This window comes from Arachis hypogaea, chromosome 16, assembly GCF_003086295.3.
Source record: "Arachis hypogaea cultivar Tifrunner chromosome 16, arahy.Tifrunner.gnm2.J5K5, whole genome shotgun sequence".
In the NCBI taxonomy this organism is placed as follows: domain Eukaryota; kingdom Viridiplantae; phylum Streptophyta; class Magnoliopsida; order Fabales; family Fabaceae; genus Arachis; species Arachis hypogaea.
Genome location: NC_092051.1, coordinates 18,185,234 through 18,249,552, shown reverse-complemented (window position 1 = coordinate 18,249,552; position 64,319 = coordinate 18,185,234). Strand labels below are relative to the sequence as shown.

Genomic DNA, 64,319 nt, shown 5'->3' with positions numbered 1-64,319 from the left:
CTCTGCACTCTTCCTCCTTCTTCAAATCGCATAATATGTATAGATCGAATAATCCAAAATTTTATAAACACGTGAATGATAATCGAAGCATGTTAGATAGCTATCTTCAAGAATCAAGAGAAAATAATCATAAGGTGAACATGAAGGACATTAACTAATAAAAGAGAGTAGTAAAATAGAAATCATACGTTATTTGCCAAAAAAAAAAAAAAAACTAATAAAAGAAGAAGAAGAAGAAAAGAAACCTGGATGTTATTAACTCAAATCTTGGATGAGAATTGAGAAGGGTTGAGTAGCGGTGTAAAACTCAAATCTTGGACTTTTACTTCAAAATAAATAAGTAAATAATGAATTCAAGAGGTGGAAAAAGTTAATAACAATAATAATAATGAATCCATATTTTTTCTTGGAAACATTAATTAGATAACAAAATTAAATAGGCTCATTCTTAATTGTTCTTTATTAATTGTTCCACATCCTTATAATTTATTAAATTTGAACCCTTCATTTATTATATTTTATTTAAATAATTTAAATTTAAAGAGGTAACCTGTTAATTAGGTTAACTATTTGTTTTATAAATTTTAAATATTTTTATAATTTTTAGATATTGGGCTGAAGCCTAAAACAAAAAAAAATAACATGTCCTTACTCTTACAAAAAAAAAGTAACTAGACTTTAAAATTAAAATAAAAATAAATAATACATAAAAAATAAATTAAAAATTCATTCACCAAACCCAAAAAATATTAGAATCCTAAAAAATAATATTAAATATATATTATGTATATATATTAAAATTTAAATAAATTTTATTTTGTGTAAAGTAAAATTATAATATTAAATATGAACACAATCATAAAAGATTTTATGTTATATAAATTTAATTAAAAAAATATATATACTCACATAAAAAGCAAACAAACACATAACAATTTTATTTTGTGTGAAATAAAATTATAATATTAAATATGAACACAATAATAAAAAAATTTGTATTATATAAATTTAATTAAGAAAAATATATATTTTTATTTAAATAATTTCACAGGATTGACCCAATCCTTTCACACTCAAGTTCTAACATAACTTGACATTGGCTATGCTAATACCTAACTATTCCTCTTAGTGCTAACCCAACTAAGAAAGGGATACCTTACAGGTACAAGATACAAGACACTTAACCAACCTAAAGAAATCAGAAAATAACTCTAGGCTTTTCTCTCAAGTGTTTCTCTCAACATTTTTCCACTCATGGCTTTTACTTGGATTTTCTCACAATGCCTTTTCTCTCAAGAAATTACAGAAAGATAAACTTAGAAAAGTACATTACAATCAGTAAAACATGAAGGAGATTGACTTCATCATCAGCCTCTTTGCTATGTGCAAAACCAGATTCGCAAACCTCAGATGCAGTTCTTCAGTATTGGCCGAATGCTTCTTTGAAAGAAAGCATTATCCAAGTAGAGGAACTTCTTAACAGAACACTGTTCTCACACTCTGGTTTTCTCTCCTTGCTTTCTGAATGAACAGCAAGCTTCATTTATCTCCTTTCATGTTGCTGGGTTCTTCTTCCAAGGTCAACACCTTGAGCCTTGAGCTTCACCAACCCACAGATTCACTTTTTCACCTTAATTCTTAGAGAAGAAACTTTTCCTCTGACTTCCTCATCTTGACCGAAAGCCATAAAACAGCAACCATAAAAATCTTCCAAGGTCAACTTGATCTGAGCCCTTGAAAACCAACTTGGTCCCCAAGTCTTGTTTAACACCGTAGATACACAGCAGGGAAGAACAGAAATCCTCTTTCCTTTGTATCCCATTTCGGATAGAGCAGAGAGTTGGGAAGAAGAGATGTAAGCGAGTTGCATGTATGAGGAAAAGATTTACCTATAACCTAAGCTTGATTTGGTTTGGATTTGTTGAGATGATTTCTGCCTTTCAAGCTTAGTTTCACTTTCTTGCTTCTTTGGTTACTAGCTTATGGAGGAAGCTTTTTCTCTCTTTCTCTTTCTTACTTTTCTGAAGTCTTGATTTGACTTGATTTGAGAGGAGAGGAACGTTGCTTTGGTTGGAACAAGATGGAGGGAATTGAAATTAAGCTGGGTTTGGTTCGGGTATTCATTTGAGCAACCCATCTGACTTCTTTCTTTTCTTTTCCTTGGGCTTCTATTTGTTTTCAGCCCACTATTCTTTTCTGTTTGTTTTTCATTCCATTTGGGTTTTGGAATTTGATTTGGCCTACAATACATAATAAATAATTAGTAATATGCAATTTGTAATTAATACATACTAATTATTTATTTACCAAAAATAATATTTGTCATCACTAATTACTTTAGTTAATTTCTTAACTCAACAGTGGCTAAGAGGAGGAGGGTTGAATCTTAAATTCTTAATCCCTTTTTTGCTTAGTAACACTTGCTCCCCTTTTAAAACACTTAAGGAGATATTTCAGCTTTTTGTCTCGTCATTAGTCAAGAGACTTTTTCTTTTTGTCTCGTAACCAATGAGGAGATATTTTTTAATTTTGTCTCATTCGAACAGAATCAGAATTTGAGTAGAATAGAGAGAGATAATCACACCCAGATGTATCCTGATTCAGCTGCTAAGTGCAGTGCAGCCTACATCCAGTCTCCATCACAATAATGACGGAATTTCACTATAATCAAATAGATTATAGACACCAATTCTCCTTAGGAACTACCCTTCCTATCCGGGACAAGTCTAGAATCGATCCCCAATCTTGAACTTGACTTAGTCACCTACCAAGCTTTCAACTGCTAAGTGCTAACCCAACTTGCAAGGGGATTCTCACAGAATCATGAAACACAACACAGATGTACAAATGACCTCTAGGACATCTATGGCTTTTTCTTTTAATTTTGTATACTCTGTCTTTTTTCGCTCTATGGCTTTTTCTTACAAACCTCACTGTTTGCCTTTTTCCATGAGACTCAAGACAGACAAAACTAAACAGAAAAATACAAAATGAAAAACATTGAAGGAGAAGAACTTCTATTAGCTTGGGTAGCTATAAGAACTCTGTGCTTTTCACTCTTTTCTCCTTGCTTCAAGCCCTGACTGTTCTCCCTTATTTATAGAAGGGGAAGCCTCCAAGGTTGAAACTGTTGAACCGAGCCAACTTCTTCTTCATGCAAAAACTGGCTCGGCCAAAGAGAGGAGAGAGGAAACCGAATGCTATAACCAACATGCAATTATCTCTGTGTCATCCCTTCTCACCAAGATCCATCAATCCGGGCCTTCCATCTTGACTTGCTCTCCAAGAAGGATTCCTAGCCCTTGATGAGTCCTTGATTGCTTGACAGCTTCCTCCTGCTCTTATCTTCTGCCTCATCCTCCACGTAGCTACAGTAGCTACCTCCTGTAGTGTTTGAGCAAAAGTAGAGACGAGTCATGCTTCCAAGGGATCTTCTTCCTCTGGCTGAAATGGATTTCTTCCATTTTTGGTTATGGAAGGCTTGAGACTTCTTCACCACACCTTACCTTTAGTGGCAAAGATCTCAACCACACCATATTGTAGATTTTCTTTTTTTATTGCCATCATCACAATGGCCTCTTTCTTGTTACTAGCTTCTCTGATAGCTTGCTTCATCCCTCCTTTCCTGCTAGACAAGACCGAAAGAGAGAGGAGAGAGAACAGAGAAAAGCTTGCAATGTAATTAAAGAAGAAAATAAAATAAAATGAGTTAAGTTTACTTACTCATGCCTAGTTTATGCTTCCTTCTTCTGATTACTTGCTTCTACCATTTTCTTCTCTGACAGTGTGGTGACCAAATGCAAAGAGAGAAAAAAGAGAGAAGAAAGAAAACTTTCAATGTAATTGAAGAATGAAATTAAAAATGAGTTAACCACTTCCCTTTCTCATGCCTTGTAACATGTAGAGCATTAAAAGCAATCAAATCAATGTATCCTTTCTCTCTCATGCTATCAAGGCACTTAATTAAATTTGAATTCCATCACCCATAGAGAATGGCATATGTGGAAGACATGCTTTCAATTAGAATTTGGATTCCACCAAGGTAAATGGATAATGAAGCATGCTTGAGATCCTTGGACTTCATTTTTTGATTTATCAACTTTAGTTTATGGACTTTTGATTTGGACTTAACTCACTCTCAAAATTCAGCCACTTATATTTGAATTAATTTTGTCTAAGGCTGATTTTTCTTTAATGATCCATTTGGGTTTGTGATTTGGGCCAATTTGGTTTTCTTTTATTTCAAAGCACACCCACTTATATTAATTTTGCACATGGCTTGATTAATAACAAGTGTGACTTATATTGCCTTTTGACCCAATATAAAATCTGCACACTAACAAACACATTAAACAACCTATTGGAAGCAAATAAGAATTTAATAATTTAATAATATTTGATCATCAAATTAGATATTAGTTTTCCAAACTCAACAATCTCCCTCTTGATGACAAACATTATTAAAGTTGAATTGAAAAAGGATTAGGATTAGAAAATTCTCTTGATGATTTGGCCGAATCCTCTCCCTTTCAATTGTTCAAAATGCTCTTCCTTAATGTGTGTCTGATTAACACAATATTCAAGAAAGCAAAGACTGTGTATAAGCTCCAAAGGATTCCCAAAAGATAAAAATTTCAAGAATTTGGATCCTTTAAGACCGAACCATATTTTCACAAGAAAATACTTTTCAAACACCTTAATAAAATTCATAGTCCAGTCAGCACACTTGCATTTGAGCAAATAAATTTATCAATGATAATCAAAACTCAAGTCGAAATTAATCCACTAACACAAAGTGCTCAAAACAAAGCCAGATCAGAGCATAAAACAGAGTAAAATAGATCAACAAATGAAACATAACAGAGGAAAACAGGACAACAAATCAATGAAACATAACAGTTTCAAATCAGCCATTTTTTCTCTTCTCTCCCTTTTGTCATCAAGGAGGGACCCTGCAAAAAATGGAGAAAAAGCAATGCAGTTCATAATGATTCAAGACAGATGAAAATAGTTTCACTGAGTCAAATATACAGGGAGCAAAATAACAGAACATTTAGCAGCAGCAGCAACAGGGAGCAAACTTAGGCATCAGAATTTTCTTCATTAGATTCCAGAACATCATCTTCTTTCTCGAAATGAGCTATGTCTTCATCAACTGAATCCAAATGCTTTAAGAGCAAGTTTACCCTTTCATGAGATTTTAGCCAAGCCTTTTTATTTTACAATGTAAGCTTTCTAGCTTCTTTGCTGGATTTTACAATTTGCTTAGTCATAGTAGCAAACTCCAAGAGAACATCTTTACCTTTATCATGTTGATACACCACCATCTTTGATTGTGGACACTTTATTCTCAATAGACTCGTTACTCAAATCAACATTAAATTGTTCAAGCAAGTCAAAAACATACCATATGGCAAGTTACTCTTTTTATCACTTTTCACACAGTTCCGTAAATGACTCATCATAAAGTAAGCTAAAGATATGGGAATTGAGTTCAAAACAGTATAAAGAAGAAGGGATGTCACAAAAGAGTGAAAAGAAAATTTTGTTTTTAGCTTGAGGATGTTATAGAAGTTATATTGTTTGATTATATGAAAAATGATAATATCACTCGACACAACTTTTTTGTATTATACATACATAAATTTGAAGAAAAAAATAGTATTATCAAACTTAGTGGCATTATCCATTTCCTGATTCTAGATATCAAAATTAATTGTCGACTCAAATAGATTCCAAGAGAAAAGACAGATTTATTACTTTTGCCATAATCGGAACTATCAAAATAAAATACTTAAAATTAAAATTAATTTTGCATAGAATTAGTTTCACAAAAACGTAACTACACAGGACACATTGGTGCTTTTTATTTTTAGCGTTTATTTTTGGTGTTGTGGTTCAAACTGTTTTTCGACAATGTAGATACTTGGTGTATTTTTTTGTGATTTTTAATTTTTTTTTTAAAAAATACAAATTTAGGAATCAGATTTGTCGTTTATATTTTTTTCACAAAACCAACCCACCAATTTGTTTATCACTTAAAAAAATTTCAATCAACCCACCGATTAATTTATCACTTAAAAAAATTTCAATTCACACAAATCCAAGGCTCAGATTTCTTCATGATCCCAAATCGGATCTTAAATTTTGTTTGCAAGACAAAACTGAGCTTCTAATTTGTGGATTCTAATTTTAAAAAAATATATCCATATCTATAAGAAATACACTACTTCTCCATAATTGAACATAACACATTCTGAGTTTCCATAATTAAAAAAATTAGCCACATTTGAGAGCATAAAAATTGCAAAATATTTTCAGCAAGACATCATTTTTATTACCAAAGCCACAAAGGGAAGAAATAGTAAATAGACACGGTAAAATCGAAGTAAAAAATAAAAGACGCCAGAAAGACGATCAATAAAGAAAATGTTTCAAACTTCAAACCCCCTTATAATTGTATGCCAACACTTGCTCATATATCTATTTCACCCCATTTCAAAAGCACTACCTACTTATACATTTTATCCTTTGTTGGATGATAAAATTAAATTAAAAAAAAAAAAAAAAAACTAATATTACAACAGAAACCTCCCAAAAGAAATGCACGCACTCACGTTACAAAGCCAACGGCTAACTAACAACTAGTCCTTCACTGACTCCTCAACAGGAATAACATAGCATTATGGTTTTCACTTTTCACGACGATTTATTAGGCTAAACAGCCGTATAAACAGGCTACCAACTCAATTTATGTGCAACCTAACTATCAAGGTCTTCAATAACTAAGAAACGACGTATGTTAAGAGTGTACTCAGCTGGACTTCAATTTGGTTTGGGTCAGTGTTCGCCTCGTTGAGAGAGGCGAAATAACCTCCCAGATATTGTTAATGAATCCTTTATCGTAAATATTATTCTTAACAACTACCACATCTTCAAGAGGTGATCTTCGGAAGAAAGATCTCCATTTGCTTACCACAGGTCGCTTTTCACTGGTCATTCCATTGATGCTTTGTTTTAGGGCTTCGGCACTAGCCTGTGCTTCTTTGAGCTTCCTTTGCCAGTCCATGTAGTCTTGCCACTTGTAGGTCTGTGACCACAAAGAAACCTTTAGTTTCACATACCAATGGTACTGGAATTGTGAATCAATGTAAATGTATCAATTACATATCATATATCACAGTTAATATACATTATCCGCATTCAGGACAACTTAATCAGATACTCATTCTAGCTTCTTTTGACATAACAATTATATGATATTTAGACATCTTTAGCTAAACTATTCAATGGAATAGCAATCAATCTCTACAATACAGCAACTTTTGTTTTCAGGTGATGAAATAAAAAGTTTCCTTGCATGTTTCCTGGCACCTTGTAATTTAGTACAAATTTACTTATAAGATTATTTCAAGGTCATATGTAGTACCTCATTAGTGGTAGTGTTGCTAAGGCAAAGCTTTGCATGGTAACCAAAGAAACCAGCCAACAGCATTGCAACAATTGCAAGGAAAACCATAAGCAGTATCTGAGTGTTGTACGATCCCAATAACCACTGTATAATAATAAACCACCATTAACTACTAAATGGAAAATAAGGAATGAAAATAGACATACATAACAATCAACAATTACACAGAAAGATAAAGTAAACCCTCACCTGTACAACATGAGGAGCTAAATCCAAAAAAGAATTTTCTACTCCATAATAAACTGGAAAGTCAAAACAAGGGCATAACCACATAAGTCTCAAATTTGGCATAAGAAACAACTCAACTTTAAAATACATAGATAGTACTAGGAAATCTATATTACCAGTTAGAATATAGACAACTTTTAATTCTTTTAGTCTTCCAGCAAGAACCAACCCAATGGCAACTGTGCCATACATGCACAAAAGGAAATGCCTACAAGACATGAAAGAATCAAGTACACGAATGGAATAAAAATTAAAGAATATCTAGAATTTAGTGCATATGTATGGTAAAGCTTATATTAGCCACTATATCTGTATTACCATTAAAGAGTGGAAATTAGCAAGTAAGAGACTTTATACCACCAAAATAGCATACTGGCAAGTGCATGTTAATATATATATTCTCATGTAAGACTACATTTCCACAACTAAAACACACTCATGCACCTCACAGAAAACTCACCATAAAAGAAAAGCCATGAAGTACCGAGTATTTTTCTCCCCTATGCAATTGTTCTGCAAGCATAATAACCTTCAGTGCAACATAGAAAAAGAAAAGAAAAGAAGAAAAGAGGAGGGGGGGGGGGGGGGGGTTATGATTTGTTACAAGGATCAACACAAACAAATATTTTTTTTAATATGCTAACCATCCATCCACAATGATGATCGAAGCGTGCAACACATCGATCACAAATGCTGCAGTGTTTTGACCTAGCAGGTCTGCAAATTACAATATTCAAAGCCATTTTACTTTGGATTTAGCCAAGACCAAAATCTCAAGAAAATTTGATAGTTTCCGGCTAACAAACTCACTTGAGAATTTTGCAAGTGGAACACTCCTTCTCTTCATAAATAATGTTATCATAAGGATAAGCAGAAAGATAGTGAGAAACATTCTGAGCCTTCACTGTCCCTGGATCAGAAAAGCTGGTCAAAAGAAAGAGCAGAATTCCAACAGCAACTGCCAAGAAGCTTGTGTACCTAAAATAAAATATGATGTCTAACAAAACTCTTCCTCTAAAAATAGTAATAAAGAGCAAAATATTTTGTGGACCTTCAGAGAATGTAACTAATACCTGTGAAAATCACCTAAGTAGTATCCAGGAATATATGCAAAACACGATTTTACAACGAAATAATATGTTGAACCGATTATGGCGAGATATATGATCTGGCATTAATCAACCGAATTAATTAGCAGATGGATCGAAATGGAATTGAGAAAACTAATCCAAATAGAAATCGGAACCTGAAGAAGAGGATTGGGGCGATCGCAGCAGAAATTTTCGACGGAGAGAACTGCATCCGCACCCTTGGCGCCGAAAACGGCACCGACGAAACGCCTGCAGAGACATCGAAATCGAAATTGAAATGAGAATGAAATGAAAGTTGAAGCGAGAGAAAGAGAGAGGTTGGGAGTACGGACAGGAAGTAATCGTAGAAGCCGAAAGTGAGGAAGTAGTGAATGCGTTGGATGAAAGTGCCTTCGAAGATTGGCCAGCGGCCGCAGAGGAAGGAGACAACAACCAGAGCAGTCACCAGGCCGTGGCACACCAAAACCCACTCAACACCCATCACTCTTCCACCACCATCACCCTCAATTCTTCTTTCTTTTTTGTTCCTAGATTTCAATTCAAGTAACTTCTACACCACTTTTTAGTTTTTACCCATTTCTACACATTTCTATTTGAATTTAACTTTGATGCTCTGAGACAATAAAGTAGTTTTACAAACATATCTAATTATACAATATCGCATTATTATTTTTTATATTAACCACGTAAATAATTATCTTAAAAAACAAGTATAATTGCACGATGTATAAAACATTTTATATACAACACAAAATAAATTTTGAAGTTATTAATTGTTTTTTTTTTAAATCAAATAAATCAATTTAATCCAAATGACTTGACTTCTTGCTTTAAACAAGATATACATATCACAATTCATTTATGGCATTTATAGTTAATTAAAGATGGAATATGTTCCGTATACACTAAAATCAACCATCAAATATAAAATACATGCTGAAATACAAATGCACATTGAAAATAAATTAAACCACACATGTATTTATACACAAATATATTGGTGACTAATTTTAGTAACTGATTTTCTTGTACAAATAACATTTCTCATTAAAGATCGAATGAATTTGTCAAATAGAATTAATCAGTTGGATATAAAATATTCATTTTTCGCATACTTTTTCACTATTTCGCCAAGAAAGTTATCGTTCATTATTTCGTCATTAAAATGTCAAGAGAAAAGGACAAATAGGTCCCTAACCTTTTGTTCCGCGGACATTTTTATCCCTGACTATTGAAAAATACTTTTAAGTCCCTGACCTTCACAAAACTTGGACGGATCAGTCCCTGACGGAGACATTTGGACGGATCAGTCCCTAATAGAGGCATTTGGACAGAGAGACTGATCCGTCCAAGTTTTGTGAAGGTCAGGGACTTAAAAGTATTTTTCAATTGTTAGGGACAAAAATGTCCACAGGACAAAAGGTCAGGGACCTATTTGTCCTTTTCTCAAATGTCAATTGTCTTTGGAGGAATTTTCAATAGAATTTTTTCCATATGCTCAGAATTTTCAATGTTTTATTCGCAAATGAATAATTACAATGAGAGCATTAACTTCTTCAAGTGCATCCAAATCAAATGCTGAATTATAAACAGTCCCATTCTCTTTAAACAATCCTTCCATTGCTGTTCCCCATTGTAACAAAACATATTCACAGGTCGCTCCTACAAGAATGGAGCAGGGAAACACCAAATGAAGTTCTTGGAAGTTCAAATAAATGTATCGTGGAGAACAGTTTCAACTAGAGGTCTGAAACATCAATAGAATTTTCTATAATGTCAATGCAGGATCCAACAGAGTATCCCTTGCTCATTGCCTCAGCAAGCCGAGCTCGAGCTGCTTCATGCCGCCGCAAGAGTAAGATTGTGTTTAGCACAGACCATCTAACTTGAGAATCTGCCTTCTTCTGTGTGAAACCCAGGCCCTTGAGCAACAAATCCAACTATTTACAGTTAAGAAAATTCAGTTAGAACTGTGTATGCCCTGTGAGCCTTCAACTTGCAATGACCAAGAAAACAAGTTAAGAAGAACTGCATAAACCTTTCTTATGTCATCAAGACCTCCTTCAGCAAATCCATATATGAGATACTCGGTCGACACACCGGCCAGGGCTATACATGAAAATCTGTTCAGTGTCTAATGGCAAATCACATAATCAGACTTTGGAGTCCATACAGCATCAACAGAAAGAAACTTAGAATACGCAAAAAAGCGAAAACTACTGTATATCACTATATCAGTATGATAACATACCCTAGCTGATAATTTCCCGGCATTAACCTGAACGACAAGGAAGATGCTAACAATCAGCAGATGTCAAATAAATGCAGCTCAGAGAACATGATTATAGGCAAAATCTTCAATGTAGAATAATGCAACTAATACATCAGTTACATAATTGATTTGGACTTGGGAGTCCAACTCAAAGTCACAAATAGGAAACCTTATGGAACTAAAAAATGTAAGGACTAAAGAAAGCAAGCAAGCTTAGCTACCTCTTCAATAAACTCAAAATCAACAAAAGCAGTGCCAGCTTGAACATTGAGGGATCCCTCCTTCTTGAAAGCATCCAAACTAGAAAGAGTATATCCTTTAGGAAGTATTCCTACTAGATAAGCAACTAGAAAATGGCCAGCTTCATGCTGCATAAATAAATGTTGCCACGGTCACTTCATCGTCATTACGATGATTTTACAGTTAAGTACTACAGTACTTGCAAAGAGAAGATGGCATCTATCTGACTTGAATAACCCTATTGTGGTATTTCGGACTGACGCCGTGACCAATTGTATCAAGAACCAAGCTACCTATGCCTCCACCAAAAGAGACCTGGAATCAATAAATCCAACAAGCACGGTTGATCAAATCATTCTGCTATAGGTGTTCATTGCAGCATCAATGAAGTTGAAGTGATGAAACAAAACATGAGAAATGTATAATAACAGATAATCCCCAAAAGTTGAATCGATCAAACCCTAAGTATGGGTGAAAAAGAGTAGATTACGGAGTCAAATGTCCAGAGAAAAAGTAAGGCCAAGGATATATAAAAAATCTGGTGAGGCGAAATCCCAAAGGCATTGTACGCAGCGAGGCCAGCAGCAATAGCAGCAATCTGCAGGTTTCTTTGTATGGAACCAAGAGTGGTATCTTCCGGAGAAAGAAGAGACAAAGTGTCGATTCCATTGAGCTTCAATTCATCCAAAGAGTAAAGCCTTTGAGGCACCTGCACTGCACATCAATGAAAAACAAGAAAAGAAAAGAAAGATGCAAGTTGTTACGAGTAAGAAACAAACCTGGGTGGCAGCGCCGAAACAGCGAAGGCCAGCGGGCTTACCCTGCAAATCCTTGATAAGAGCAAGGGCAGCTCTGTCATTACCCTTTGATAGCTCCTTATCAATCTGTTCAAGCGCTTCCAGCTTAGTGCTCACCCCAACGTTTGAACAACATCGGATTCTCAACCTAACTTTTAAACCCACACCCACACACTGCATCACAGGCAAACTACCCATTATTGTCACGGATCAAAATCAACTACAACTCTACAACCGTTTTATTGTTTTCCATGTCTCCAGTACCACCCATGCTTGCGTTTCTATTCCATGCCTTCTTCACCACATAAATGACACCACCATTTTCTAAATCAATTTTAAATTTATTTTATCTGAACCTCCAACTCCTTCGTATAGATTTCTTCTTTTCTTTTCTTTTCTTTTTTGGAAAATCTAAGTAAAAACAATTGTTGGTAGTTGCTTCAAAAAATAGGACAATCAGGTCATGAATATTACAGTTTATGTTTGTTACTATTATACATATTTGATAAATAAAATAATAAATTAACAAATATATTACACATATTATAATATTAATGTATTAATAGGTATTATCGTATTTATTAATTTATAAAATAAATATAAACAATAATAACAAATTTGATATTAGTTAAAATAGTAAATGTTACACAAATCAAAAAATTATTGAGTTTAACTCTCAAAATTAATAAAATAATTTTTTAAAAGAAAAATATATAATAAAAGATATTTTGAAATCAAAAAATACAAATTTTCCTTTATATATTATATGGATATTCCTAAACTCGAAAAGGCATTGCTTTCTTTTTCATATTTATTCTTGGTTAGTTTAAAAAAAATTAAAAAAATCTATTCTCTGAAAAAGTCAGACCAAAAGTAAAATTTAACGACGTCGTTTATAACAAGCAGGAACAGATAACCGCCCAGCGTCTACAAGCATGACGCAGTTACACTGAAATGTAGACACGTTTGCATATGTAAGTCAATGTTTGCTACCAGATGAGTCATTGGATTGAATGCTTACGCCTTACAAAACCTTTCAAACGCAGTAAGGCACGATCAAACAAAGAAGGCATGTAAACTGGGTACCAACAAAATAACCCAACATTAGTCCAAGCACTAGCATATTATTACCGGACAAGTAAATCAATATCTCAACAGTCAACATTGCATCATCGGGAACTTCATATTGGTATATCTTTGAACCCTTAACAATATTCTACCTCGCTAACAGAATTGCAGCTCAATGTATATAACTCAAACCAAATAAGATTTTTAAAACCGATATTCTATACGATATCCAACACCCTTCTACACAACATGTACAAATAGACAGAAGAAAATGGAATAACAGCTGCGCTTTTAATCAAAGGAGAACCAACAGAACAAAGTCAATTAGCCAATAATTTGGGTTTCTCGCCCCAGCCATTAAACAAAGTAACGGCGAGACATGCTTCACAGAAGCAGAGCACTAAACAGCAGAAAACAAATCCTTAAGCATCAAAAGAAATGATCACTAACACGTGCTTTATACAAAGTACATTGAACAACTAAGATCACTTCGAACTTCAAACATTTGCGCAAGATTGAGTAACAAAAAAAGGATTTTGCATTCATATCCATTCAAAGAGTAGCATAATATTCCATCAAGCTCAGTGGATTGATAAGGCATTATATCCATTGGTAGCAACCGATATAAGGAAATAAAACATGTATTTTACAACCGCAGAAAAAGTAAAAACCTATAGCCTAATTCATAGCCTACAAAAAACCCTAGAACTCCTGAGAAGCAGACCCAATCTCGTCCTTCCCTTTTCCAGCCTTCTTTGGAAGAAGAGTCTGATGGATATTTGGCAAAACACCACCATTGGCAATGGTCACAGATCCAAGAAGCTTGCTAAGCTCCTCATCGTTCCTCACTGCAAGTTGAATGTGCCTCGGAACAATACGGTTCTTCTTGTTGTCCCTTGCAGCGTTGCCAGCTAGTTCCAAAACCTAAATCACACAAAACACTCGATCATTTCCAATTTCACAAAATTAACCACCAGATACAGAAAGCAAATAAGATAAGTACAATAATATGGATTGATAATATCGATAATGGAAACAAGAACCGTTCCAAGTGATTATCGATACAGCGAATCCACTAATAAATCAAGACGGAGAAATTGAAGAAAATCGAAGAAATAAAACGAACCTCAGCGGCTAGGTACTCAAGCACCGCAGAGAGGTATACCGGAGCGCCGGCGCCGACACGCTCGGCGTACTTTCCAGCCTTAAGGAACCTGGCGATCCTTCCTACGGGGAACTGAAGACCAGCCTTTTGAGACCTTGAAACGGATTTGGAGGCCTTTGGCTTGCCCCTTCCGCCCTTGGTTGATCCAGCGGTGGAACTCATTCTGTGATCGACGGTGAAATTTGGGAACCCTAACCCTAGAATTTGTGATTCGGTGCGAAGACGATTGCAGAGTATGTTAGAGAGTGGAGAAGCACATTGAGAATCTGTAAGTGGAACAAGCTTATTATATAGGGGCGTAACCTAAGCGCTGATTAGTCGGGATGGTGAGGCACGGATCGCCAGCGTGGCATCAACACTCAGATTCGCGGGAAACTGCTTTTTCGTTTTTCGGCACTTTCGAATAACCCGCGCCCTAATATTCATATAAAAATATGATTATTACTATTAATTAACTATACATTTAAATTATTTTTTAATTAATAAAATTAAAAAATGCAAATTTATGGTTAAAAAATATTAAGTATCAAAATAGTATTTACTAAAAGTATAGATATAGGCATATAGCAACATTAATCTGTAATTTTGTTCAAAAGTCATGTGTCATGACTCATGACCAAAAAAAAGTTGTATTGCCTTGTTTCATGTACCAAAAACCTACGATTCTACATGTATGTAATCAACTAGGAATGGTAATTTTTTTCCGGCGGAAAATGTATCGGCAAAAATTTATCTATTGAAAACATAGGTATGGGATCTTTTTTTTGGCTCATTTTTTTTGTTATGGAAATTTTCTTTGTGTTGTGCATGATTATGGGTTCTTGGGGTACTACACTAATGTGTGGGACAGTTTTTGCTCAGTTTCAGTGTGAAGAATTCGGACCATGCGAGTTCTTTGTATGGAAAAGATAATGATCAAATCGGATGGTCCAATTTGTATTTTTAATTTTTTTTTAATTTTTGAAAATAAAAATCGGAGGGTCCGATTTCAAGATTAAATTTTTTTTATTTTCTAAACCACAAATTGGACCGTCCGATTTGTGATTATTTGTTTAGAAAAAAAAAAACAATACAAAAAAATTGGAGGCACCAATTTGTATAACCCATAACAACGTCAAAAACTTCTCTTCTCACACCATTCTATGATACACGTCTCTCTCTCACACGAAAAAGAATTTGCGTCTTTTTTTACACCGAGATGAAAAACGAGTACTAGTTAAAAAATGGGACGAGAATGAGAATAAGAGAAACAATCTTTGTCCATAAGTACCCCTATAATATGTAAAATAACTAAATTATCTCTCATATATATTGATCCGGCCGTTACAAACCTAACATCATAACTCGGCATTACCAATCATAACTCGACAAGTTACATTATAGCTCGGTATCTTACGTTGCACCCAAGCTCAACAGATTGTATCCTGAAATCAAAACGTCCGACCATGCATCATTACCCATTAAATTCCAATAACCGCTCTTCAATACAGATGACCAAAAACAGTGTAACCGGCCTATTACATTCCACCTATAAAGGTATGATATTTTATAGAAGCCGAGCTCTCCTCAAGGTATCCATACAAGAACATATATATAACCATCATCTTCTGCGCACTGCATCCCTCTCTTCCCTCACATTCTTTTAACGTTCTTTCACTCTCACACATATGCAAAACACTCTTAACTCAACCTCGTCGTCGGTCACCGCTCCCTCACTCACTGTTGCTCAAGGTTATGAAAAAACGAACTAATTATCGAACCGTTTTAGTTATTGGCATACTGATTTATTAGTTCAACTAGTTTAACCGTGGTTCAATCAAAATAATTATTTTATAATTAAATAATAAATAAATATATTAAAATATAGTTATAATCTAATACAAACTTTAAAATATTATCCAAATTGAAAGTATTACATCAACCACAATGTTATAATTTCATTCAAATACAAACTCAAAAATTAAATAATAAAAGAAACAATCAAACATAAAATGTCAACATCAAAGTTTGTCATCAATTATCAAAATTCGTAAAGTTTGTCATTGTTCTAAGGATTACCTGAAACAGATGGTTTTGGGCCTGAACGTGAAGTCAAGACTCCTTTTGGGATAGTTCTAGTGATGAGATGCCGTCGTCCGAGGAAACTCCTTGCAAGGTCGTCGAAATAAGTTATAGACCTGGGTGGTAGGCTATCAAACCACTTTATTGCCGCCTTGGTTAACGTCATCGGAAAACCTTTACAACGAGTTGCGTCCAATGCGTCAGCCAAGTACATTAAAGTTACTTAGATGGTGTATCGGGTCAGTTGTTCCATTATAGAGGTCTATGTCTAGACTTTTGAAGTTTTGGGAGCCTTAGCCCGTATGATCTCTTATGTGAATGGATCTTCACATCAAAGGGGGATTTTTTCCCAATCAGCATGGGTTCTCCGACTTGAAGATCAGTCTCTAGCTTCTCGAATTTTTCTTCCAAATCCCTTCGTCGTCAGTTTTAGGCAGGTTTTTAGTAGATTGGGTTTGAAGTATACTTGAGAGTGTCAGGATATTTTATAGGCGTAAATGTAGAGTCAATAACCACCTTTTAGAGTAGCTCCACTTTTGATGGTGGATAATCGTTCCCTTTGTTAGGAAGGTTATTAAGATCTCCCTTCTAGATGAATGGAAGAAATTGTAAGAGTTAATTACTGATTCGAGTAGGTAGGGGTGGTAATGCCGTCGTCGAGCCCGACTTTCATAAAGTTGGATAAGTGTTGGTGAAACCCTTATATGTTGATTGGGCTTTACTTATTTTTTGGCTTAACTATACACTGGGTCAGGATATAAACAATAACAATTACCACTTTGATGAAAATCAATATCAATATCATTTAACGAAATATACAACACGATATGAATAAGTTAAAAATTAAAATAATTGTAATAAATGATCAAAAAAGAAACTATAATACTTACGCAATAAAATATAAGGATTAAATATAAAAAAAGACCAAATATCAAAAAATATATATATATATATATATATATAATTTATGATATTATATATTATAGATTAATAAAAAGCAACCATAAAAATATTTATTAGTTTAATTATATCTTAATTTTTAATTTAAAAATAAGTGTATTTTATGTAATTTAATTATTAATATATATAATTTAGATTTAATGTATTATATTAGTATAATAAGAAATATATAATTTTTTTATATAATTTATCATATAACAAAATGTTTTAAAAAAATCATATAAATAAGACAAAAAAATAAAGCTGGGCATATCAACGTATGGGCCTCTAATAGCCCAAATCATGTTAGCCAGTTACCTTAATATAACTTATTGTAAATCCTAAAAAAATTAAGCTAGTATTTGGTTAGAGAGACATATATATTGAGATATAGATGAGATATAGATATCGTAGTACATATTTATTGTTTGTTTGTTGAGACACAAATTTTCTATAGACATAAAAATACACAAATATATAATATTTGTGTACTGCAGTAAAAAGTGGAACACAAATTTTTAGACATAGACAATCTTTTTTATATTTATTTTTCAATTCTACCCTTTTAGATCTTCTTTTTCTTTCTTTCATCAAAAATATCTTCTTCCTCCTTCTTCCATTTCTCACCTCTCTCCTTGAGTACAACGGATATTTCTTGTTCTTCTTAGTGGAATGTTTCTTACTTCGTTAGCTTCTTGGATTAGACTTTTCTAGTACAGGTGATAAAAAAAAGAGTAGAGAGGTATGATGACGGCAGTACAAGCTAGCGAAAGAGTGGCGATGATGACGATGGAATGATCTACGTTGGTAATGATATCGGCGGTTGGGTGCGACTGCGCAAGGAAGAACTGAAGAAGATGGAAATAGAATCATTTATAGACTCTAGAGTTTGCACTTTAATTCTGATGTGAAGATATTGATGAAAATTTGTAGCACATAATGAAGATTGTGAATTTTGATTTGGTTTTCCCCTTTCACGAACCCAAAACGAAGCAATTTAGGCAATATTTTAAAAATCAATCGGTTTCTGGTTCGATCCAACCAACTAATTTTCGGCTGATTTTTCAGTTTTTTTGGTGTCCAATTTTTGCATTAGGCTAAGTCGTTCTTTGTACTGGTTTCCAGTTCGACCGATTCACCCGACTAGTTCGAATCGATTTTCAAAACATTGTTGTAGCTGCCTCATCGTCGCCCTACTAGCTCAACAACGTCGCTGTCTTCTGCTTCACGCTCGTTAATCATCCTCGCTGCCTCCTAATCGAACTTCCTCGTCGTCACCGCCTCCAGAAGAATAGTCATCACCCCTAGCAGCGTCATCGCTGTCTCCAGCAACCTTTTTGCCGCTCATCATTGCTGCTTCCTACACCCTCGTTGTCGTCACCACATCATTCTTTTCTTTTGTCGTCATCACCTCTCGTTTGTCGTCATCTTCTATACTAAGTCTCTTTCTCTTATTAGTTTCGTAAGTTTCTTTTCAATATTTGAGGACTTAGGGTTTGTTCAATTGTTTGACATGGTTAACTTTCTGAGCTTCTATTTCTGTTTGTTCAATTGTTTGTACAATTGTTGCTAAATTTTTATTTGGAAGTTTAAAATTTATTCCATTGTTAATTTTGTATTTGAAATTGATTGATATTAAGTGTAGCAATTAATCTAGTATTAAAAGTTTTTGCTAGATTAGCCTCGGAAGACAAGAGGATATTATGGATTGTATTTGTATTATGATGGGAATTATGTTTTTTTTTTTTTTTTTTTTTAAAAAAATCCATGGAGATCAGATATCCAACGGATATTGGGTACTCGTTATCAGTCGCAGATACGAGGCGGCGACAAGGGAACTTTTTGAACGCAAGGCCGGGGGCATATTCCCGTCCCATGGGACCCGTTCCCATTCTTAGTATTAGCCTTTTATATTTGACATGAATAGCAAATTAAACTTATAAATCGAACTGGTAGTTTATCTAAAAAATTGTATGTATTTTTTAATTATAAGATAAATTATATTTTTTGTCTTTAAAATTTTTAAAAAAATTTAAACATTCATTTAATGTTTAATTTGTTTCAATTTTGCCTTTACCATTTAAAGTAAAATTGAGTCTAATATTTTTATCAATTTTTTTTAAAATCATTTTTTTTCTCATCGTATTATCCTATTATCATCATCATCACATTTTTGTTCATCATCGTCTTTATCGATACATCATTCTCTCTCAATTTCTCTCATCATCGTCGTGATTCTCCTCCTTAATGTTTGCTTTACTTTTATTGCCACCAAAAATCAATGTTCACCCCTTGACAATGTCCTTACTTTTATACTCACCTTCTTTTGCCAAAGAAATCAGTTCTCTTCTCCAACTCTATTGTAAATCTTCACCCTAGTATGAAGTTTTTAGTAAATCGATTTTACATATCTCAATTTATCATATTTTTCAAATTTTCTAATAAATTGGTTTAAGAAAAACTGATTTATTGTACAAAGTTATTTTTCTACTTAATCAATTAAACTTAAACCAATTTACTAGGTTTTCTTGATAAATCATTTTAAGTTAAATCAATTTATATAAGGATAATTTTGAAACGAAAATTAAAACAAGACAATCTCGTAATATTAAACTCCAACCATTTTAAAAGAGTGTTTATCCTAAACATTAGGAATATTTTTAAAATTTTTTAAAAATTTAAAAGATCAAAAATACATTTTACCTTATATTATATTATCAGGTATATTATTTATACACCATATTCATAAAATAATATAATTCTCGTTAATTAATTATATATTTAATTTTTTAAATTAACAAAATAAGAAAATTATGCAGCGATTATTAAGAAAATATTAATTTAAAAATAATATCTATTATAAAGAGTATAGCAAAATCATTTTATATATATAATCTCTGAGGTGGAAGAATTTTTTCTTAAAACAAAGAAGAATTAATTGATAGATTATAAATAAAGAAGAATTTATTGAATAAATCTCTATAGTAGTCTTTGATATTTACTTAATTATTCAATTTGATTTTCGATGTTTTAATTTTTTTTTATAGTGATCTTTCACATTCAACTTCATACACTATAATAGTCTCTAGAATTATTTTCGGTGCTAACTCTACTGACGGAATGCTGATGTAACTACTCTCTACTACACTTTATAAACGAGACTCACTGCCACCACCCCAATGGTGATGCCACCACCCCCAACCACCATAACAACCACCCTGTTGTGACCCTTCACTTTAAAGACCCCATTTTATTCAGACACCCTTTTCCTACCAACACCAACAATGGCTTCTACAAACTCCACCAACCCCACAAACATCGCCATTAAAGCTTTAATAAAACGCTTCATCACGGTTCGAACCAAAGCCAGAAAGGGGAAGGGTGCCTAGTATTGGACCCATCTCGAATCCATTCTTGTTCGAAACCCCGATTTTGGCACTCCTAAGTCAGTGAAACTATCTGTGTGACTCTGTCTTCTCTACTTCCAACCCTTCAAGAACAATTGTTGAGCATCTCAAGAGGGGCATGCTTCTCAACTTTCTTCTCTGCTTCCAATTTCTGTCGGCAAATGCTTGCTTCCAGATGAGGAAAAGATAATCTAACCCACAAGTTTAGCGCCATTAGTGTCGTCGCAACACAAACAATTGCAAAAAACTGAACCCTAGCCTTTTGCTATTGAAGAAGAAGAGAAGAAGAAGAAGAAAAAGAACGATAATGAAAGTGCAGAAGGTGAATGAGTTTCTGTGTTTGATCAAAAACTATTTTTTGACACACATTTGCACTCAAACGACATCGTTTTGCCCAACAATGGATGCCAAACCAAAATGACGTCATTTTAGTTAGCGTGGTAAAGAATAGCCACTAAGCACTCCGTTAGCTAAGTCAGCACCGGAAATAAACCCAAGGATCACTATAAAAAAAAAATTAGAACCTCAAAAACTAAATTGGATAATTGCGTGAATATCAGGAACCACCATGGGAATACTTCGGGAATTTACTCCAAGTTGACCACAATCCATATCGTAGGTCCGTCCATTAGTGATATGCCACCGAAAGCCCAAGGTAAATGGATTAAAAAAATATGAATGTTGCTTCCCCTTTCAATGTATTTACTTGATAGCAATCTCACTTGGGAACGATAACAAAGTCATTACGAGAATACTTTAAATCTATGTCGTTTTCACTCGGATCATTGCCCTCTCTTAGTTCGGTGCCTCGGAGCCCCGGTGAAGAGGGGTTCCAGCCCTTTCAGATTTTAGGTGGCCTGGCATTTCATCCGGAATATAAACCATTCATCAAAAAAATATGGGACAGAATTTTTACTGCAGGGTGTATTCAAAGGAGTATATACTCGATTCAGAGTGCTTCGTTAGAGTTCAATTTTAAAGTCTTTGGAAACATTTTTGTCAACAAAAGAAATCTTGAATTTCAATTAGAGGCTGTTCAAAAATGGCTGGAATTTAGTGATGATGCTGAACTGAGGGAAAAGGAGGAGGATTTAAGGGTAGTGCTGAATACTATTTTGGCTCTGGAAGAATTATTTTGGTTCCAAAAGTCTAGGGAGCAGTGAGAGTGAGTGTGATATGGGGATCATAACACTAAATTCTTTCACTTACAGACTATCATTCGAAGGAAATCCAACAAAGTCCATGGAATTCTTATTAGTGATGGTTCTTAGACTACGGATCAGGATGCTCTGAAATCTGAGGCTCTGAAATTCTACAAAAAGCTTTTTTGTTCTACTGAGTAAGTTGATCTTTCATGTTTGGGAGTGGTTCCGTCTCCTAAGCTTAGCCCAGATGCTTGTGTTTCTCTTACTCAGTCGATTCCTTCTTGGAAGTTAACCAAGCAGTTGATAGCATGAGTCCCTTGAAAGCTCCTGGTCCTGATAGTTTTCAAACGTTTTTCTTCAAAGAGTATTGGGAGGTCGTTGGTCGAGATGTTTGGCAAGACGTGCAACGAGCCTTTCTTGGTGGCCCCTTGAGTTCGTCCTTGGTTGAAAATCTTATAGTTTTTATTCCCAAGTGCAAAACCCTTGGTGTTTTCAAGAATTTTTGGCCTATTAGACTCTACAATGTCATCTATAAGATCATCACAAAGGTCTTGGTTAACAGGTTGCAACCCTTTCTTGATGAGATAGTAAGCCCTACTCAAGGGGGCTTTATTCATGATAGGGATGCTCCAGATAACATTATTGTTGCTCAGGAAACGCTACATTTTTTTAAGAAGACCAAGTAAAAAAAAAAGAGCCAGTACTTTCAAAATTGATTTGGAAAAGGCATATGATAGAGTGGATTGGACTTTTCTTGCAGAGTCTTTGGGTATTTTTGGTTTCTCCTAGTGCACTATTAATCTGATTATGAATTGCGTTCAAGCATCCAACTTTTCCATCTTGTGGAATGGTGCAAAATTGGAGGTTTTCCAGCCTAGGAGGGGGCTTAGACAAGGGGACCCTAATTATAGTAAGATTATTTAAAAATAACGTAAAGATGACACATTTTTTTGGTTAATCAGAAGCTAAAAAGAAAAAAAGTATGCGTCTAATAATAAATAATTAAAATAAACAAAAATTTTAAAAAAATATAAAAAAATAAAATGTATAAATAAAGATAAAAAAATAAAAAATAAATAAATTATAAAAATTGTATCCTAAACATGAGAGGAGGAGGGAGGGAGGGAGGAAGAAAGAGAGAGAAAAGAGAGCAAATGAGTAAAAAATATTTAATCTTGTATAAATAGATGGTATTGAGAAAAATAAACTAATTAAATTAATTCATATATTTCGATATTATATTTATTATTTATTAAATAATTAAATAATTTGATATTTACTCCAATCAAATCAAATAAATAATATAATTAACCAAATTAATTAATTGACATAATTAATTATAATTAATTAATTCATATAAATTATAATAAATATTGAGATTTGAATGTCTAATCAAATTAATTAATTGATATAATTAATTAATTATAATTGATTTACTTTAACGAATTAAATGAAATAAATCAAAAAACACCTCAAGAGCATGCCACATCAATTTCATCATTAAGTACAAAAACCCAATTTTTATATAATAGAATACATAGATAGATAGATAGATAGATAGATAATAAAGATATTTTCTTAAATTAGTATAATTATGTATTATTCATTAAATATTAATTATAATATTGTAATATAATTATAATAAAAATATTTTTCTAAAATAAATTTATTTAAAGAAATATAAATTATATTAATAATCGGTGTCATTATCATATAATTATCATATTATATTATTAATATTATTAATATTAGGATAAAGTATATTTTTTATCCTTGAAATTTGACAAAAGTTTTAAAAATACACCTAAGTTTTATTTTGTTTCAATTTTATCCCAGAAATTTTCGATTTGCATCAAATACACCCCTGACGGCTAATTTTTCAAAAAAATTTAAGACCAATTCAACAACAATTTCACAAGAACAACCCTCAACACAAGCAAATCAAGCATAATTTTCATGCATTATTGTTAGATTGATCTTAATTTTTTTGAAAATTTAGCCGTCGAGGGTATATTTGATGCAAATCGAAAACTTCTGGGACAAATTGAAACAAAATAAAACTTAAGGATATTTTTAAAACTTTTGCCAAATTTCAAGGACAAAAAAGATATTTTATCCTTAATATTATTATTATTATTATTATTATTATTATCAATATAATTAAAATAATTAAAAATATTTTTGATTGATAATTGATAAGTAGTTTAATAATGTATTAAATATTGATTTTATATATATATAATAAAGATATTTTTTAAATTAGTATAAATATGCATTATTACTTAAATACTAATTATAGTATTTTGGTGACTTTCAAATTTTTTTGGTGACTATACTAATTATAGTATGATTATAATAAAGATATTTTTATAAAATAAACTTAGAAGAAAAAATAGTACATTCATTTTGGCAGGAAAATGAATTCATGAAAAATCGACATCTCACTTCCATTAATTGGGAGAAAACACAATTTTAATATATTAAGTAGATTTTAAATTTTTTATTTCATCAATTAATTTGATAACCGATTCAATTTTTATAACTTTGTTATTTTTCTTAAAAACTTATTCGATCCCTAATGCTTCTAGTTTGGTCTTTCTCTTGATGATTATATGTACTCAAATTCTCAAATATATTATAGTTAAATAACACTTCCTGATTCCAAAAACATGTACAATATTAGTAAAGATAATTTTATATTTAACTTCCATGATCCCATCCTGCACTTGCCCTCTCCTAAAAAATATAGCTCCCATTTTGCAGTTAATTATTAGAATAATAATGTACGAACTCATTTTTATACTTTCGTAAATTCTATAGTATCTAATTTTTACTTAATTTTTTTAAAATATTAAATTTTTAAAATTTATTTATTTATATACTTTTAAATTAAATATTACCTTTTTAACCATTTTTAATAATTTAAACACTATTTTTTTAATACCGTAACAATTAACTTATATTTTGACACTATATTTTTAATGTACTAATGTAGTACAAGAAAAGAAGAAAGAAAACAAATTGAGTATCAAATTCATAAATATAGGCTCTTCAGTAGTGTTTGTGAGTTTGGTAAATTTACAAGATTAAAAATTTAGGATTTTGGGTTCTTTTTGACAACAGATTGGGATTAATATTTGTAAACTTTAAAAAAAAATGCCATTCTCTTTATTATACTGTGAGTTATTTACTCCTGCTTGGTTCTCTTTTAACTGTATTTAGGCTTTTATTTATCTTTATTTCTATTTATTGCATACTGATGAGTTGTTTTGGCGTTATAAGTTTTAACGTTATTTTTGATCTTATCAATTTGAATTGAAATTTATATTCTTTAGGTTAAATTAGTATTCCAATTTTATGGACTTAGGCTTATTTAATGTTCAATCAGTCTCAATCACTCGCGAAATTGCAACAACGACAATATCATCATCTTCCTAGCTAAAACTCCTACAACAACATCTTTATCACTATTTGTCTATTTCTCTCCTCAAATACGACGTCGCCTCTTCTTCCACATTTTCTCTTCCTCAAGTACGACAGTGGTCTTGCTCTTTCTCAGTGTCATCTTCCTCATTTACTTTTCCTTCTTCGATTCTTCTCTCTTGCTGTCTCTCTCTTTCTCTCTCCTTGTTGTTCTGCTTTTCTTAGTGATGCTGCCCTCTCTTGCGGTGATGCTGCCCTCTCTTCCCGTCCTCTCTCACTCTCCAAAGTAATTACAACAACAATAAGCAACATCTTAGTGACTCCTTCCCTCCTCCAAACCTCCCAAAATAGACCTTACGTCTCACCCTCTTCATCTCAGCCACAACAATAATCAGTCATAATCATCCATAATAAGCAATTCCACAATTTCTCAATACGATTTTTTTAATAATCTAATAAAAATAGAATTCAAAGAGAAAGAATGACAAAGAGAGGAATTGGAGAGAGAGCTCCTCACCGAATCACTGCCCTGGAGAGAGAAAGACTGTCCATTGTTGGCTTACTGCGAGAGAGGAGAGTAAGGCGCTGCAAGACAGATTTCTGTGATGAAGGGCGGCGAGCAAGTAGTGACGGCGATGGCGAATCTGAGAGAAAAGATCGAGAGATCTGCTGTGAGAGTGAAGAGGGTAAAGAACTGCGAGATCCGCTTCTGACGACAAAAGAAGGGCGGCAAGCAAGCAGCAGTGGCAACAACGAAGTTCTGTCATCAAAGACAAAGAGAAAATGGTGTGGGTTGATGAGCAACTATTCTGTGTGTTGGAGAAGTAAAAGTGAGAAGAAGGGAGAAGAAAAAAGGAGTAGGGAGTGGGGTATGAGAGTGCAAGATAGAGAAGATCGGAAGACAGTAGTCATGGATTCAAAGTGAGAGTAAAGAGGATGAAGCTTAAGCTATTTCTAGGAGATTTGGGAGAGGGAGAAAGTGAAGGAGAATGAAGGAGAAGGAGAAAAAAGATGTAACAGAATCCTTTTAACAGTTCAATCAACTTTGTTAATAGAACAAATTTTTATTTACAGACCGATATTTTTGTAATATTTTTCAATATTTTAAATATATTTTTGTCGATCATAAAATGGAAATTATTTTTGTCAACATTTTAATAATTTGAGGATAAAATTAATAATTTATTCTTATTATGAACATCAAATTAAAGCTTACTAATAATGTTTTTTAATAGGAGCACAATAATTATGTTTTTTTCTTAATACTATTCGTGGATCAAATTAGGGGTGGCAACGGAGCGGGTAGGGGCGGATTTTTGCTATATCCGACCCGCCCCGCACTACAAAAACCTGCACCAAATCCATCCCGCCCCTACCCGCTGGTAGTAAAATGTTAAACACTAATCCTCTCCTGCGGGTATTCGCCCCGTCTCTACCCGCCCCTATAATTATTAAATCCAACAAATAAAATAAAATTTTAAAAATTATATAACTACCATCCCGTCCCGCCCCATTAAAACTCGTCCCGGTGCGAGAGTGGGTAATTACTCACCTCGAACGGATAGGGGCGGGGTGGGTTAGCCCGCTTGACTCTTTTTTTTTTTTTTGAAAACTAAAATTCATCAAAACTAACCAAAAAATAATAATTAAAAAATCAAATACAAATAAAAAATAGTCGAATTATAATATAATTTTTTAACTTTTTTTTTTAAAATTTTAACTTCAATAAAATTGTTCAAAATAATATTTGTCAATAGAATCATTTCTATTTTAAATGGTGTGGGTTGATGAGCAACTATTCTGTGTGTTGGAGAAGTAAAAGTGAGAAGAATTGAGAAGAAAAAAGGAGTAGGGAGTGGAGTATGAGAGTGCAAGATAGAGAAGATCGGAAGACAGTAGTCATGGATTCAAAGTGAGAGTAAAGAGGATGAAGCTTAAGCTATTTCTAGGAGATTTGGGAGAGGGAGAAAGTGAGGGAGAATGAAGGAGAAGCAGAAGAAAGATGTAACAGAATCCTTTTAACAGTTCAATCAACTTTGTTAATAGAACAAATTTTTATTTACGGATCGATATTTTTGTAATATTTTTCAATATTTTAAATATATTTTTGTCGATCATAAAATGGAGATTATTTTTGTCAACATTTTAATAATCTGAGGATAAAATTAATAATTTATTCTTATTATGAACATCAAATTAAAGCTTACTAATAATGTTTTTTAATAGGAGCACAATAATTATGTTTTTTTTTTAAATACTATCCGTGGACCAAATTAGGGGTGGCAACGAGGCGGGTAGGGGCGGATTTTTGCTCTATCCGACCCGCCCCGCACTACAAAAACCTGCACCAAATCCATCCCGCCCCTACCCGCTGGTAGTAAAATGTTAAACACTAATCCGCTCCTGCGGGTATTCGCCCCGCCTCTACCCGCCCCTATAATTATTAAATCCAACAAATAAAATAAAATTTTAAAAATTATATAACTACCATCCCGTCCCGCCCCATTAAAACTCGTCCCGGTGCGAGAGTGGGTAATTACTCACCTCGAACGGATAGGGGCGGGGTGGGTTAGCCCGCTTGACTTTTTTTTTTTTTTTTTTTTGAAAACTAAAATTCATCAAAATTAACCAAAAAATAATAATTAAAAAATCAAATACAAATAAAAAATAGTCGAATTATAATATAATTTTTTAACTTTTTTTTTTAAATTTTTAACTTCAATAAAATTGTTCAAAATAATATTTGTCAATAGAATCATTTCTATTTTAAAAAATAAGTCATATAATTTGAGCATATATTAATATATACGAAATTGTAAAATAAAATAAATAAAGTTAATAACTAAAAGAAGAATAAAAAAATGAAAAAAAGTGTTTAAAAATTCTATAATTATTAATTTTATAATAGTAATCACTCTTTTATTTAATAAAAAAAGAAAAATAAAAAATTTTCGGCCCGGCGGACTGGCCCGCCCCGCCAATATGGCAGTGCGGGTTTGGCAGATTTTTTTAATTTGACGGACTCCAAATCCTAACTCGGCCCGCCTTTTTAGCGGATTTAGCGGATCGGCCCGACGAGCTCGACCCGTTTTGCCACCCCTATCAAATAGTATCATTTGAATAAATATTTAAGTAATTAGTAAAATCTTCAATGGTGAGATCAGAGGTAACTAAGTAGTTATTTATAATTATATTATATACGTGTTTCTTTTTTTTTTTTTTTTTTTTATACTAAAACCATCCATCTGGGAATTTGTTATCATAGTGTATTGAGCATTATGCTTTATGAAGTGCGGCAAAACAGTGTTACGAAGAAGGTAAAGGTACAAAATTGTGGTGGTGTGCTGTGGAAGAAGATAGGAAGGGTGTCATGTCCCAATAAGAGGGAGGAAAATAAAATGGAATTTGAAGAGGGGCTCCTGTGATGACACGTGGCAATCCGTATAAACGGAAGCATATTTGTCCCCCTCCGTTTCGCCTTGGCGGAATTCCCTTATCCTGATGATGATGACGTCATAACAAAAACAATCCACTTTATTGGGTCCAAATTCATTCATGGTCCTGGGCCCCACCCCCCCTTGGCTTTGTCGCGTTCCTCTTTCTCACCTCGCACTTTAGCATTTGTCTCCTACCATTTGCTACAGTGCGCATCCTTCCACCTTCTTCTTATCCTTCACCCCTCACACTCTCTCTCCTCTGCTTCTTTTCTTCTCCCCTTTTTTTTCCTTGTGGCAGTGATTCTGAACTCTCCACATTTATCATGTGAAGTTGCGAGAGCTTGCTTCTCTTCTCAGTTTCTGACTTCTGATCCGTCTCTCTATCTTCGATCTCTCTCGTTTCCGATTCCGATGGCTGAAAGTAACCAACTTAACCTCAACGAATCCAAGGTTTCTTTGCTCCTTCTTCCCACTTTTTGTTAAGTTTTTATCTCAGATTGTTGCGTGTTTCTCATGGTTTTGAGAATCCGAGCTTGTTTTCTTGCTCTTGCTTACTACTAACCTGATCACTTTTCTAATTTTTTTAATATTAATGAATTCTGCTATGATAATACGCCTGATTTAGGTATGTACTTTCCTGGATTCTGATTAGTGTTATGATTTTTGTTAACAGCTTCAGATTGTTGTTTTGGTTCTCTTTTTTCACATCTCAGCAATAAATAAATAAAAAAGAACCCGCTTTTATTTTTGTGGCTTATGTTTCTGATTTGTGTCCAAGATGAACCCGTTTTTTAGACGCTGAGGTTTTTACCCTTGAATGTTTTTTACTTTTTGGCCCTTTTGAGGTTAGATTTTGTCACTTATGTCTGCTGATTTTGGTAGTTCCCACTTTTGTGTAGCACTTAAGATGCTCAATCTATAGTGTCTTTGGGTTCAGCTTATGCTTGCCAAAACCTTTCCTTTATTTGCATTTATAATTTGTTTGGGGTTCCTTTTATGGCTATTATCTTATAGTGCTATCTTTTTTCCTATTTGATGTAGATGGTGGTTCCGCTAAATATGTGGGTTCTTATCTCCAATTTTAAACTGGCTTACAATCTTCTTCGTCGCCCTGATGGAACTTTCAACCGGGATTTAGCTGAGTTCCTTGATCGGAAAGTACCTGCCAATGCCAGCCCTGTCGATGGTGTGTTCTCGTTTGATGTTGTTGTTGAGCGTGAAACTAGTCTTTTTAGTCGAATTTATCGGCCTGATGAGGGAGAAAACCATGCAAGGACTCTTGTGGACATTGAGAAGCCTGTAAACTCTGAGGTTATTCCTGTAATCATATTTTTTCATGGTGGAAGCTTTGCACATTCTTCGGCTGATAGCGCTATATACGATACACTTTGCCGCCGGTTGGTAGGAATTTGTAATGCTGTTGTGGTATCAGTAAATTATAGACGTGCACCCGAAAACAGGTATCCTTGTGCGTATGATGATGGTTGGACGGCTCTCCAATGGGTCAGTTCTAGATCATGGCTCCAAAGTAGGAAGGACAAGAAAGTTCATATATACTTGGCCGGTGACAGCTCTGGTGGGAACATTGTACATCATGTTGCACGGAAAGCAGTAGAATCTGGAGTTGAAGTAATGGGGAACATACTTCTCAACCCATTGTTTGGTGGGGAGGAAAGAACTGAGTCTGAAAAGCGGTTGGATGGGAAATATTTTGTTAGAATTCAAGATAGAGACTGGTATTGGAGAGCTTTTCTTCCAGAAGGGGAAAATAAAGACCATGAGGCATGTAACCCATTTGGCCCCAAAGGAAGAAGCCTCGAAGGGATTCCCTTCCCGAAGAGCCTTATAGTGGTAGCTGGTTTAGACCTTGTTCAGGATTGGCAATTGGCTTATGCAAAAGGGCTTGAGAAGGCTGGCCAAAATGTGAAATTACTATACCTAGAGCAGGCAACAATTGGCTTTTACTTGTTACCAAACAACGAGCACTTCTCTACAGTCATGGATGAGATAAAAAGTTTTGTGAGCTCTGACCGTTCATAGGCTTAACTTTCATCTGATTGCAAGGACAGGTTAGAAGATTATGTAGGCAATTGTTATGGTACTAGACTTTTTTTAACCGAGTTGTGCTTCTATTTTATACTATAGGACCCTGCTCCCTGTTATTTGGCACTTCTCTGGTTTGAGATGTGTCATGATATCGGTGTAACCTGCATATAGCTGCATGAAGTTTTCCGGTGCACATCATCATCAATACCACTGATGTGGATAGGTAAGATATTAGGACAAAGGGAGCCATGACTGTCTGTTGAACCGTTAAGTTTAAGATTACCTAGTCTTTTCAGCCAAGAAGAAGGAAGACAGCAATGTGGACGTGACCTTGTGATAGGTAATCAGTGGGGGTGCGGTTTACATAGTTTATAGTTTATTTATATAATATATATAGCTAATTTTGGAAAACTGATAGTGAAAGTGTCGAATGGCATTATGGTGGTGTATGATTATACCTGTGCTATATTCATGTAAGCTTGTCAAGACTGTTAAACTGTTAGTATATTAATTAATGGGGTTGTCTTTCTAGTTCAACGATGGACAAACTCTGCCAATGTAAATGGAATATATATATATTTTCTGTCTAATGTTGAAACTTGTATTGGTAGTATGTTGGTTTCTGTTTATACATCGTATAGTTGGTCAGTGTGTGAATCGTTGTTCATTATAAAAGAATAATAAAGGTTATGGAAGGATGAACATTTGTGTGTACTTATTGCAACTTCTTGTCTTGGCCATGATTGAATATTAGAAAGTTTGGATGGCAGAACTACAGAAGATACTGGAATTGTCTAGCTTGGAAAAGCAAAAACGCATTCATGTGTTGCTAATGCAGGGACATCCCTCTGGTCTTTCTTTTATATACAAGTGCCCCCACATCAATCACTGGGCACAGCACCCGCACCAGTGGAAACTGGAAAGCCTCCAGTGGTGGAGGACTCTTCTTGATCGATTCTTGAGTCATGCGTTATCTGGGGCCATTTATGTATAAATATAATAATAAATCCGATAAATACTTTGTGAACATCCCATATTGGACATATTGTAGTTGAAATCTTAGTTGAATTATGATAACGAACCATGTAACTGAGATTAATTAATCAGTTAGATTCATTCACCTAAATTCTAAAATATTTTCCCAAGAAATCACGATGACAGCTTTGATGGAACTGTCGGAACCATGGATATTCATTCATTATTTTCCTCATTAATCACATTTATCTGACGATGTTATGAAAGAATACGTTATACGTCGTTGGCTTAGCATTGTGTTCTGTTTTCTTGCTGCTTTTGGGACAGTTTTTTTTTATTCAAAGAAAGATTGAAAAGTGTACTTAAGGAAGGTAAGCAATTAGAAATTACAACAGCATAATGCTAATTTCATGGTACTAATTAGTTGACATACTTGCTCAGGGTTTTTACCTAATAAAAAGGCCAACGATGACTTTCTAATAATGGATTATATATGATTCAAGAGTGCCCAACTACTTGTTACTACCCTAAACCCAGTCAGTGCCCTTTGGCAACATAGGCAGCTAATGCTGCAGCCAAAATTGTAGTTGCAGAGGATACAACTGTCCACAAGCTTTTCATTTTATTTGCTGAAACCACAGAGCAATGCATCAACTCAAGTTGCTGCTTCATATCAGCCACCATCTTGTTCTTGCTCCTAAATGCCTTCTTGATTGCATTCAGTTGTTCAACATAAGGTTGCACTTCTTCTACGTCAGCCTTCTGCTCAATAGATAGCACTTCCTCTACACTCTCATTGTACTGACACACAAGTGCAGCAGTACTCTTCAACAATGCAAGTGCCTGGTTTGATTTGTTGTTGGAAAACTCAACCTTGGCTCTCAAATCTTCAGAGACTCGCCTTGCCTCGACAATGCTCTGCTGCAATGTATCCATTTCGTTAATCAATACACCCACGCGGCTTTCAATTGTCTTGTTCTTCTCAACTAGCTTCTCTTTCTCACTTATCATCTGGCTTAACTCGGTCGCCATTTCTTTGATTTTATCCTCCATTTCCTCAACTTGCAATGCCAAGCTCTTCACTTTGTTTTTCTCCTCATCATATCCCTTTTTGATGTCATCCCTCTCAAGCATTACCTCTTCAATGGAATCCTTGTAATGATTCACCTCAGATAGCAAGTGCTTGTTTCTCTCTTCAAAATCGCTGCATGATGCTTTCAACCTAAGCACAACATCTTTCAATCCATCCACTTCTCTTTGTAACTCGACAATTTCACTCTCGCGCTCAACTTTCAACATCTCAATCTCATTCTTCTCCCTAACAAGCATATCAATCTCATGCCCCCTATTCTCCAATTCTCTCTGAACCTTATCCAGAGCCTTTTGAAGGCTATCTCTTCCCTCTTTCAACATCTCAACATTCACCTCTATCTCCTCCTTCTGCTTCGCCAATGCTTCAATCTCCATTTCCATTGCCTCTTCCTTCTCCTCAGCCAATCCCAGACTCCCTTCCAATTCAAGAATCTTAGCACTCATCACTGCCTCTTCCTCGTGCAAACCGCATAATGATTCCTTGAGTTGCTTCATCTCCACTTCCATTTCACTGATTCTCGACTCCTTCGCAGTCTTCAGCTTCAAAACAGCATCCATCTCACCCCTCAACTCACCAATCACTCTCTCTGACTCAGCATTCTTCCTCAGAGCCAAGTCCCTCTCCTTCACCACCTTCCCAAACTCTCTTTCTTTCTTGTTCCCTTCAACAACCATCTTCTCCTGTTCCAGCTTCAGCTTCTTCACCTCCTCCGTAAGCTTCCTCTCATTGTTCTCGCTCTCAAAAAGCTTCTCCTTCAAAGCATTCGCATCGGCGACAACACCGTCGAAATCAGCCTTGATCTGATCCATCTCAGCCTCAAGGCAGGCATTGAGCTTGTCAATCTCGTTCCTCTCGGCGACCAACGCAGCGAAGCGGTGACCGGATTCCCGAATCTGCTGCTCCATGAGAACAAAAGCAACGAGGTTTTGGATCTCGAAAAGGACGGTGTCATCAGAGGCCATGGCGAGGTGAGAATGCAAGGCGTTCTGCTGCATTGAGGAACGGTTAAGCGCAGATTGAAGAGCTTCCTTGGCTTCAAGAAGAGACTGAACCTGTTGTCTGCGGTGTGCAGTCTCTTTAAGAAGCATGGAGTTGAGGTCCTTAAGGCTCTGAAGCTTCTCGGTGGAATCATCCATAGAGAGTGGTTGTTGAGGAACTTGTTGTTCGTGTTTGGATTGGTGGGACAGTTTCTTTTTGGCCATATTTGAGGATTGTGGTGCAGAAGAAGATAACGAGATTAGAGAAGGTTTTGCTTTCGTTCTTTCTTTCTTTGTTTCTAGTTTCTAGGGTTTATGTTGATTGATGGAGATGGAGTGTCTCTGTTTATGCGCCGTTGTGTAATATAAAGCGGAGAGAGAGAGAGAGAGAGAGAGAGAGAGAGAGAGAGAGAGAGAGAGAGAGAGTCGCTTTGTTGTTTTCTTTGCCCTTTGGAATTCAAATTCAAATTTTGGGTCCTGTCTTACTTTTTCATATTGGGCCATTTGGGCTTCTTAGGGTTGTTTATACAATTATAAGGTTTGAACATTGAGATATGGACACAAAAATACAATGACATAATATTTTGTTTAGTACATGAGATATAAAAAGAGATATTGTGTCTTAAAATATTGAATTAATATATTTTATATTTTTTTGATAAGAAGGATATGCAACAAAGACACAATTTATTTTTTTATTTTTTATTATTACTATCAAATTTTTATAATTATATTTTTTATTATTTTATTTTTTATTTTAAATTTTGTGTGAAGAAAAAAATAAAGGTCAATTAAAATTTTTTATTACTTGCTCTATTTTATATTTAATTCACTATCATATAAAATCCAAAAATATTAATTTTTGTATCTTTGTTTTTTGTGTTATATTTTTTAATGTCTTATTTTATGCTGTTCTTAAAATTAAATATTTATGCCTTGGGAAAAAAATAAATTTAACTAATGTGTATTTTTAAGATACATATCAAGAGTATTAGTAAAAATTTTAGAATTTTTATTTTAATGCATGTACAATAAAATGCACTAAAAACTTTGTAATTTTTTTTATAAAAACATTGATAATTTTATTAACATATATTCTTAAGACACGTGTTAATTAAATTAAAAAATTGATGTTACATTGATTAATTAAGTAGATACTTATTTGTGAAAAAACCGAATTATATAAGTCGACAATTAATTAAATATGAAAAAAAGTACTTAATTAGTCTTTATAATAGTAAAAAGAGTTGTGTTTTGGTGTATGTATAGAGTGTAGACTCTATTAACTATTGCTCCATCCTTTTTAAAATAAATATCACTTTTACTTTTTAGATTTATTAAAAAATTAATATATTTAGAAAGAAACATTGTCTACATATATTATAATTTGTCAATGAACCCAAAAAATAAAAAAAGTAAATAAATAAAAAGAGAGAATATATGATCATAGATTTAATTTAAAGGAGGTTTACATCTCATTTAATCTAATTCAAGGATAAACAAAGTATAAAAAAAAATTAAGTATACTAAATATATCGGTATTTTAATAATTTTAATCATTGATTTCAATGATAAAAAATTGAGTATATACCCATTTTGGTCCTCAAAGAATTTTAAACTGGACACTTTAGTTCCCAACTAAAATTAATTACTCGATTGGTCCCTAACAATTAACTCTGTCAGTCATTTAGGTTCTTTATTCCGTTAATTCTAACGGAGGACAAAATAGTCCCTAACAACTCTAACAAGGGACAAAATGGTCCCTGATCTCCTCGGTTCGGAAACGACATTGTTCTCTCCCAATTTCCATCATATCTCGCATAACACTAACAATCTAACACTGTAACATCAAACTATACAATGCACACTCTATAAATTTAATATTCACAAGAAAAAAAAAATCCTCCACGGGTTGAGTTGCTGATGTGATTTGTAATTTTAGAAAGATTGAATACTAGAGATAGATTATGTAAGTTTAAGATTGTACCAGAAGCGGAATCCTTTTGTGTCTTATATAAGGATAGATTGGAGACGGTACATCACTTGCTTTTTCATGTGATCGTATATGGAAGTTGTGGGGATCAATCTTGGTGGATTGGAGTGTGATTTGGGTTTGGCCAGGAACCACCAAAGAATGCTTTGAGGTGTGGATGGATAGAAAGATAAGAAAAGATATGAAGAAAGTGTGGATGGTGTTATTTTTTTCTGTAATATGGTGCACATGGAGATATAGAAATAACATTGTCTTTAATAATGGAGTGTTGGTATTAGAGAAGTTAAAGGAGGAAGTTGTAGAATGCACAAATCGATGGTGTCAAGATCGACAATATAGGAGTAATTGATGTACTTATGAGTGTAAATATCAAGTCTAAGGAAAATAAGAAGACATATGAAGTTGATTTTTGATGCATGATTTACTGATCTATGAAAAAGGCCAATAATTCTGCAGAGTAAAAATTGAAAGGAGAATGATCATGATTTGATGTTGTATAAGATCGGGTTCATCTTGAAGTGTCTTTGGAGGAGCTAAAATCATTATATTCTTTTGCTCACTGTTTGCTTTTTATGCTAGTTTTTATGTTTTCTTTGTAGTTATTGCTCTATTTTTGTTACTATTTTTTTGGAACTACGCCCACTTTGTTTGGAATTGGGTGGAGATGTAATTATCTAAAAAAAAAGAAAAAAAATCCTCAACTTGTTCTCAACCAATTTATACTTAGGAAACTAATGCCTATGTCTCTCAACTAGTTGTCGTCTTCGATGGATCCCATGAATCCAGACAGCAAGTCATTTGTTAAGACTCTGAAAGAGAAGGAATGAAGCACTCGGTGTCTATTTCAAATGAGAATTTGCATATGATGTCGAAGGAGAATTTTCTCATGATATCCTAATGTCCAACAATCTATGTTGCTTGCCGGAGAGTAGAGAAAGGTGTGCCCTTGGAATAGTTGTGGAACTTGGTCTTGAAGATGTTGTGGACGTTGTCGGTGTTGGAGGTGATGTTATCAAAGACATGGAAGTGGATGCTTTTGGTGGATGAAGTACAGAGGAGGTGGATGTACCAGTCACAAAGATTTAGGAAGTGTGTGGTCCATGACATATTGAGGTAGGTGCGACACGTGTGACAATTACACCATGGCTTAATCTTTGAGCTAAAGAGGAGGAAGGAAAAGATGGAAAAGAAGACTGTGAAGGTGAAGAAGGAGAGTATGAATGTTAGGATTATGCGAGATATGATGAAAATTGGGAAAGAACAGTGTCGTTTTCGAATAAAGGGGTCAGAGATTATTTTGTCCCTTGTTAGAGTTGTCAGGGATCATTTTGTCCCATGTTAGCGTTTTCAGGGACCATTTTGTCTTCCGTTAGAGTTGACGGAGCTAAGGACCTAAATGACTGACGGAGTTAATTATTAAGGACCAATCGACTAATTAATTTTAGTTAAGGACTAAAGTGTCCAGTTTAAAATTCTTTGAGGACCAAAATGGGTATATACTCTAAAAAATTATATAAAATTACTAGAACATTAGTGTTTTGGATATATTTAAAAACTTTCTTAAATAAAGTATAAACTATATACATAATATTTTTTGTCTTAGACTTGTGGTTTCATTTATGGCCGTATGATTTTGAAAATACAAGTATCGATACATATTAATATGATATTAAATCACTTGAATTTACTATAGTGAAAATCACGAGATTTAGCATCTAAAAGTACTACGTAGACGTAGTACTGTACATGTTACTAATGGCATGGACCACACTTAACAAATTTAGCTGACAAGTGAAAGCAATCTTTATGAGAATGTAACGTCAAGTGACCAGAAAAAAACCTTACACATACTCTATGTCTATGATATGATGGTATAACTATACTATATACTCTTAAGAGTGAATGGGTTTATAATTTAGGAGTGAATGGGTTTATAATTTAGGGGGAGAAGAGTGTGAAGAATTAATATTCAAAATGACATCTTAAATTTGATTCCTAATTTAAGGTTTTAATTGATTCTAATTGTAACTTAAAATTTTGGCTTGTGCTTCAATTTGATTTTTTCGTCGTTTTCCGTCGCCGAAAAGCTAATCTGACAATTTTAGTTGACACCTGATACCATAACAGTTAGATGACGTGGCGAAATATTTGAAAGCATCAATTTAACCCCTAAAAATTTTAAATTTGTCCAAGAAGACTCCTCATCAAATGTTTTCACAACTTCTGGATGTGCCCTGTTCTTCCTATCCCCCAATCCTAACTGGCCATGGTTGTTAAAATCCCAAGAGTAGCAAACCAAATCTTCATCATTGTTTGATTCTCTGGCACTACTAACCAATGCTACAATATGCTCATTTCCACATGCAACCTTGGCAACATTAAGACCATGAAAGGCCGTATTGGCATTGGAATGAAACTACTTACAAAAGAGAATTCACCTTTGCTTTCTTGTGGGCAATTTCTCCACATCCAGAGGGTGCCACGATTATCAATAATCATAGACATCATTCTTCCTGCTTTGACAGCATGTATCTACCAAAATTAAATGGACAAAAAAGTATATTAAGACATTCTCACGATATTTTATGTTTTAGGATGAAATTCATGTTTCTTATTGTACCTTAATTGATCATTTTCCTTCTACTTTAGAGACACCAGTTGAAGAATCAAGTGAGTGCAACTCGGAAAACTTATAAACTCCACCAATAGAATTTTCATCAGCTGTGCCCTCTCCACCAGTGCCAAGTTGACCATCCATACCTAGTACTCATGGTGCTACATATCTATATCAGCACAAAATTTCAAAGACATCCACATGATATTCACTCTTGTGAAAGTAGGGTATAGTAATTGATCTATTTTTGAAGGGAAAGAGATTGAATTCTTCTTCCTTCGTTAGCACTTATCAATATTTATTCTAAGACCCAAAGAACATAAAAAAGACAAAAATTGAACATATTTATTTACACCATTACACTTGCAATGCAATTAAGAAGATGCATAAAATTTATTATATAGTCTCAAATATTTTTTTACATATTAATTTCATATAGTTGATGTTAGCAATTATTACTGCTCAAAAAGTAGCCTTACATGTAGTTTTAAAATGCAGCCAATAATATAACAAGAGTCTGACAACATATCATTAAAAATCATTCTAATGTCTTAGCTGGCATAACAATTTATCGTATATTCCTTATTTCTTTATATAAGCTTATAAAGAAAAAGGGTTCAATTGTTCCTCTTTTGATCAAATTAATTAAACATATGCTTAAAAAAAGTCAGATATTATCCTTAATGTATCAAAATTTGATTAGATGACGCTGCAAACAAGTTTTTACTACTCTTAATGTATCAAAATTAATTAACTTTAGAAAAAGAAAAATAATAAATAAAAGAAAATTGAGTAGGTGTGAAGAGTTATACTGTTACAAAACCTGCAAGAGCAAAATAATGATATGCACCAGAGTCCAGAAGCAATAGCAACAATTTTGGGTGTGTCTGCTTCTCTTCTATTAGGGTAATAGAGCGAAAAAAATAAAAAACAAACCTCATGCAACATTTTGAAGAGATGGTGAAGTTTTAATTATAACAACACTCGTGGTTCTTCTCTGAGGGTACGTATATTAAGGGAAGAGGAGAAAGAAAAAGGATCAATTGGGAGTTTTATTTTGAGGTGGTTAACGTTTGGGTTTTGGGTTTATTGTCAGCTTCCATCGTGTCATTCATTGGTGCTTGCTTTTCGCTCTTCTCCAATCAGTCGAGTGCTTCTTCTCTCACCGGGTATTGAGAAGCAGTGGAAGTGTTTAATCTTGTTCTCATGTCACACAATATCGTTTCTAAATAATTTGGGCGCCAAGAGTTAAACGACGTTGTTTTGATAGTGCTAAGTGTTAACTAAAATATCAGATCAACTCTTCGATGACGGAAAGCAATAAAAAGGTCAAATTGAGGCGCGAATCAAAATTTCAGAATACAATTAAAATCAATTAAAATTTTGAGGATTAAATTGAATTAGGGGTCAAATATCAGAGGCCATTTTGAGTATTAACTCAGCGTGTAAAAAATAAATTGAACTCTAATGTATGAGATACTAGAACAAACTCTATTAGTAGGGGGAATAATATAACGGGAGTGAGGGAACGAGGGATGTGATTTTATTCCAATATACGATACGTAAGTTGCAATCTATTATTGGATTAAGTAACCTTACAAAAATGTTGCCGTGGACATTAAAGATATTCATGCATGGGTGTCTGTTGCGCAATTGATGCTACTTTAACAAGCGTTTTTGTATTAAATTCAATTAAATTAATATAAATTTAATAAAAAAATACGTACGTATATTAGTATTTTTTTTTTATTTTTTAACATAAATTTTTATTAAAAAACATATAAATTTTTACACATAACATAAATTTATTGATATAATATAAAAAATTTTATTCATAGTACAAAAATTTATACAAAAATACATAATTTTTACTACAAATATATTTTGTCAGTTGAATAAGTCAATTATGATTTTTTAAAATTTTTTATGTTGTATATATTTTGTTGAATAGATGTTAATATTTTGGACATATAATTTTTTAAATTTTTTGTGCTGTGTACCAAAATTTTTTTAATGTGCACCAAATTTTATGTGTTGTGTGTATTTTGTTGGGCACCAAAATTTTTTTCAAAACATGTGATTTTTTGAAATTTTGTGTTATGCACTAAAATTTTTGTGTTGTGCATCAAAATTTTTGTTGTGATGTGAATCAAAATTTATGTACTTTATTTTTATGAATATATATATAAGAGAAGAAGATGAAGAAGACAACAACAATGATGATGATTAATTGATTATTAAGGAGGATGAAGAGAAAAAAGAAGAAAAAAAAAAGAAATCAAGTAAGAGAACACGATGCTGTTGAAGAATAAATGCGCAAAATTACTTAACCACATAGCTTTATTATTAAATCAATTTGTTACAATTTAAATTAGATCAATCTATTTAAAGGTTTTATTTTAAAAATAAAAATGTTATATTCACAAAGTGTTTATTAAATAATAAAGAATAATGTGTACAAAAAAAGAGTCATTTTTTTGTGATTACAAAAAATAGTCATTAAATTAATAATTATGTATTTATATATAAATATATATATTGTTTAATATATATTTTATAAGAATAATTAATTTTTTTTATAGATAACACGATTGAATTATAATAATACATAAATAAAATAAAAATATATAATAAATTAAATATATTATAAATAAAATATTAATTTAATAATAAATAATAGCTGTTTGGATTGAATTAAATAAACTTAGTGAAAAAATTTTAAATTTTAATTAATTTATATAATTTGTTAAAAATAAAATATAATTAAATCTAAATTAATGTAATTCTAATAGGTTTTAAGTGAATAAACAATTTGATTTGTATCGGCCGGTTTGAATTTCATAACCCCTAGATGCATGCACGGAGCACAATCTCCTGTTAGTGTGTGATCTGAAACAAATAATAAAAATATGGTGGAACTAATAATAATGATTGTTTCTGTGAGCAATATTCTAATTATATCCTTCGGGTATCTAATTAAAATATGGTACCATAATAAACAACATGTTTAATAGGGATGCCAACTTGAATTTCGTCAAAAGTTCGTTATTTAGTGGATTAATTTGTCTTGTTTTATCTAGTGAGACGGTTTTAAATTTTTTTTCTGTTTTGTTTAATGGTAAACTGACAAGTCAAGTCTGATAAATTTTTTTTTAAATTATTAAATATTAAACAATTTATATAATTTTACAATTATTTCAATAAATTTAAAATTTTTAAATATATAAAAAAGTTATAATTTTTAAATTCACTAACATTAAAGTCTTTATAATTATAAAGTCACTAAGTCTTTTAAAACAAAATAATAAAATTAACATTGTTCAAAGCAAAACAAATATTATCCAAAACATATAATTAAACTTTTTTAAATTTATAATCAATCAAACATAAAACATAATCCAAAATATAATTTAAAATATTTTCAATTATCATCTTTATCTTTCTGTAGATTAATAAAATCATAAAAATTTGTAAAAAAATGATTCTGACAAAAAAAACGTTTGGCCCACTAAAAAAGCCCGCCTCGTCCCGTCCCGCCAAAACCCATGAATTAAGCAGTGCAAGTTAGATAAATTTTTTACATTTAACGATTTTAAATTTTCAATCAAACCCACTTTTTTTAGCAGATTATGCGAGCCGATCTAACAAATTTTGGTCCGCTTACCACTTCTAATACTTATACAGAGATTACCAAGTTAATAAGGCAACTTTTGTTATTTCAACTTGCATTGCTGTGGTATTTGAAATTTGAAGAAGATGAAGATAAGTAAGACATAAACTATGTGTTACAGGAGATCTTATCTGCACTGCACATCAAGATATGTAACAAGTTGACCTCGAAATCAACTCATCAAATATTTACCAGATACTGATTTCTACTTACTTAATAATATATGAAGAGTGAACATGCTAAATTGGACCATATTATCATTATTCTAGCTAATTAATTAATAAAGAACAGATCATTGATCTGTCTTGGGGATTTTCAATTTGAGTTAGTAGAGATAATAACAAGTTAACATGTTTTGCACATGTTATACTAAATTAAAAAAGCTGATTTCCCGTCTAAAATTAGAGTGCGTCTGGTTTATATTCAGAAATGATAAAGATCGTGGTATAAATTTAAGACAATAAATAAAGAGTCTCGTTAGAGAGACAATGGACTATTTGTACAATGTGTACAATGGGCTATTGAGTTACAAAACGAACATCGCCATACTATTTAGAATAACCATCACCTTTCGGATCTAAAACTCCAATACCATGTCATAATACCACCCATCCCAAAAGTTTCAGCTAATGGGAAAAGGTAACACTAATGGTTATAACTCTAATACTCTTTAAACCTCCATTGTACACATTATATAAATATTCTATTGGTTCATCCTACTTTTCCATAAATAAAATATTTGCAAATAATAGGACAAATAGTTAATCTTCGAGGCGGGTGTGAGTATTGAAATACTTGCCAGTTTTCTTCGATTTCATCCCTTACATATTTTCTCTTTTTTATTTTTATGATTATGTAAAAGAAAAAGAAAAATCTGTAAAAACATGAAAATTTTTTTTTCACAAAATTCGAGAAACAAAAAATATTGAAAATAAAAGCACAAACTAAATCAACTATTTAAGGAAATAATAAAAAGATTAATGTTGCAGAATTGAAAAGCTCAACTTGTGATCTGTTATTCAAAGATGATGCAGATGCAGCTATAACCTATAATTGACAAAATCAAATTACAACAACACATAAATTGATGAATGCTTTTTCTTCTTCCTTCTACCTAGATATTGAACCCCTTGCTGCAAATAGCTGCTTCTCCATCTGCAATAAATATAATTAAGGTGATACAACAAACATTTAACATTGATTAATGAAGAGGCAGCAATAATCTCTTGTACCTTGAAGAGAGTTTCAAGTTTTGTTTTGACCAGTGAATACTCCTGTTTTATCTCTTGCAAGCTTTTAAGGCACCTGATGATGAATTATGAATACCATAATCAAAACATAAACCATATATAACAATAATATTATATTAATTAATTAAAACCATAACCTTACCCTTCAACATTCTGCTGCTCACAAAAGTTTCTAAAAGCAATGCAGACTCTCTGAACTCTCTGTGCTCCAATGCTGTATTTCCCAATAATCAATTATCCTTAGCTTTATATTTATAACAAAGAGTGAATTAATTACATATATTAATATTAATTACTACCTGGAACTGCTACCCTTGAGTTGGTGAACATGAGCATCCACCCTTCTAAAATCAATGCTTTCTTGCTCTCTGGGATTGATCATCAGCATAACCATAATGAAATGAATGATGATTTTTAAGTGCAAGAGATCAAAATGGAAGTTAACTTACACTTGCAGTGATTTAGAGAGTTCATTAAGAAGCCTCTCAGCATCCTCAAAGAAGAGAGTGACAACTTCAACAACAAATTCAGGGTTGCTCTCATCTTGAAGTTGCTGAAGCTGGTTAAACTGATCATCTAAGAATCCCTTCATTTACAAACATAATAAATAAACACAAAAATCACTCAACTACCCTTAATTTATTATAGCATAGTTGATTAATTAGATTAGTTAAGTAAGTTACATACCTCTTGAAATAAGGAGGAAGTGTATTGGATCAGCTGTCTCTGCATCTGAGTCACAACATCCATTTTTGATATCTCTTCTTTTCTTTCTTTCTTTCTTTCTCTTTCTCTCTCACTCTCTCAATATGTCTCTTCACATATTCATGTATTTCCTATTCCTTCTGCCAATTTATATAATGTGTTTATTAATTATTTCTTTCTTTATTTCTTTTGTGAAACTGACAAGTGATGATGCAAGGATAAGGATTCAGTAAATGTCAAATCTTAGTCCATCTCTGAATCAAGAACTCCTCACATCCCTGCTTCTTCTCGGACTTGCCATTGTTTATTAATTATTTTTTATTTATCTATTTTAATTTTTAAAAACATATTAAAAAGTAGTTACTAAATTAATTATTATATATTTATATTTAAATATATAAAATTTAATTTATTTTTAATATATATTTTACGTCAACACTTAATTTTAGTAATTAATTTTATGGTACATCTAACATAATTGATATTATAATATATGTCCAAGAAAATTGATATTTGTATTATTTTTATGTTTTTATTTTTATATTAAAATAATTAATAAAAAAAGGATAAAAATAAATTATTTTTAAAATCATGAAATATACCTCGTTGTATATTTAATGCCACTCACTCTTCTTCCTCACTCAGCCAATCATTTACTTCCACCTCTTAACTTCTAAACACTTTAGTTTATTCTAGTTTCTCAACAACAATGCAACCAACTAGATCAACTAGCACTTGTTACTTAAGGTAGCGTCTGTTTTGAGGTATTGAGATAGAGATTGAGAGATTGAGATTTAGTATCATATTTGTTAGTTTAGAGACTAATATTAAAATTTCTGTTTCTGTCTCTAAAATTTCAGTATTTCAGTATCTCAAAAAAATAAGGACACAGAGAACTAAAATTTTTAGAGATGGAGACTGAAACTTTAATAACATTTTATACCTAAAATACCTTCATTTTAATTAATTAATTTCAATTTTACTCTTTGTGAAAATTAAATTAGAGTTTTATTCTTGTTTTAATTTCTGTCTCTCATTTTACACCAAACAGAATATTAAAATTTATTTCAATCTCTGTCTCTTAGTCTCTATCTTTCAGTCTCAGTCTTTCCGTATCTATCTCTCCACCAAACACTACCTAACTGTTTGGAGTATTGACGAGTTAGTTTAACACATTGTAAATATTACAATAACAAAGTTTACATAAATTAAATAAGAAAAAATATACGAATAACAAAAATATTAAACAATGTGAATAATAGATATATCAGATGTTCAATTTAATAGTTATACAAATGATTATATTGATTATTCTTAATTAGATGGTTATTTTTTTGGGAGCCACTCAAATAAAAAGATGTTAAAAATATTTTTTTAAAGGTATTTTTTAATAATTAAAATTTAACATATATAATCGATTAAACTATATTATTTTTATTAAAATTAGATCGGACAAATCAATTTAGTCGAAAAATTAATAAATTAAATTTTAAACCAATCTAAATTAATATTTTTTAATAAAAAATAACTACAATATCTCTATTATAAAAAATAACTAAAATATCTCTATTATATATATATATATATATATATATATATATATATATATATATATATATATATATATATATTAAAAACTCTAAATTATAATCTTATGACGGCAGAGAATAAAATGACTAAAATTTAGGATTCTCAAAATTAATATATATAATAAGAGTATTTTAGTCATTTTCTATAATAGGAATATTGTAGTTATTTTCTATAAAAAATAATATTAATTTAGATCAGTTCAAAATTTGATTCACCATTTTTCGGTCAAATTAATTTATCTAACTTAATTTTGATAAAAATAACACGATTTAATCGATTATATGTATTAAATTTTAATTATTAAAAAACATATTTAAAAAAAGACGTTTTAGACGTTCTGAGTGACTCCCTATTTTTTTATTCAATTTACTTATGTACAGTTAACAATGGCTAGATGGTTATCTTAATATTAAAGTTTATGAAATAATTTGTGAGTGGAATGTTTTTTTATTTTATTAGGTCAATTGTAGAGTCTATTATTCGTATTGTTTAAAAAAGTTATTATCTACCTAACAAAATCATTAAATAATTCTATTATATTTTATAGCGTATGTGTCCATCTTCGGTTCATTTATATAAAGTCCATTTATAAAGAGTGACTGTAAATAATTAGATTGTGAATAAGTTAATTAATATTGACATAGATATAAATTAATTAGTGAACGCAAAGCTACAAAGTTTTGAATTTACAACCCTCAAATTAACATAGTAGGATTTTTTTTTTGGTTATAAAATAAAAAACTTTATTTCTAAAATAAAAATTTTTTAACTTTAATTTTTGGAAATTTTTTTTAACAAGTTCGTTATTTCCATTAGTAAATTTCATGTAATATATGAAGTTTGCCGTTTTCTTTGACGAACTTCAAACAACTACTCCAAATAAAATTTCAGCAAAATCGATTGGAAACTAAAATCAGTATTAATAACTCATTTTTTTTTTCACCTCGATCTTCTGCTCATTTTATATAATGTCTAGAATTTTATTGTTATCCATTTATTATAGTTGTAAAATAGTATATAATGAAGAAAAATCTATCATGTTTAATTCTATTGAACCCATATGTATATGTCATTTGAACTCGAAAATCTATCAGCATTAAAAAATTTGATATTACATGTCATTGGTCAATAACACACGAAAATAATGAAAAAATCTACTATAGATAAAGAGTATCTTTGTATTCTACTATGTTTTGCCCTATAAAACTATAGTATAATAAAATAAATTGAAATAAAATAATTTTAAATTATTATCAAATATTTCAAACTTACTCTAACTATCTAAACTATAAAATATAATTTAATTCTAAACCATAGCCAATTCAACTGAAATAGTAATTGTTACGGATCCGGCCCAACGTCCCGGATCCAAGACCGAACCCGACACCGGTTCCCCGGGTCCGACCCGTTCCTCACTTCTAGAAGGCCCGAAAACGGCATTCTCAGACTCCTAACCGACTTTCGAATTCAAACACCCTCCTTATCTTAACCAAATAAGATAAGATAAGATATCCTCCACCACCTATAAATAGAGGGCTCAGGCCCCTCCAGGTAAGGATTCATTCCACACACTTTCTACCTCTTAGATCCATTCTGACTTGAGCGTCGGAGTGTCTTTGCAGGTACCCCCCCCATTGCTCCAGTCAAGCGACCCGGCTCCAGCACTGTCCGCGGGTTCTCGATCCACCCTTCAAACAGTACCAGAGATATTTCGTACATTGGCGCCGTCTGTGGGGAACCTGCATAAGCTGGGCCCAATGGGGGACGCCCTAGTAGAAAACCCCTCAAGCCAGGATGATTCTCAACCGATCAATCCGACCCCCGAACACCGTGAAGTCCCGAACCAAGCGAGAATAGCAAGCGCTATCCAAAACACGAACGATCGCGACATCACGGACCGACGACACCCCGAGAAAGCCAGCGACAAAGCAGCACAGATCATCCAAGATCTCTGCCTCCGAGTTCAGGAACTCGAAGGCAAGATAACCAATAAAGGAAAACACAACGACGAGCACGGAAGCCATGCAACCTCCAGATCAAGATCTCATCGCGGTAGGTCGCCAACCCGACGACACGACAGAAGAGACGGTCGCAGCTCATCACGCGATCACAGGCACGAAAAATCGCCAGAACGGCGATATAATAAGAAGCATAACCGCAGCGCTTCTCAAGATCTGAGTTATCAACATCACTCGGACGAAGATCGGAGAGACCGAAACACCAAACGCACGAGAAACGACCATACAATAATGGGAGCTACACCCTTCACGGAAAGAATCCTAAGGGCAAAACTCCCCAAAGGCTTCGACAAACCTACCGACATGAAATACGATGGAACTAAAGATCCCCAAGAACATCTAACGGCTTTTGAGGCCAGAATGAACCTAGAAGGAGCGGCCGACGCGGTCCGATGCAGAGCCTTCCCGGTAACCCTCGCCGGGCCAGCGATCAAATGGTTCAACGCCCTCCCGAACGGATCCATAGCCAGCTTCCACGATATTACACGAAAGTTCATGGCCCAGTTCACTACCAGGATCACCAAAGCCAAACACCCCATCAGCTTACTAGGGGTCACACAAAAACAAGAAGAATCCACAAGAAAATACCTCGACCGCTTCAACGACGAATGCCTAACGATCGACGGACTCACGGATTCCGTCGCAAGCCTTTGCCTGACCAATGGACTGATGAACGAAGATTTTCGCAAACACCTCACCACCAGACCAGTATGGACCATGCATGAGATCCAGAACGTCGCCAAAGACTACATCAACGACGAAGAGGTCAGCCAAGTCGTCGCGGCCAACAAGCGGCAGCACGGCAACAATCAACGCGGCAATTCGGCCTCTCACCATAACGCAACACCCAAAGAGAATCAACGAGACCACCCGAGACCGACCAACCGGACACCGAGAATAGGTAAATTCTCCAATTACACACCCCTAACCGCACCAATTACCGAGATATACCACCAAATAGCGGACCGAGGCATCATTCCAAAAGCCCGCCAACTCAAGGAAAGGACAGGAGGCAACAAAACCCTTTACTGCGAATACCACCGAGGCTACGGTCACAAAACGCAGGATTGTTTCGACCTTAAAGACGCCCTTGAACAGGCCATACGAGACGGCAAACTCCCAGAATTTACCAAAATCATCAGAGAACCGAGACGCGCGGAGAGAGACAGGTCGCCGGAGAGAGAAGGACGTAACCCGAGAACCCAAAAGCGACCCCCAAGAGAAAGTCCAGAAGAAGACCCGACCATCATAGTAAACGTCATCACGGGAAAAGATGCACCATGCAAGTCAAAATCCAAGATAAAAAAGGACCTCCAGGTAATGGCCGTCACAAACCAAGCCCCAACTCCCATGTCCGACAAAGCAATAACCTTCCTACCCGAGGACTGCCAGCACGGCACCGCAGCCGAAGACGCACCCTTCGTGATCTCGGCGAAGATCGGAACCGGGCTAGTCCGAAGAATACTAGTAGACACCGGCGCAGATTCCAACATCCTCTTTCGAGGGGCCTTCGACAAGCTTGGGCTCCGCGACGAAAATCTCCAAACGCACCGCAACGGCGTCACGGGACTCGGAGACAACTTCCTCAAACCGGAAGGCTCCATCACACTCCCCCTCACCATAGGAACCGGTAACAAGAGGAGGACGCTCATAGCCGAATTCGTGGTCCTAAAAGACTCCACTGCCTACAACGTCATCCTCGGAAGAAAGACGATCAACGACTTTTCGGCCGTCATCTTTACCAAATACCTCCTTATGAAGTTCGTAGCGGAGGACGACTCCATCGGGACCATCCACGGAGATCGGGAGATCGCGGCAGAATGCGACAACACCAGCCTGGCTTTACGGAAAAAATCCCGCGACGCAGCCGGGATATTCCTGGCCGACCTAGATGCCCGACAAGATGGCCAACCTAGACCTGAACCAGAAGGCGACATGGAGAAACTACAAATAGGACAGACCAAGGACGAATACACCTTCATCAACAGGAACCTCCCCTACGACCTGAAAGAAGACCTTTCCCAATTTTTAAAACAAAACAGAGACCTGTTCGCTTTCACTCCAGCCGACATGCCGGGGATAGATCCCGACTTCATGTCCCACCGACTAGCGGTGAACCCCAAAGCCAAACCCGTAGCACAAAGAAGAAGAAAAATGTCAGCAGACCGAGCGGCCGAAGTCAAAAGACAAGTACAAGCCTTGCTCAAAGCAAACTTCATCCGAGAACTTCCCTACTCAACCTGGTTAGCGAACGTCGTACTTGTAAAGAAATCCAACGGAAAATGGCGGATGTGCGTCGACTATACGGACCTCAACAAAGCCTGCCCCAAAGACGCCTTCCCCCTACCAAACATCGACGGACTAGTGGACTCCGCATCCGGACATCGATACCTCAGCTTTATGGACGCGTACTCCGGCTACAATCAGATACCCATGCACCGTCCCGACGAAGAAAAAACGGCGTTCATTACCCCCGACGGCACGTACTGCTACACAGTCATGCCCTTCGGTTTGAAAAACGCCGGAGCAACATATCAACGGCTCGTCAACAAAATATTCCAGAACCTATCCGGAACCAAACTAGAAGTCTACATAGACGACATGCTCGCCAAAACCGACTCCGACGAACAACTCATCAGCGACCTCAAGGCCGTAACGGACACCCTAAGGAGATACCAAATGCGACTCAACCCAACAAAGTGCGCCTTCGGAATGGAAGCAGGAAAGTTCCTCGGCTTCATGATCACACAACGCGGAGTTGAAGCCAACCCGGAGAAATGTCGCGCTGTTCTCGAAATGACGAGCCCAAAAAACCTACGCGACGTTCAGAAGCTCACCGGCCGACTGACAGCCCTATCTCGCTTTCTCGGAGCATCAGCCCAAAAGGCAATCCCCTTCTTCAAACTAATGAAGAAAGGAGCCCCCTTCGTATGGAAAGAAGAGTGCGAAGTGGCATTCCAACACTTCAAGAAAACCCTGGCGGAACCACTAATCCTCGCCAAACCCCAAACAGGGGAAACCCTATACTTATACCTCTCCATAACGGAAGAAACGCTCGCGGCAGCACTCATCCGAGAAAACAAGAAAAAGGAGCAAAAACCTATATACTTCACAAGCAAAGTCCTGCAAAACGCAGAAACCCGCTACTCGCGCCTAGAAAAACTAGCCTTTGCCCTCCTCACGGCGTCCCGACGCCTGCGGCAATATTTTCAAGCCCACCCCGTAACGGTTCGAACCGACCAAGCAGTCAAACAGGTACTACAGAAGCCCGACCTAGCGGGTAGAATGCTAGCATGGTCCGTCGAACTATCCCAATTCGACATCAAGTTCGAACCCCGATACGCAATCAAAGCGCAGGCCATGGCCGACTTCATCGCAGAAATGACCCCGGGAAACACCCCTCCCGAAGCATGGAAACTACACGTCGACGGCTCCTCGAATGTCACTTCCGGAGGCGCCGGAGTCATTCTAGAAAGCCAAAACGGTGTCGTGATCGAACAGTCAGTCAGATACGACTTCCCGGTCTCAAACAACCAAGCAGAATACGAGGCCCTCCTGGCAGGCCTAACCCTAGCCAGCGAAGTCGGGGCAAAAATTCTGGAGATCAACACGGATTCGCAAGTAGTCAGTTCCCAAATCAACGGAGACTACCAAACGCGAGATCCCCTACTACAACAATACCTCGCCAAGGTCAACAAACTAAAAGAAGAATTCGACCAGATAATCATACAGCACGTCCCAAGGGAAAGAAACGCCAGAGCCGACCTCCTCTCCAAACTTGCTAGCACCAAACCAGGACACGGCAACAAATCGCTAATTCAGGAAGTCGTCAAAACGCCGTCCGTATCCCTAACAGCCGATGCCCACCTAACACACTCCCACTACAAGTCGTGGACCCATCCCATCCTACAATACCTCCTCAACAGGGAACTGCCCGAAGACCCTAAAGAGGGAAAACGAATAAAAAGGGAGGCCGCCGGTTATACGGTCGTCGCAGGACAACTATACAAACGCGGATTCTCGCAACCCCTGCTCAAATGCGTCGAGACCGGGAGCATGGAATACATACTACGCGAAATCCATGAAGGCTGTTGCGGCCACCACGTCGGAGGTAAAACCCTTGCCCAAAAAGTCATCCGCGCCGGCTACTTCTGGCCCACGATCATCCGGGACTCCATGCAACTAGTGAAAAACTGCGATAAATGTCAACGACACGCTAACATCCACCAAGCCGCCCCACATCAGCTCAGCATCATATCGGCAGAACGGCCATTCGGCACCTGGGGGATCGACCTTGTCGGACCTTTTCCCACGGCACCAGGCCAACTCCGATATCTCATCGTCGCCATAGACTATTTCACCAAATGGATCGAGGCCGAGCCACTAGCCTCTATCACGGCGACCCAATGTCGAAAATTCCTTTGGCGACAAATCATCACCCGATTCGGGATCCCCGAGATCATCATCTCGGACAACGGAACCCAGTTCGCCGACACCAAATTCAAGGAATTCCTAAACGGGCTACGCATATCCCACCGCTTTAGCTCGGTAGAACACCCCCAAACAAACGGACAAGTGGAATCAGCAAACAAGATAATAGTCAAAGGCCTCAAAAAACGACTCGACGAAGCCAAAGGACTATGGGCAGACGAACTCGGATCGGTCTTATGGTCGTACCGCACGACCCCACAGACAGCTACCGGGGAAACCCCCTTCCGATTAACCTACGGCACGGAAGCTATCATCCCAGTCGAAATCGGTGACCCAAGCCCGCGAAGAACAATCGGAGGCAACGACGAAGAAGCAGAGCGAGACCTCACTGGCGAAATAAGAAGCATAGCCCACCTCAGAGAGCTAGCCCTAAAACAAAGAATCAGCCTAAGATACAACCACGGAGTCATTCGGCGAGAGTTCACAACCGACGACCTCGTCCTACGGCGAAACGACATTGGTCCCCCAACCCCGGGAGAAGGAAAACTCGCCCCCAACTGGGAGGGGCCATATAGAATCAAAGCTGCAATCGGGAAAGGAGCCTACAAGCTCGAACGGCTTAACGGTAACGAAGTCCCGAGAACGTGGAACGCCGCCAACTTACGGCGATACTACTCCTAAAACCAACTCAGGTCTCCATTTCCCCCTCCCCCATTTCCTTTTACGCGTTCGTTTCACTTATTTGCAAAAATTACATTTACATTTCACAAACTACGCCTATGTATCAAACTCGGGTACTCTTTCCCGCCAACAACGGAGGGTTTTAACGAGGCCCACCCATCAATAAAATCGCATTACAAAGCTATCCCTAAATTCTTTATTTTTACTCACACAATGTCCCAAATACGGAACAAAAACACGGCCACGACTGGAGGACCGATCACCCTCCAGGCCCAACCCGCGGATATCCATATAAACCCGACCACACGACGGTCCGTTCATCCCAAACACGGGAAAAAGACTAATTAAACGGAATTAGCTTTTTACGAAAAGAGCCCGAACGGCTCGAAAAATTGTTAAAAACGAAAAACCAAAGTTACGGAGTCACGGTTACACGGCCCACGGCCAAACCAAATATATCCAAAAAACAAAGTCTAAAAAAGCGGGAGAACAAAAGATTACAAAGATAAAGCTACTCGAGGTCGACTATCCGGCCATCACGAACGGTCTTGAATGCGCCCATCACGGACACGTCCACTCCCGGAGCAAGCACCAAGGCCTGCGCCTTCATCGTCTCCTCAGTAGCAGCAATGGCATCCTTAGCATCGGCCAACAGATCAGTTTTCTCCCTCTTCAAAGTAGCAACCTCGGCAGTCAGAGCCTCCATCTCACCAAGAAGTACGGCAGCCCGGGAACCCGCATCAGAAGCCTTACGCCGCTCCTCGCCCAGCTGAGAAAGAAGTGAAGTCTCAACCTCGGAAAGACGGAGAATCTCCGCCCCAGCTTCCTCAGAAGACTTCACCGCCTTCCCCCTCGCAATCTCGGCAGCATCAAGCTCCTCTTTCAACTTAGCCACCTCGGCCTGAGATTGGCGAAGCTTCTTATCCAACAAACCAACCTGAGCCATCACAGGCTCAGCCTTCCGAACAACAACAGCAGAGCGAAGGAGAGCACGGTACACCGACTTGGCCTGGAACGAGACATCACAGCCATCAAAATAAGGCTCCGTACCAGGCATCAAATGCTGATCAATAAACCCCGGAGCGTCAAAACGACGATCCATCACACTCGGCACCAAACCCTCCTCAAAAGTCTCGCTGCTCGGGTCCTCGGGCCTCTTTCTCTTCCGAGAAGCCTCAGCAGCCGACACTACCACAACCTCAGGAGAGTTCACATGGCCAGGGGAAACTGGAACCTCTGCCCGAGCAGCCGAAGAAATCACCTCCTGGGAAACCGGTTGAGATTCCACGGCAGGATTGGAGACAGGGGTCGAAGGAGACGAGGATCCCTCCTCCCGACCCATCGCCGCCTTCAACCTAGCCAGAGAAGTCAGCCCACCAGCCATCTCAACTGAAAGAAATAAAAAATAAAAAGATTACAAAAAGCAAGAATATAACATACGAAATCGGAAAAAGAAGGCAAAGCACACACCGATATACGCCCGACAAGCCTCGGGATCCCCCATAACGTCCCGAGGATTCAACGGACGCTCACCAAATAAATGCCACAAAATGTTGGCAACGTCCTTATCCTCCTGGGACAAGCCATTGTAGGTGAACTTAGTTAAAATCGACGGACCGGCCTGGAAATTCCAGTATGTCGGAAACCGACGAACACCCTCCGGTGACAGCCAGAATGGATGGTGCCCCTGGACGGGACGCACCTTAAAATACTCCCATTTAAAGCCATGAAAAGAATCCTCAAATAAGCCAAAAATACGGCGATGAGGCTGAGCCCGGAAGGACATATACCCCTTCTTATACTTCCCCTCCTTAGTCGGAAGAGTGCATAAGAAAAGAAAAAGAAAAACAGGAACGGAAGCCGGAAGGTCGAGATACCGGCACACCAACTCAAACGACCGCACAGCAGCCCAGCTGTTCGGGTGAAGTTGAGACGGCGCCACGGAACACCGACTCAACAGATCCTGAACAAACGGCGAGAAGGGAAGTCGCACGCCAAGCCGAGTGAACATCGACTCGTAAACCCACATCCAATCCGGAACGGTGGGAGAATGCAGATTCAAGTAGCAAACGCGCTCGTCGGCATCCGGGAGGACGAGCTCATACCGCCCCTCCTCATCGCCGCCACCGCAGACGGCCCCCTGATCACGGAGCCGTTGAAGGTCGCCCTCCGTCATCCGCGACGGAACGCCCCATACATCACTAGTCACCCAACCATAACGATTGGGAACGCCCCTGGAAGGGGCTACTGGAGCCCTCACACCCTCATTTCTCCGCCGTTGCATACCTAAAACAGGGAGGAGCACCACCATCAGCCTGCTAACCCTAGACAGAAGTAAGACAGAAACCTACACACCACTACCAAACCAACGCGGCGGCACACCGCCATCACCGAACGAATACGGCGGTGCTCGACCCCTCCAAAAAACTCAAACAAACCCCCCCCAACCAAAAGAGACTAGTTCAACGCAAAACTAAAAACAGGCAGAGCAATGCATGGCAAAAAACAGAGCAGCATTCACAAAATAACAGGAAAAGAATAGACGAAACGCGCTAACCTGGAAATGCAGGAAGAACACTTGAGGAAGCTTGAAAAGCAGGAGCAGCAAGCAAAAACCAAAAACTAAGGAGAGAGATTCTTCAGAAGAGAATGGAAAAAGGAAAAGAAAAGGGAAGTGAGCGAGGGAACTGAAATAAAAATCCAAAACGGTTTCAAAGGAAAGAGCTAAAACTGACACAATTACCCCTAGGCACAGTTAAAACTAGTAGGGGCAGAAAAGGGAAAACGTCCCCTCACATTTAATGACCCCCCTCGAAAAAAGAAACTGATAAAGCATCGAAGAACGCAACAGACACGGTAGAAGCGGAGGAGTCTCGTCAAACCAAAAAACGGTCAGACGAGACCCCCAGCAAAACCGGAACCAAGGCACCGACCTCCCCCTAGAAAAACAGACGAACTCCCGAGACGAACCGAAGCTCACGGACAGGCATCACGCCTCTCAAGCGACGGACCGACCTTGCTCGCTCCCCCGCTGCGGGGCAACTGTTACGGATCCGGCCCAACGTCCCGGATCCAAGACCGAACCCGACACCGGTTCCCCGGGTCCGACCCGTTCCTCACTTCTAGAAGGCCCGAAAACGGCATTCTCAGACTCCTAACCGACTTTCGAATTCAAACACCCCCCTTATCTTAACCAAATAAGATAAGATAAGATATCCTCCACCACCTATAAATAGAGGGCTCAGGCCCCTCCAGGTAAGGATTCATTCCACACACTTTCTACCTCTTAGATCCATTCTGACTTGAGCGTCGGAGTGTCTTTGCAGGTACCCCCCCCATTGCTCCAGTCAAGCGACCCGGCTCCAGCACTGTCCGCGGGTTCCCGATCCACCCTTCAAACAGTACCAGAGATATTTCGTACAGTAATGTAAATAAAAAAAATAAATTTTTAGAATATAATTTAATTCTAAACCATAGCCAATTCAACTGAAATAGTAATGTAAATAAAAAAAATAAATTAAAATTAACTAACTTATTATGGATGAACATTGGCAATAAATTTAAAAACTTTAAATACTTAGACCATAAACTATAATATTACTCTAAATCATTATTAGTTCAAATGAAATAATAACTAAAATAATTTTTTTTATTAACTAACATCTATTAATCTTCTACCATAATTACGTGATGGTTTCACATTATTAAACTAATAATAGATAGTACTCTAAACTAATTATATAATCTAATTATCAAACTAAATAATTATCAAACTAACTAAAATTAAAAACTAATAACAAAACTTAATCTAACTAAATAAAATAATACAAAAATATATTAAATTAAAAAAAGAACAGAATAATAGAATTATCTGAGATTGTCAAAAAATGCCAAAAATAAAAAGTTTTATAAAAGAAGAGATGATGAGAATGAGAATGAGTAAAAAGTGAAAATGATGAAAAGTAAAAAGTGGGAGAGACCACGATTTTTTATATTTCGGCGAACTTCTTCCTTGTGGAGGGGAGGGACAAATTTGCCTCCGATGACAAAAAACAGATTCCAAAAATTAAAGTTAAAATATATTTTTTTATTTTATATCAAAATCCTAATATAGTATATCTCTCCTCAAAATAGAATGTTTCTAATATCTATTAACATAAAAAAAAAATAACTTCACTATATAATATTAAAGTGACACAAAACCATTAGTATGTTATTTATATATGATGTACAATAACAGTAACATGCATATACTCTTCTATCTTTTTCTTTTTTAGACCTTTTTACAATATTTTTCGTACAACAAACTAAGAATTAGTTAGTTTTAAATTTGATTTAATTTCTATTGAAATATTTATTATTGACTAATAAATTATTAGATATATATATATAACACAAGATTCGAATTTTTAACACTTATTTAAGTAAACAAATAAGTTGAACATTTAATTAACTCGAATTAATTCTTAGTAATTGTTATCATATCTAAAAGTATTTGTTTAACTTACTAAAAAGAATTAAAAATTAATATTTAATTTTAAAAATATAAAAATAAATAACTATAAATATTCAAATTTTATCATAAAAAATAAATTAAACAAAAATTAAACACCAAATTATAAACACCATAAAATACATCTTAATTCTTACACTCTTCTATCCATTAGCAGCAAACCAGCTAGCAATTAGCATAGCCTAACAATCATTGAATTATGGCCTTGGGAATAATGTATGAGGATTGATTGATACTTGGTAACCAATAATAGCAACGATGTTAAATTGGGTTTCAAAAGGTACGTTTGGTTGATCTTAATTCTTATCTTTGCCAAATTAAACTACCTGAAATGTTGTAGTATAAAGTATGTACGTAGTGGTTTGAAAAATGAACTAATTTGTCTATTACCATTAATTTGGTATGATATATAAATGATGATTAGGTTAGATTTGTAATTATTGCAAAACATATAATATATAAACATACACACATTCTTCATGTTATTATTGTTACTATATTAGTAGACCTGGTACCACATTAAGAGAGAGACACAGCTGGCCTGTATTAATAATCTAGTAGCTTTTAGTTTCTTCACGACTTTGTTGTGAGTGAAATTATTATGGGATAGTTTTTGTCATGGTGTCTAAAATTTTTTTGTTTAATTATTAAAAAAATTAAATAATTAATATTTAACTTAAAATATAAAATTTAATAAATTTTAAATAAGTTCCAAAAAATTTGACACCAAATAATATACATTAAAAAATTAGAATTTAAATCCTTTAAATTTTGAATTTTACTTTAGAGGATAAAGTATAATTTTTTACCATCTATTTTATAAGTGAGATAAAAAAATATTTAAAAATAAGAGATCACATTTTACTTTCTTAAATAAATGCAGATTAGACACGTGTCAAAAGGATAAGGGTATGGACAATCTAGGAACAGTGAAGTTAACAATCTTTGGAGTTTGGAGTAATGGGGGCGTGCATTGGCAAGCACGAGCTGTCTCCTTGAACACCATCAACAAGGAAACAACAACATTAGAGATCTCTACAAATAATGGAAGATCCTTTGTTTGGGTCCCAAGTATTATTTGTGCTATTCTATGCTAATGCATACAACACAATTCTAGTAGTGTTACCACAACACATACAGCTTAACCAACAATAACGTCAATAATTGGAGAAAGAGAACTGCTTTTCTAAATACTCCAAAATTATCCATGAGCTTTGTATAAACCATAATTGTTATTTTAATATTTGAGTTCTTTACATAAAAAATACAGTATATACCCAAAATTTGGCGTTAAACCTTTTCGGTTCCAACAAAATTTTATTACATTGAAATTTCTAAACTTTATAAAAGTAAGACATATAAATTTTTATTTTAGTCAGATCCTATATCTCTTACGTAATAAATATTTTTTGGAGACAAAAACGTCTCTATAAAATTTTTTAAAAATATATTTAGACATGTATTCTAAAAAAATATGGTGTCATTAGGAGAGCCATGAAATCTTACTGTGGCTTTTGTCATTTCTACTATTTTGGTTGCGTAAACAACCCTTGAGTTTTTTTTTAATGCATTAGTTTTCAAATATTTAAAAAAATGTTTAGAAACGACTAAATAATTCGAAAACATTTCTTACGATTTACTCTTACAAATATCATACTTGGTGTAGAAAATTGAATACTGGCAATGGGACCACGGTTTGTGTTGGACTTTGATGTGAAGTTCTTATTCTTGATGAATGATAACAAGCCATTATATTATAGTGGGGACATCCACTTTGGATCCATTATTTGGGACTTTGGGTAGATTTCCATTAATGCAATTTGCCATTGTAAGAGCAAGACCATCAATAAAGAACAAATTGAAATTGAAACTTTTATATTATTGAACAGGAAAAAATAGATATTAACTTTAATTTTATATTTTTTAAATAATTTAAAAAATAATAGATGGTTATAAGATTTACTCAGTTTTTTAATATTAGATTACTAAAAAAAATTTAATTTTATTGCATTATAAATGTATAAATTATAAAATAATTATATATACATATATATTTTAGATAATGTATCAACAAAAATAATTATTTTTTACTTTAATCACATAAATAATTATAAAATATTTTTTTTTTGTGACTCATTATAAAATATTTTAAACGTAAAACATAAAAATATTTTTGGAAGCTAAGAAAGCAAGGAAAAAACTTATGATTTTCAATTTGTATTCACATGTCATGCCACCATAAGTCACTTCAGAGTTCAGATACCAAAAACTGGCTTTGATATGGATATTATTATGCCCACTTCCATCTCTCTCTCTAAAGGCTACAATTATTAATTTATTGACACTGACGAGAACTGCAAACAACAAGGCAATAGATAGCTACAACTTCAAACATCAAATCACAAGTTTTTGCTTTAATGAAGAATTTTCAAACTTGGACCTAAGAAGGATGTCAATTTGCATGTGGCTTTTTTCTTGGAATAGAATATCTATTTCATATCTTGAAGAGGTGTAAAAATAAGAACTTTTTTTTTATATTATATTATTAGGTATAAAATTCTCTATAATGAATTAAATTATATGTTAAATATTATTATGGTCATTTACAAAATATTAGTGACGTTTTATGTTTTTACAATTAAAATAATATTTTTTAATAAAATATCAATAATATTTTGTATTTTAATATTTAAAATAATACTTTTATTACAAAATATCAATATCATTTTGTTCTTTTATAATTAAATTTTTTTATTACAAAACATTGTGTTATCATCCAATCATATAAAATATTAAAATAATCAAATATTTTTGTATTTCACGTTAAAATTATTTATATATAAAAATTTTAACCTAAAAATAACAATAATTAGCATATCTACAATAAAAGTTCATAAGTTACGGTATGCATAAAGAAAAATTTAAACTTCCAAACATTTATTTAAACGAATTAATAAATTAATTATTAGATTAATTTAATTTGATTAACTAATTTAAAAATATTTTTTGATTCAATTATCTGGAAGAGTGGCCTTCTTATTGGTTTTTACTTTTGAGAATATTGACCGAGATTTTTTTTTCTTTTATTGGATGGACTGAAATATTCTAAAATAATATTAATGGGCTCACGGAAAAGACCAGTCAAAATTATCATGGAAGTTTCAAAGTCTATTCATTAGTCGCTGAGGCTTAGACCAAATAACAATGACCAAATAACAATGACATTATCTCTTACTCAAGCTGCACTAAGTTCAAATCTCATATGAGACTAGGATGAGGTTTAAAAAATCTCAAAGTGTACGTGTGTGAGTAGTGTAATGACTCAAAGAAAAAAGTCTTTTCATTAATTAATGTAATTACTAATATATCTTTTAGTGATGCTGTATGCTCTCTTTAAGAAAAATGGGTAACTCAACGATAGAATCGTAATTTATAATATCTTGTTATTACATTTAGCGGCAAGAATGTACAGAAGAAAAAAGTATTAAGGAAAATATTACCAAATAACGCTATTGCTGCTTTAAGGATGTGTTTTGTTAGACTCAATGAATGCAAAATATGAAAATGCACATGAACGGGATGAAAGGTGAATGAACTAGAGGAATTAAGCAAAATTCAACAACCACCAGTAGTTACAATGACGCTACCCCCAGCTTCGAGTCCTGGGAGAATGACTCCATTTCACACTTTGGTAATTCTCTATCCTCTCTCTCTCTCCTTACCCCTTACCTTTTATTCCTCTGAGATCCTAACTAACTGCCTATATGGATTGACTATCATGCTCTCCCTCTATTAGTTCATATGGTAATCCTTCATCCATGATGGGGCTCTTCTTTCTCTCTTACTTGTTGGGCCTTTCTCAGTGGCTAGCCCATCTGCTGCTTCAACATTCTCTTCTGGTTCCTCAATTGGGCTGCTGTTGTTTTGAGTTTGCTGGCTGGGTTCCTTGTTAGGCGTATCAACTACACCCTCCCTGAGAACAACCTTGTCCTCAAGGTTGAGTTCCGGAAACAACTTCAGTAACTCATCCCAATCCACCCATGATGTCTCATCTCTTGGCAAGCCTTCCCAGTCCACCAAGACTTGCATCACTTGCCTCCCATCCCTCTCGACTGAGCGCTGTCCCACAATTGCCATCGGCACTGGCTGGAACGATGCAGGAGCCACAGCGAGGATGGGTGCGTCATCAGTTTGTGCGCCGTGGAACTCTTTCAGCATGGATACATGGAAGACAGGGTGGATCGTACTCCCCTCTGGCAGCTCCAAGTGATACGCAGTCTTCCCTACTTTACTCTTCACACGGTAGGGCCCGAAATATCTTCGGCCAAGTTTAGGGTGTTCCCGGCGAGACAGCGACAATTGCCGGTAAGGTTTGAGCTTGAGCAATACCCAATCTCCCACCTGAAATTCCTTATCTTTTCGATTCTGATCTGCTTGCTTCTTCATACGCTTTCTGGCTTGGTGCAGGTAATACGCGAGTTCATCATTCAAAATCTCACGGGTGTGTAAAAACAAGTCAACTTCTATGACTGGAGAGGACCCCGGTGTATATCCTGGTGGTAGATTCATTGGAAACCCATGTAAAGCTTCGTGCGGTGTCATTTGGATCGCTGAATGGTAGGAACTGTTATAACAAAACTCTGCCCATGGTAGGAAGGTTGCCCATTGTTGTGGTTGAGAATGGGAAAAGGCACGCATATATTGTTCAAGGGAGCGATTAGTGACTTCCGTTTGGCCGTCAGTTTGAGGGTGATACGCCGTACTATAGTGGAGGTGAGTGCCACTGAATTCAAAAAGGTTGCGCCAAAAATGACTGAGGAACAGGGGATCTCTATCGGATACAATGGAGGAAGGGAACCCATGAAGCTTCACTACTGACCCAATGAAAATTCTTGCCACCGTACTAGCAGTGAACCCAGCTCGCAATGGTTCAAAGTGTGCCGTTTTGCTAAAGCGATCCACAACCACCAAGATTGCAGAGTATCCAGTAGACTTCGGCAGTTGAACAATGAAGTCCATTGAGAGTTCCATCCACGGCCCACTTGGCACAGGTAACGGTTGCAATAACCCTTGTTGCTTAGAAGTCATATATTTGGTTGATTGGCAAATATCACACTCCTGAATAAACTTATGAATATTTTTACGCAGGCCCGGCCAAAAGAAAAGCTCCCCAATAGCCTTATACGTCTTGAGCTCGCCGTGGTGTCCAGCCATTGGGGTGTTATGAAACTCCTGAAGCAGTTGTGTGCGGATACCTTCGAAATCTGGGACCCAAATTTTGCCACGATAAACCAACAACCCATCTTGAAAGAGAAAATCAGAGGGCAATTCTCCTTGCTTATATTGTTCAATTAGCAATTTTGTCTCTGGATCTTCTCTAGTGGCACGCAGCAATGTAGGAATTAAAGCTGATTGAACTGATGAGAAAGCTTGGAAGAAAATTGGGGGTGCAGTTTCCTCCCCTTGCCGAGACAAAGCATCAACAGCTTTGTTCAGGGAGCCAGACTGATACACCACCTCAAAATCATATCCCAGCAGTTTAGTGAGGTAATATTGTTGATCAGGGGTTAACACCACTTGATTCATAAGCTCGCGAAGGCCTTGGTGATCAGTTTTAATGACAAAATGGCGACCAAGAAGGTAATGCCTCCACTTTGCAACAACTTGTGTGATAGCATAAAGTTCTCTAACATACACCGATGCCATCGACAACCTCCCGCTGAGTTTCTTGCTGAAATAAGCAATGGGGTGTCCCTTTTGGGATAAAACAGCTCCGATTCCATGACTTGAAGCATCTGTCTCCACTATAAAGGGTTGAGAAAAATCAGGGAGGGCAAGTACTGGGGTGTGAGTAAGAGCAGCCTTAAGCCTCTCAAAGGCTAAGTCAGCTAGATGATTCCAGTGAAAGCTGTTTTGCTTGAGCAGGTCCGTCAATGGGGCAGCAATATGCGCATACTGAGCTACAAAGCGTCGATAGTACCCACTGAGACCGAGAAAACCCCGTAGTTGTTTCAAGCTGGTTGGTTTTGGCCATTCAATTATGGCGGCTATCTTGGAAGCATCTACTTGCACCCCGGCACCGCTGACCACATGACCAAGATATTCTACTTGGGTTTGACAGAAGACACATTTCGAAAGTTTGGCAACAAATTGGTTCTGTTGCAGCACTGACAGGGCAGTGTGGAAGTGGCAAAGGTGTTCTTCCTTGGACCGGCTATAAACGAGAATGTCGTCGAAGAAAACCGCTACAAATTTCCGAATATAAGGACGAAACAGTTTGTTCATAGTAGCCTGGAATGTGGAGGGGGCATTGGTTAACCCAAAGGGCATAACGATGAACTCATAATGTCCCAAGTGTGTTCGAAAGGCTGTTTTCGGAATGTCACTTTCACGCATTCTAATTTGATGGTAGCCAGAACGGAGGTCAATCTTGGAAAAGTACTCGGCACCACCTAATTCATCAAGGATCTCATCAATATTTGGGATCGGAAACTTATCCTTAATGGTAATTGCATTCAATGCGCGGTAGTCCACACAAAAACGCCAGCTCCCATCCTTCTTGCGTACGAGTAATACTGGGCTGGAGAAAGCACTGTGACTCTCTCTAATAACCCCTGCCTGTAGCATTTCCTCCACCAATTTCTCAATCTCTTCCTTATGATAGTGTGGGTAACGATAGGGGCGTACATTTACCGGGTCTGCTCCTTGTTGGAGGTGAATTTGGTGTTCAATTTCTCTGGGTGGAGGTAATTCGGTGGGTTCTTGGAACACCTCTTGGTACTCTTCCAATACTTGCTGCACTTGTTGATTTTGCTGTTCTGGTGTGGCTTCCAGTTCATTCGGTTCCAGCACTCTTAAATGAAGGAAGGAAGCGATGACATCGGCAGTGACCATCTTGTTAAGAGTTCTACCTCCGATTGCCCCTGGCTGGAACAACCGCTCACCTTGCAGCTTTACAGTCTGTCCCCCTACCACGAATTCCATTGTTAAATTCAAATAATTCATTGTTACATCACCTA

The 64,319-nt window shown here is 35.4% G+C and overlaps 6 protein-coding genes across 7 annotated transcripts; 1 reads left to right on the top strand and 5 right to left on the bottom strand.

Annotated features, from left to right (window-relative positions):
* Positions 1-6,421: 6,421 nt before the first annotated feature.
* LOC112758196 (probable protein S-acyltransferase 17) lies at positions 6,422-10,075 on the bottom strand. The gene is made up of 10 exons (XM_025806801.3): positions 9,123-10,075; positions 8,946-9,039; positions 8,773-8,867; positions 8,510-8,677; positions 8,344-8,416; positions 8,160-8,212; positions 7,816-7,907; positions 7,661-7,713; positions 7,430-7,555; positions 6,422-7,090 (listed from the first exon to the last, which is right to left on the bottom strand). Exons 1-10 carry the CDS (start codon positions 9,269-9,271, stop codon positions 6,815-6,817), a joined length of 1,179 nt encoding a protein of 392 aa, XP_025662586.1. The 5' UTR covers positions 9,272-10,075; the 3' UTR covers positions 6,422-6,814.
* A 187-nt stretch (positions 10,076-10,262) lies between these two features.
* Positions 10,263-12,568, bottom strand: LOC112758319 (uncharacterized). 2 transcript variants are annotated; one of them, XM_025806955.3, is made up of 7 exons: positions 12,082-12,568; positions 11,793-12,011; positions 11,531-11,617; positions 11,284-11,430; positions 11,042-11,068; positions 10,829-10,924; positions 10,263-10,730 (listed from the first exon to the last, which is right to left on the bottom strand). In XM_025806955.3, the coding sequence occupies exons 1-7, from the start codon at positions 12,295-12,297 to the stop codon at positions 10,530-10,532; spliced, it is 993 nt and encodes a 330-aa protein (XP_025662740.1). In that variant the 5' UTR covers positions 12,298-12,568; the 3' UTR covers positions 10,263-10,529. The 2 variants fall into 2 exon arrangements, with proteins under 2 accessions (XP_025662740.1, XP_072076028.1); XM_072219927.1 differs by lacking the exon at positions 11,793-12,011 and having other exon boundaries at positions 12,082-12,553.
* Positions 12,569-13,682: 1,114 nt separating this feature from the next.
* On the bottom strand, positions 13,683-14,603 carry LOC112758195 (histone H2AX). Its single transcript, XM_025806800.2, has 2 exons — positions 14,294-14,603; positions 13,683-14,091 (listed from the first exon to the last, which is right to left on the bottom strand). Exons 1-2 carry the CDS (start codon positions 14,492-14,494, stop codon positions 13,870-13,872), a joined length of 423 nt encoding a protein of 140 aa, XP_025662585.1. The 5' UTR covers positions 14,495-14,603; the 3' UTR covers positions 13,683-13,869.
* Positions 14,604-28,520: 13,917 nt separating this feature from the next.
* On the top strand, positions 28,521-31,403 carry LOC112758190 (gibberellin receptor GID1C). The gene is made up of 2 exons (XM_025806794.3): positions 28,521-29,194; positions 29,786-31,403. Exons 1-2 carry the CDS (start codon positions 29,156-29,158, stop codon positions 30,782-30,784), a joined length of 1,038 nt encoding a protein of 345 aa, XP_025662579.1. The 5' UTR covers positions 28,521-29,155; the 3' UTR covers positions 30,785-31,403.
* A 678-nt stretch (positions 31,404-32,081) lies between these two features.
* Positions 32,082-34,294, bottom strand: LOC112756772 (uncharacterized). Its single transcript, XM_025805392.3, has one exon. It carries the CDS (start codon positions 34,058-34,060, stop codon positions 32,303-32,305), a length of 1,758 nt encoding a protein of 585 aa, XP_025661177.1. The 5' UTR covers positions 34,061-34,294; the 3' UTR covers positions 32,082-32,302.
* An 8,809-nt stretch (positions 34,295-43,103) lies between these two features.
* LOC112756456 (histidine-containing phosphotransfer protein 1) lies at positions 43,104-44,368 on the bottom strand. The gene is made up of 6 exons (XM_025805061.3): positions 44,050-44,368; positions 43,812-43,948; positions 43,662-43,730; positions 43,505-43,576; positions 43,345-43,417; positions 43,104-43,267 (listed from the first exon to the last, which is right to left on the bottom strand). Exons 1-6 carry the CDS (start codon positions 44,110-44,112, stop codon positions 43,223-43,225), a joined length of 459 nt encoding a protein of 152 aa, XP_025660846.1. The 5' UTR covers positions 44,113-44,368; the 3' UTR covers positions 43,104-43,222.
* Positions 44,369-64,319: the final 19,951 nt, after the last annotated feature.

Bases quoted from the DNA above. Each gene is read 5' to 3' on its own strand.
- LOC112758195 (XM_025806800.2), bottom strand. From the start codon at position 14,494: ATGAGTTCCACCGCTGGATCAACCAAGGGCGGAAGGGGCAAGCCAAAG. The intron at 14,092-14,293 runs GTTCGTTTTATT...TGTGTGATTTAG, and splicing joins TTGAGTACCTAGCCGCTGAG to GTTTTGGAACTAGCTGGCAA.
- LOC112756772 (XM_025805392.3), bottom strand. From the start codon at position 34,060: ATGGCCAAAAAGAAACTGTCCCACCAATCCAAACACGAACAACAAGTT.
- LOC112758190 (XM_025806794.3), top strand. From the start codon at position 29,156: ATGGCTGAAAGTAACCAACTTAACCTCAACGAATCCAAG. The intron at 29,195-29,785 runs GTTTCTTTGCTC...TATTTGATGTAG, and splicing joins TTAACCTCAACGAATCCAAG to ATGGTGGTTCCGCTAAATAT.
- LOC112756456 (XM_025805061.3), bottom strand. From the start codon at position 44,112: ATGGATGTTGTGACTCAGATGCAGAGACAGCTGATCCAATACACTTCC. The intron at 43,949-44,049 runs GTATGTAACTTA...TTGTAAATGAAG, and splicing joins CTTCCTCCTTATTTCAAGAG to GGATTCTTAGATGATCAGTT. The intron at 43,418-43,504 runs GTAAGGTTATGG...ATTCATCATCAG, and splicing joins GAGCAGCAGAATGTTGAAGG to GTGCCTTAAAAGCTTGCAAG.
- LOC112758319 (XM_025806955.3), bottom strand. From the start codon at position 12,297: ATGGGTAGTTTGCCTGTGATGCAGTGTGTGGGTGTGGGTTTAAAAGTT. The intron at 11,618-11,792 runs GTAATCTACTCT...TATTGATTCCAG, and splicing joins TTCTCTGGACATTTGACTCC to GTCTCTTTTGGTGGAGGCAT. The intron at 11,431-11,530 runs GTCAGATAGATG...TTATTTATGCAG, and splicing joins ACCACAATAGGGTTATTCAA to CATGAAGCTGGCCATTTTCT.
- LOC112758196 (XM_025806801.3), bottom strand. From the start codon at position 9,271: ATGGGTGTTGAGTGGGTTTTGGTGTGCCACGGCCTGGTGACTGCTCTG. The intron at 8,678-8,772 runs GTATTAGTTACA...ATTTTATTTTAG, and splicing joins TACTTAGGTGATTTTCACAG to GTACACAAGCTTCTTGGCAG. The intron at 8,213-8,343 runs GTTAGCATATTA...TTATGCTTGCAG, and splicing joins ATCATCATTGTGGATGGATG to AACAATTGCATAGGGGAGAA.